A 72,089-nucleotide genomic window follows, 5' to 3' on the forward strand; every position below is an offset into this window, starting at 1 on the left:
CGAAGAACACAACTTTAGAAGAGGATGACACTTGGAAATGTTTCTCTTACCTTGGCCATATGGAAGGACCTAAGATTCCCTTAGGGATTGTATTTTATATGATTGAAGTTTAAAGAAGGGTGCTCTAAGAAGTTAAATGAGATTTATTAATTGAGATGGAACCCTACAAAGTTATGCAATGTAGATTGTCAAACCAATCCACGAGCAGTTGGGTACATTTCCTCTAGTTCATAACCATCAACATTGATATATTATTTCCATAGATTTGATGTGGAAAAAACAAGGAGAAGATACTTACATGGAATTAGACACTCTACAACTTAAACGCGTGTAAGTACGTACATATATTAAAAACCAGATCACTCAAATCTTTGTGTCCTCAAAAAAAATGATGTGAGCTCTCTAAAACTTGCACTCACCATCAAAAACATTCAGAGTGAATGTTCTCATTGGAGGATTCTTCCAAAAAAAAAAACTTAATGTGTTACAAACTAGAAACAACAGCCCCCTTTTTTATTGCCATCTTGTGCATCCCCAACATGGATTGCTTTACCTTCTTTAGGACCCATAGAAACAGCCTCTTCCTCTACAGACAGTGCCTTCTTACTTACTATATGGTAAATTTCAGTTAATATGGTCTGAAATGCTATTTCCACATTGGAAGCATTCAATGCAGACGTTTCAACAAAAGAAAGCCCTTCCTTCTGTGCAAATACCTCAGTATCTTTTGTCGAGACAGCCTTCAAATGCACTAGGTCTGATTTGTTTCCAACCAGCATGATCACAATGTTTGCATCCGCATGGTCTCTAAGCTCCTTTAGCCATTTTGCAACATGGTCATAACTGGCTTGCTTTGTGATATCATATATTAGGAGGGCACCAACAGCTCCTCTATAATATGCACTCGTAATGGCTCTATACCTCTCTTGGCCTGCAGTGTCCCAGATTTGAGCTTTTATGGACTTTCCATCAACCTACAAACATATATAAAATAATATCAGAACACAGGTGATGACAGATCACAGTAGAGCTCACAAGTTTTAGATCATGCTTAACAGACTTAAGTTCAAACCTCATGGGTAGTTGGAAATTTATTTAGTATCGAGACAGTACCGTCAAATCTTGTTTGTAAGTTCAAACCTCACCAAAATCTAGACAGTACCGTCAAATCTTGTTTGTAGATACCATTCATATCATTGGTTATGTTCATCATGCATTTCCATTTCGTTGCATGTAAAAAGCTTAAATGTTACCTCCTTATAGTTCAATGAAAAAGAGGGAGTTAGCAGATGTTTCCAGCCACCCTCACACAGGATACTGAGGTGGACCTTTGTTGACTTTCACAGAAGGCATGCTTTATGGATGTCAAATCCAGGATCTTATGGACTAGATCCTCAGGCATGCTTTGGTTCGTGCCATAGTCAAGAACAAATAATCTCTCTGCATGGCCTTCAATAGCCATAAATAAATCCTTCTTGCATAGTGTTTTCAGTATCGTTTAGGTACTACTCTAGACTCTTAATCAAATTGATCAGCCCAAAAAGGGAAAAGAGGCTTCAGGCCCTAAAAAGCAATCTCTTCATCACATTTTTTAGCAATTAGATCATCTAAGCATGAATACTCCAGCATCTTATAGAAAGATCCATCCTTGGATGAGCCAACGGGAGTGTAGCGCAGCAGTTGTGCGTTCAGCTGAGTGGGAAGAGAGGGGGAGAGGAGGAAGAGGAGGAGGAGAGGAAAAGAAAGGGGGGGGGGGGGGGGGGGGGGGGGTGTTGTTCCTAAGTTTGAACCCCGGATGGCACCTAGACCAAACCACCTTAGGTGGGGCATTCTCACTGCCTTCAGGCAGTGGGCACATTTAGAAGGATTTACTAACCAGATTTAAAAAAACAGATCCATCCTCGGATGCAAGTATTACAGCCATAGTATGGATCATATGGGCAGTGCTGCAGCCTGCCCATATGGAATCCAAGGGCATGACGGGATGTTTTGGACATGTGTATGGATCGCTCAGCAATGCTCACAAGGAGTCCGATGACATGTCAAATAACACTCAGAGAGTCACTGGTATCAGAGCCCCAGTTTATACAACTAGCGCACTCTGCTTTTGTGGCAAAGAATCTACACACGAAATGGGCTGTAAATATGTCATGTGCACCCTGCACTGGGGTACATAGTGGCACACTGGAATCATCATCAGTGCAAGCATTTGTACAAAAATAGTAGCCTTTTTAGGAACATTTGTCGTACGCAGTGACCCCATTGTGAGCCCTCAATCCAGGGACAGTCAGGCACGAGCTACGTAGGTCAATCTCCTAGCCATAGAGGTCAGTTTGGAGTCAGTCCTCTTAACCCACTTGGAGAAACCCCATTGTCACGTACATGCAATAGTGCCGTGGCATCTGCCTATCTGATCTCCTGGCTAAGTCATCATTAGTTACCAGTAGCAATAGCAAAGTAGAATCAAGTAGCTCAGCCATCTCAGCCTGTTGGAACCTTGCCTCAGCATGGACATCAGTACAGAGAAGTCTAGAAGATTATGACAAGGTCCAAAGGGAAGGGGACATGATGTGAAGGACTGTCGGCAGTTGGAAGAGTACCCAGCAGCATAGACCCCCATAGTCGGCAGCATGAAGGAGCAGTACATCAAGTCGGCAGGCATTCAAACCACCAGTGCATGATCAAATGGCAAACATAAGCATTTACATAAATATTAAAGTGTCCAGAACCTGCCAACAGGGATTTCCATCAGCCGACTGGGTCCCATTGTTGCTATATAAGCGAAGCCATGTATTTACTCATTTCCATCTTCTCCGCCACAAGGGAGTGGGTCACCAATGACCATAGTCAGTAGAAGTTCACAGAAATTAGCTACAGTCAAGTAGAAGTGCAGTAGTATTCAGCATTGTACATAAGTCTCATGCATCATTTTTGGTGTATAATAAATACAAAAAATTAGCACGTCTCTCTCTCTTCTCTTTTGATCTTTATCAGTTAAGCATCTTTGTACTGAGTAGAAGGCTTAAGGGGCTGTAGATCAGTGCATCCATGCTTCCACGCGCAACACCCATCAGATAAGTGCATGTAGCAGTCAACCTTAGCTTAGTCTTTGCACTAGCAAGCATATAGAAGTAGACAATTAGTTGCATGTGAAACATGTCTGTGGGCCAGCCAAAGGCCAGCCCATACCCATGAGGTATGGTAGGCAACATGGCCAACCCATGGGAGGACTTTGTGTCCAGTCAGCAGCCCTCGGCGGCTGGCCGACAGCATAAGAAGCAATCATGCTTCAGTCGGCCAGCATAAAAGACTTGCTCAGCAGCGGTCAGGCAGCATTGTGGTCGGCCAGCATCAAAAGACAATATTAATATTATACGCAGCATTTAATGCTAGCAAAAGGGCATTTTATTTGTCCAGCAAACAGGCCAACAACAGATGAGTGGACCGACCAACAGCATATAATCATATTTAAGCAGTCACCTAGTATTCAGCACCAATCATCAATCATATATCAGAGTTCAGCTTCATCCTCTCTATGCAAACCCTGAAGGTCCTCTTCAGCATTCAGCCAGAATATGTGCAGTCCTACAGCTATCCTGGACTTGCATAAGTGGCCCAGAAGAGTCCTCTACAATGCCCTTGGATTGGTGGATTCTCAGCCGAGACAGTCTTCCTCGTCCTTGCGTTGGGCAGTCATAACTCTTGTTCTCAAGCATTGTATAGAAGTTCTCCAAAGAAGTAACATAAGAAAATACTCTTGCTTGCAAGGGGAGGGGGGGGGGGGGGGGGGGGGCGGGGGCGGGGGCGGGCTTTCAGTGGGTATTTGGACCCAATACTATGTCGTCTACATTCTCTCCTCTCTCTTATCAATAGATGGATGCTAAAGATCTCACCAAAGTAAAGGTTTAAAGAAGGCTTTGTTGCGTGTTACCACAGTCAACCTAAATGCATGTAACATCGGTATCAAAGCATCAAGTTGGTGACCCAACTCAGCTACCTAAAGAAGTGAGAGCATCTAGTGGATGGTAATACTGCGGTCAGGAAAACCCACCCAGGCCCAGGGCTCGGGAAAAGGTAGGTTCACTTTATCCAAAACCTGTTCGCGATCGACATGGGCTGGTTCAATTCCGGACGAGGAGGCTTATGCCTATTGTTGATTTTTTTTCTCAAAAGACTTTAGGCCGGTTCGCACGCGTGGGAGAAAGAAAAAAGCACTACTCACATAATTTGAGAAGGTTTTAAAAATACAATATATACTATACTATAGTATATGCTATATATATTCACTTACTATTTCAAACTCCAGCGGTTGGAGTTTGAAATAGTAAGTGAATATATATATGCTGCTGGAGTTTGAAATAGTAAGTGAATATATATAGCATATATATATTCACTTACTATTTCAAACTCTTATTATCTCCCTCTTTATCTCCACGGTCAAATTTGCTCGCCCTCTAACCCTTACATTAACATATACTACCTGTTTATGGACCTCTTCCATAATCGCCAAACCCTTACTCGCTGTCTCTGCAGTGTGTAGTCCTTGCCCTGCAGGCGGCGTTTCGACGGTTTCCACAGTCAACGCGACGACATGCAGCGGGAGGCTCTGCTTGTTGTTTGCTGGTGAAAAGCTAGGTTTAGGGTTAGGGAGGTCCAGGAATTTCTTCTCGTTGCACAGAAAAAGCGTCCCCTCTTGGCTCCCTTTTCTCCCAAATTCCTCCTTCTGGATCCCTTCCTCTGAAGAGACCATCAAAAACCTCCAAGTCCTGGCCAAACGCATCAAGGTCTCCAAGCCTGCCTGCAAGGAGCGAGTTAACATCTACAAATCGCCCTCAGATCAAGAGAAAGGCGGCACCATCTCAAAAATCGCAAAATGGAGCCTGATTCAGCAGACAAATAAGCCGTGGCCTTCAGATCAAAGTCTTCTCGAGTCGTTGTCCCTTCCAGAGATCTGCATTATCGAAGACGAACAGAGCCTGTCAAGGTAAAATTACTTTCCTTGACCCTGCTTTATGGAAGCGAGTTTCTGCTTTTGCGTAGCTTTAGCAGCACAGCCGTGGTCTGTACCTGGTTTTTGAGACGAATCTTCATACCCCGAAAGATTTGTGGGGAGAGAGAGAGAGAGGCTTCGGCATCCACACACACACACACACACACACACACACGTACACTCCATCAGACAGCCTTCTCTCTCCCAGTGTTTTGAAGAATGGAGCCAAGCGACCCTCAAAATGCTTGCCTCATTGAGGAAAGCACCACTCTCATCTTCGATTCTATCTTCACTGCTAGGCGGAAATGGAGGGAGATCAGACGGTTCAAGAAGATCCGTTACTCGCCCGCCTCCACCAGAAGCCTGAATCTCATGGTGGTGAAGGAGAAGATAGTGTTGGCTTCCCCAGTTCCAAGTCCCAGTCAGCAGATGATACTGACTTTTCCTTAGCTTTTGAGCTCCTCGCTAAGATTAAGGGTCCTGAGATCTTCGGTCAAGCATACATAGCCTCCAACAATGCTGTCCTTGGAGGAAGCGGGCTTGTCAGATCAGCAGATGTATCCTTCACATCAGCAAAACACGCTGCAGTAGTACTGTTGCAGGTTTTGAAGGATTCCGTGTGACTGTTGTTAGTGATGAGCATGGTAGCACAGTGCACTCTGAAAGAAACCTCATCAAAGTTCTCTGCATGGACTGCAGAAGTTAGCAACGCAGTTCATCCAGGTGTTTTTCAGCACCACTATGAAGAGGGGGAATAGCAGAAGCTGCAAAAATGGCAAAGATTTCAAAGGGGGCAAAGGACCCCTTTAATTCTAAAGTTCTTGGTATAATATTTGATAGTTTTTTGCGATTGAGTTTATAGCGTGGGAAGTTTAAACATATAAGCTGATTTGTTTGTTATAGTGTCTTTGTGTCAATGGAGCCCAACAATGTTGAAACCGGTAAAAGACAAGGTATCAAAGATAACAAAAAAAAGGCAAGGTACGCTTCTCCAATGGGCTGGTCTGATGGCTTCAAAGGTTAATGGCAAAAAAAAGAAAGGTGCTGTACAAAGTCAGAATACTAATTCATCTAAAGCAAGTACTACTGATGAGGTGTTGTCTAGTTTGTCTTTGCCAGAGAGATTAGAGCTTCAAAGGAGAATAGAAGCAAGAGCAGCTTTCCAAGAGAGTTGGCTTCAAACATTTGATTGGCTTGTCTACAACGAGGAGATAGCTAAGATGTACTGTAAGTTTTGTTTAAAGTATCCCCATCACCATAGTGCATATTCAAAGGATGGTTCCATTAATTTTAAGTTTAGTAATTTAAAAGCACATTGTAGAACACTTTGTCATGCACATTCTATGGAATCAGTTCTACTTGAAGGGAAGGAAACTATTCAAACTAGCATGAAAAAGGTTGAAAATTTTAAAGATGAGGCATTGACAACTCTCTTTAAAGTTGCCTATCATATGGCAAAAAAGAGATATGCTTTTGTTGGTTTTCTAGATATGATTAGTCTTTTACAGGATTGTCGTGTACCATTCTCAACATCCTTGTATAATGATGACAAGGCTTGCGCAGAGATGGTATTTTGTATTGGTAAGTGTTTGATGAACACCACATTGAAGAAAGTGTTTCAAAGTCCGTTTTTTGGTGTTCTTGTAGATGAATCAACTGATATTTCCAAGTTCATTTTTTAGCGGATATTTTAAAAGGTATGGCTATTGTGAGTAAGATATTTCAAAAAGAGTTTGTAGATGTGACTACAATCCATGATGTTATCCAAAAGGAGATCAATTTAATTCGGCAATATTATATTGATCCTCCTGATGTTGATTGTAACACTCTTACTTATGACATTGATGGTTTTGCATTTTTACCGGATCATGGACCTGAGAAGGATCACTTGTTTACATTGCGAGGAGCTCTTCATGGCAGCAAGTTTTTTGACATCAAGATAGATAGGGACATACTTGAAGTAGATCTAGCATCAGCCCTTGCCTTTCAGGTATCTTTTTCGAAAGAAATTATTGCTAAACTTGAAGCACGTTTTGCAGACAATACAATATCAAGCAGATTACGAGTACTAGTGCCTACACAACATCCTCTTCTAGAGAAGATGCTCAAGGACTATGGTAAGTTTGAGGCTCAAGAAATAGCCTCGTTCTATGGTGTACGCTTTTTGTAGCTTAATCATTTCTTTTGATCGCCTTTTTTTTTCATATTCACCTACTAACTTGTTATGGGAGTGGATGAAGTGCATTCAAGAGGGCTTGGTGTAGCCATTCAAAATGGTGACGGGGTTCAATTCCCCAACTCTCTCCTTGTATGCCCTCACGTGTTCAATAATATATATTTTTTTATCATTTTGAGTATAGATCGTGATGAGAAGGATGTTTTATAGATCATGGATGATGCTTTTTTGTCTACAATGACCATGTGTGTTGTCATATTTCATGGCACATTGAAGGTATGGTTGAGGTTTTAGTGTTTTGAGCTTTGAGTGAGACTATAATGTTTTGAATATGTGTATGATGATATCATTTATGTGCAGCTACATCCTGCTCGATAACAAATGCAAACTTTGTCAACCTACTCAAAGCTTGCAGCGATTTACCATGTATGTCGTCTTTTTATTTATGCAAAATTTGATCAGATTCAATGCTCAATAACCAGTCTTGATTCATGGATTTGATCAATTGAAAGCATGATAATAGTATCGTTTTTCTTGATCAGGTAAAAATTGACTAGACCATAAAGATAGAAGATCATTGGTATATTGCAGTCTTGATTCATGGATTTGATCAATTGAAAGCATGATAATAGTATCGTTTTTCTTCATCAGGTAAAAATTGACTGGACCATAAAGATAGAAGATCATTGGTATATTGCAGTCTGAGAGTATGTGAATGTACTCAAATCTGGCAAGGATTTTACATGTTGAGGAGAATCTTCAAAGGTTTAACATACTAGTTCTGAATTTATTCAGGTTGCAATGGTTAAATTATTTTATTAATGGTGCCACTAATTTGCAGCTATATCCTTGTGGATGGTACTTGAAAAAGCTACAAAAGCCAAGCTACAAAAGTCTTGCAAGGTTTTGGCAGGTATGCTCATGTTTGGTAATATGGATCCTTTCAATCATCATAACTCAATAACTAGTTGTCTTGCTCAGAAGGTTGAACAATTCAGACTTCAGAGCTATGGGCAACGGTGCTTGACTGATGTGGCTTTTTGAGGTGATTTTCCGCATTGGCTTCATAAGAAATATGAGTTTAATACCTTCTTTGTCAATTGATTTTACTCTATCTGATTTTTTTTCCTTATACTATTTTTGGGCTAGATTCAACATTTGGTGCTGGTCAGCCAAAGCACATGAGCTGTAATGCTGAGGTTGCAAATGAGGTTGGCATGTCGCTTCATGAAGAGCGGTTATCGCATACTACTGGAGCAATGAGTCACACATATTTATCATGGTATGCATCAAACAAACTGAGATCTCCATAGTTCATACAAAAGATTAAGAATGTATTCGAATAGTAGAAAGATGTGAAAGGCTAAAAGCTTAGCTTGTTTGAGTATGAGAAAGAACAAGATTCTATTTTTGAATGAAATAGCGATAGATTTGTCGAAAAGGAAAAATTCTGGTTCAATTCAGTTTGAAAAGGATCAAGCTTGTCCAAATTTGGCCAAGCCGGTTCATCTTTGGTCAAGGGGGATATTTTGCTGGTTCACTTTCTAGGTTTTCCCGAGCCCTGCCCAGGCCTCCACCATGTCAAGAGAGACATCTCATCAAGAAGAAAGCCACCAAGAAGTTGTGGAGGTACAAAGCCTCCAACGCAACACACACCCAAAGAAAATACGCTTTCGCCAAGCATAGAAGAGCTCCTCAAGGCAATGATGGAGAAAATCAATTTGTTCAAGATGCAACTTGCAACAGAAAAAGAGAAGCCCAAAGAAGGTCTCTCTAATCTGGCAAAAATATTATTCGGTTTGGAGGAACAAAGGAGAAAAGATCACGGAGGACGTGAAGAAGCAAGAAGAAAAGATGAAGAAGAAAAAAAGAAATAAGAAAAGAGACGTGCGGAGGAACAAAGGGATAATGAAGCCACATACAAGTATAAGGAAGACCAACGCCTACGAGAAGAAGCCAACCAAGAGTACCGGCAAAAACTCAACATGAGACTAAACAACTCTAGCATCAACGGACAATGACACAAATTTTGGAATCCCTCCCCAGGATGGCTCCAAATCCTTCGTCCTCCACCACCCCAACCACCATCGTCATCTGAACTTCATCTTTAGTAAGTATGATGGAAAGTGTGATCATGCTGTTGTTACTTGGTTTATTCATCACTTTGAAGCACATTTTCCATTAGCTAAAATCACAGATCCACAAGACAAAGTCCTTGTGGCAGCACCTAAGCTCATCAAAGAAGCTATTACTTGGTGGCAACATGGTCTCACCTTCACACAGACCCCTTAACAGGCCAATATCAGTTTGATTGGGCTACTTTTGAGGCTGACCTCAAGGCCCGTTTTCTTCCACCATAGTATATGACCAATCTTGAGGACGAGTTTTACAGACTCACTCAAAGTTGCTCCCCTATTTTAACCTATTCCAACAAGGTCATTACCATGGCCCAACAATTGGATATATTGGAAGAAGACAAGCTGAAACAGTTCATTAGCGGTTTAGACACAAACATTAGGTACTCAATCCGAAACTTTGAGTCTCAGACTTATGCACGGACATTGACCCTCATTCAGAATCAAGAACTGATGCTGAACGGAGGTAAACGCAAGCAGGTACAATCTAGTCCTAGCCCCAGTCCCAGCATGCATCTAGCCAGTAGTCATCCAACCAAGGTAAGGGGGCTCAAAACAACAAAGACTAGAAGGACCAAAAGAAAAATTCTCAAGGTCGATCGGGCAATAAGAAAGATTCCACGCCCAAGAAAACACCCAAGGAGAAATCTAAAGAGGACATTACTAAAGGTTACCTCCAACCGGATGAACAAACATGGTACAAGGCAGAGAACCATTGTTTCTTCTCCCACATTGTGGGACACGAGCAGAAGGATTGCACTAAGTGGCAAGCTCAAAAGTCTGCCAAGGCACCCACTTCCACAGTAGCGACCGTAGCGTCCACATCCACACCTCCACCATCAACCTCTAATGCCGTTCAACTATTGCCAGCTTTGAATCTGGTGCCACCATTGGTATTTGATGATAAGCGAGAGGGTTAGGCTAAGGGACAAAAGAAGGCTCTCATTTGTGCCTATGGCACTGCGAAGGGACAACAATTCATTGCCCTCTTCGACATGGGCAGCTCTAAGGATGCCATCTCTCAGCAGTTGGCAGATGTACCTTGGTTCCTTATCATTTAGATGTGGACAGGTTTACACCTGGTCTACGTACACATCTCTCTCAGAATGCTCAGCAGTTTGAGTTCCAAGTTCAAACGCCAACATTCCAGAGGGATTACATTGTCTCCCCTCTTTTAGGGTGTGACATGATCCTCAAGATCCAGTGGTTCGAACAATATGCACCCATTCTTGATTGAAGGCGGAACACGAACGATATGCACCCATTCTTGATTGGAGGCAGAACACTTTCACTATTGTTGAAGGTTTTTCGGAGCCCATTATGATTTACGAGTGTAACGGGAGGCGGACGCATGTATTGGAATCGTATAAATGTGAACAAGATTTTGAGCACTCAACACTTGAGCATTACAACCACAAAGCTGAAAATGACGGTACACCACATAAAGGGGCCGATGATAGGCTGACCCCCCCCTTTAGGTTATATTACCAAAAGAGTCTGCAAAGTACAAGATTACGGGTGCCTGGGGATTCACCACCAGCCTGCACCTAATTCTTCCAAATACATTATGAATGAATACATTTCAAACAAGAGAATCTGTAGGTACATCCGCCCTACACAAGCCTCTTCACAGGTACATCCGCCCTGCACAAGAGTATCACAATCCTCACAGGTACTCCGCCCTGCACAAGATGTAAATGGATCTTTAGGCCCTGTTTCCACGCGAGAAACTGATCCAGAAACCTATGTTCTCCGCAAGCAAGTGTCCCCAATGCTTGCCCTAAGCACCTGCTATACCAGGAATCCTTGAGACACATCCATGCTCACATATTCCATTGCTGTCCGGCCTGTTTTGTGCAATAACCAGTCCAAAACAGCAACTTTCTGTCGCAAGAAATCCACCTGTAAAGGGTCCTAGCCCTGTGGAGGTCCCTAGAGCTGTCCTGTACTGTCCAAGTTGACTTTGGACACCTGTAACCAGCCCAAAACTCGCAATAACCAGAAATTTCAGGTCTGAAATTTACCAACCAGCCCTTTAGAAGAGTGTGGGGATCGTTGTCCAAGCTTGTGTGAGTCCGGGAAGCAAGCAACCAGCCCTGTAGCAACTCCCAAAGCTCCAACCAGCTCTCCAATATGTTGAATAATAAGTAAAACAGCCCAAAAGGGCCTCTTGAGGGAGGCGCCTTTTTCAGGTGCCACCTCAAGGGCCTGGTGGGTACACATGCTGGCTGACATGTGTCCCCATAAGGTGTCCAACCCATAGTGCTCCATTTGTCTTGTTTCTATAAGTTTAGGTCCAACCAAATGGGAAATGGCCATAAGCTGTCCGGACTTCATTAATTTTGGTCCAACCAAATGCGAACGCATTATAAGTTGTCCGGCCACTTATTAATGAGTGTGGACCTGCAAACCAATAAACCTTAGTAGTAAATGAAGTAAGCTGTAAATTGAGTGTGGACGCGCTTACCACCTGCAAAACCCATAAGCCCACAGTTTTAGGCCCAAACAGGAGTGCACACACGTGTCCACAAGGTGCCCGGGCATCCCCGGTCCCTCGGACTTCACAAGCCAAAATAACAAGCATTGTCCAGGTAGCAAGACAATGTCACACAAAATAAAATAAAGTTATGGCATGCATCATTTATGCATTGTGCACATGTAAACTTGGAGAACCACCTATCATCATTCTTGTACTTGAAAATATTCCGCCTGCCATCATAACACACCATGTGTGCATGGCCGGAATCCACACGAGCACCGCCCGAAAGTCCACAAATGTCTTGCCATGTCCTTGGACTCATATGCATCCACTCATATGATCCATACACATGCCCAGGTATAATACATACATGCATCCGCATGTTTCTAGGCCTGACACGCATCCGCATGTCCCTAGAATATAGGGGTTTGTGACATTCCCCCCGGCTTCTAATCAGTTGACCGCAACTGAAAAGCCTCCAGATAGGCCTTCAAAAGATCTGGGTAATCCTCGAAGTAGGCCTCATCCATCCATTTCGCATCCAAAGCTGAATAATTCTTGAACTTCACAAGGTACCTACGAACAAGTTTGCCTCCCGCAAGCTTTCATTCCTTGTGAAAAACAATCTGTTCAGGTTGAAGAATCTCTTCCAGCTCATCCACCTCGGGTGGGTCTTCCAAAACCGGCTCAAACGGTGTCGGTCCCACATAAGGCCTCAATAGGCTCACATGAAAAGCATTATGCATGTTCCAATGATCTGGGAGTATAAGCCGAAATGCAACATCATTGATCTTCTCCAAGATCTGAAAAGGTCCATAATACCTGTTGGAAAGCTTAGGGTACTTTCCCTCTTTCCCTGGCCTCTTCCGAAGGCGTGCCTTTTCAAATTTCAGCAAGACCCAATCACCTTGTTTGAATTGTACATCCCTTCTATGCTTATCAGCTGCCTTTTTATTCTTGGTTTGAGACCTCTCTATGGCTGTCCGTACCTGTGCAAATGCAGTATCCAAGTCTCTGACATACTCATCTGCTGCAAAAATCTCATCCTTTGTACGAAGGATGGGTGGTAGTACCACCTTGCCATGGATAATCTCAAAGGGCGCCTTGCCCATAGAAGTATGTACCGTATTGTTGTAGGCAAACTCCACAATTGGTAAATACTTTTCCCAATCCGATTTGCGGTCGGATACATAAGATTTCAGCAAGTCGAGGACGGCTGAATTTGCTATTTCACTTTGCATGTCTGTCTGTGGATGGTAAGCTGATGAGAAGTTCAGCTTTGTACCCATATTGTCAAACAATGCGCGCCAAAATAAGCTTGTGGTTCTAGGATCTCTATCCCCCACAATAGATTTAGGCATGCCAGGGTGTTTGAATATCTGTGCCAAAAACATCCTAGCCATATGATCTGGCTTTATTGTCTTGCGCATGGGAATGAAATGTGCCTGCTTGCAAAACCTGTCAATGATGGTCCAAATAGCATCATTTCCCTATGGCGTCCTTGGCAAATCCATAATGAAATCCATAGCAATGCTTTCCCATGGTTCATTTGGTATAGGCAAAGGCTGAAGCAATCCAGGTGCTTTATGTCAGTCAAACTTGACCTTTTGACATACCATACATTCACGTACATATGCTTCAATATCCTTGCAAATATCTGGCCAAAAGAAATACCTCTCCAAAGCTTGTGCTGTGGCCAAAATGCCTCTATGACCTGCATATGGAGGAGCATGGCACTCATCCATAACCTTATGGCGAAGGTTCTTTACCACACACATACGATTTTGCATCATGAGAGATCCATCTCTTATGACATAAGATGGGACAGCAATACCCTCTTGCAAATCAGCCCATACATGTGCAAAATCCTCATCCAGATAATAAGTATTACGCATATCCGATAAGTCCTCATGGTATGCAACTGTAATAGCATGAACCTGTGGTCGTCTAGATAAGACATCTGCCACCACGTTCTTTTTCCCTGGAGTGTGTAAAATCTGAAAATGAAACATTGAGAGAAAATTTGCCCATCTCATATGCTTCTCTGAGAGCTTACTTTGAGTCAAAAAGTATCTCAAACTTTGATGATCAGTTTTGACCATAAAATCAGCCCCTAAAAGATAGTGTTTCCAAATAGTAAGGGCATGAATTACAGCCAACAACTCCTTCTCATAAACCTGTAAGTGAAGCTCTGCAATGTTGCAAGCGTCTGCTCTCATAGGCAATGGCATGTCCTCCTTGGTTCAAAACAGCCCCTATGCAGTCCCCACATGCATCACATTCCACCACAAAAGGTTTGTGCAAATCCGAAATAATGAGTACCGGTCCCGAGATGATTGCACTCTTCAACTTTTGAAAGGCATCTCTCTCTTCTTGTGTCCATTTAAAGATTGCTTTCTTCTTCGTTAACTCATGTAACAATGAAAGCAAAATGCTTGACGAACCTCCTATAGTGAGCACATAAACCAAGGAAGCTCCTCACTTCATGGACTGATTTCAGCTCTGGCCATTCTTGCATGGCTTGTATCTTTGCCGGATCCATGCGCACACCATCCTTTGATACAATGTGACCAAGATAGTGAATCTCTGGGAGGAAGAATTCACTCTTTTTTGCATTTATGTAGAGCTGATTTTCCTTAAGCTCTTTAAACACAATAGCCAGGTGCTCACGATGTTGGGCTTCATTCTTTGAGAATACAATAATGTCGTCAAAGAATATACCCGTGAACTTTCTATGCTTTCTGAACACCCTGTCCATCATCCTGTTGAAGGTAACGGGTGCATTTGTAAGGCCAAAAGGCACCACCAAAAACTCATAAAGACCAAAGGCAGTCCTAAATGCAGTCTTGTGTACATCTTGAGGTGCCACTCTCACTTGATGATACCCACTCTTGAGGTCTATTCGGCTGAAAGCCCAAGCCACCGCACCCCATGTCACCATCATCTCACCTGGCGAGCCTGCAAAAACCATCCTGAGAGCGCGCTGCCAGACCTGCTGTGCCTGTGGGCAATCCCATAAGCAGTGCCGCTGCGACTCCTGTGCATGGCCGCACCGAGGGCAGGACGCTGGGTGTCTGCCAAAAGCTAGCCAAGCCCCCACAGCCAGTCCTCTATGCGCTGTAAGCCAGAGAAAAAGCGTCACCTTCCGGGGCCGGAAGCTGTCCCAAAGGCGCTGCCAGAAGTCCCTAAGGAAGGCAGGAGAGAGCCCCTGTCGTCGCCGCCAATGCTTGGCCACCGCCGGGGTGCCCTCTATCCTGTGCCTCTGGATCCGCCGCCCCAGCCTCGCTGTGTACTGAAAAAAGGGGGTGCCTGGGCTGGTAGGGACCGAATAGGGATCTCGCCAAGCCACTCGCCTGGATCCCACTGAAGGCGAATAAGAGGCCTGCTGTCCCAAGCCCATAATCTCCAAGAATAGTCCTCCCCTATCGAGGCCGGTGAGGGGTCTACATGCCACTGTCTCTGATGAAAGCCGACCACCCGCACCCTCTGAAAGATACAACCCTGGAACTCATCCAAATCCAGTCGGGTCCTCTGAAGCTGGCCTCCCTCTCCCACCTCGAAGGTGAGTGGGGCGACTCTCTCTGCTGAGCCGCAGACCACGAGAAGGATCTCATGCCGAGTAAAGACGCCCATCCACTGTGGAGGTGGAGAGTCCTGTACTGGAGTCCGCCACTCCCGGGGGATGGCCGCCTCAATGTCCTGCCTCATCAACTCTCTGCCCTCATCCCGCTGAGTCTCCTCTCCTGAAGCTGCTGAAAACATATCCAGTCGTCTAAGGATTGGGCTGGGCCGGAGCTCAACGGGCCCAACGACACATGAGATCGCGATCCAACCATATGACCACTGGGAAGTCGGATCAAGGGGTTCCAGATCAATGGCTGCCTCAGGCGCTCCTCATTGGTGCCCGGGGGAGTCTGGAAGAGTGACGGCCTCAAATGCTCCCAGGCCCTCAGAAGGCTAGCTGCAAAACGCTCCTCGAAACCAAGGCCCACTCCTCTGGATCGCTGCTCTGTAAAGATCCACCTGATGCTGGGGGTCCAGGGGCCGCTAAGAGAAGGAGTGCGGCTGAGAATCCTAGAAACAAGAAACTCCTTCCACGGCTCAGCGCCTGGTAGGAGGCCACTAACCACCAACTTGCCTAGCAAAGCTCGGCTCTGACAAATAGGATCAACTATGCCCAGGCCGCCTCTCTCCCTCGGCTGAGTGATCACAGCCCATGCCACCTTGGCCTTGGCGGGCCACCCGTCGCCACCGGACCAAAGAAAGTTCCTGATGAGCCTCTGCACCTGGCCAATGCACGCCCGAGAGAAGGCCCAGCAAGAAGTGATGTACAACATGGTAGCAAGCAGAACCTGGTTGGCCACAACCACTCGGCCAACCAGAGATAAACGAGCGGTACCCCAATACAGAAGCTTCTTCCGAATGCTCAGAAGAAGGGGGGCTATCTGCTCCTCCGGAGATATGTCAATGCCCACATAGCATCCCAAATAGCGCACTGTAGTGCCGGGGGCCAGCCACTGAAACCCATCAACTGGCCTCCAAGTCGGAGGGGGCACAGAACTGACCCACAACCCACCCACAACCCACACGACTTGTGCCAGTTGATCAAAGCGCCCGAAGCTCTGCAAAACCTGTCCATGGCTGAGGCGAAGCGGCGGAGGTTCTCCTCCCCTCCCTGAAGATAGACAACAGTGTCATCCGCAAACTCCGAGTCTAGGAGCTCCTCCGAGGTGTGGATGGGGAGCTGGAGGCCCCGCAAACCTAGGGGGGAGAGCGAGGAGAGGATGGAGAGGCATCTGCCAGAGGAGAGGTGTCAAGGGGGGCCGCCGGGGGAGGCGGGAGGGGGGGAGAGGGGGGGGGGTGGAAGGAGTGCTCTCCGAGTGAGGGGAAGAGGGGCCGGGGGACGCAGAGTGCGGCCCGGGATCCTCAGGAATCTGCTCCATGGAGGGGGCGGGGCCCCCCGCGGGGGGGAGGCGGGAGCGGGGTCTCCACATGGGGGGCTCTACCGACGGCCTCAACAAGCACTAAGACTGAATCCTCGTCCATCGGGGTGGGACCTGCTGGCCGCCTATCCCTGACTGGAGCATAAGTGCGGGTAGGTGCCTGGACGCCAGCCGGAGTCGTCTGTCCGCCAGCCTGTGCTGCCTGCTGGCGTCTCCGACGGTCCCTGCGGGCCGGGCGTTTCCGCCGGCGAACCTCCTGCCATCACTTTCTGTCGCGAGAAATCCACCTGTAAAGGGTCCTACAGCCCTGTGGAGGTCCCTAGAGCTGTCCTGTACTGTCCAAGTTGACTTTGGACACCTGTAACCAGCCCAAAACTCGCAATAACCAAAAATTTCAGGTCTGAAATTTACCAACCAGCCCTTTAGAAGAGTGTGGGGATCGTTGTCCAAGCTTGTGTGAGTCCGGGAAGCAAGCAACCAGCCCTATAGCAACTCCCAAAGCTCCAACCAGCTCTCCAATATGTTGAATAATGAGTAAAACAGCCCAAGAGGGCCTCTTGAGGGAGGCGCCTTTTTCAGGTGCCACCTCAGGGGCCTGGTGGGTACACATGCTGGCTGACATGTGTCCCCATAAGGTGTCCAGGTAGGTGTCCAGCCCATAGTGCTCCATTTGTCCTGTTTCTATAAGTTTAGGTCCAACCAAATGGGAAATGGCCATAAGCTGTCCGGACTTCATTATTTTTGGTCCAACCAAATGCGAACGCATTGTAAGTTGTCCGGCCACTTATTAATGAGTGTGGACCTGCAAACCAATAAACCTTAGTAGTAAATGAAGTAAGCTGTAAATTGAGTGTGGACGCACTTACCACCTGCAAAACCCATAAGCCCACAGTTTTAGGCCCAAACAGGAGTGTACACACGTGTCCACAAGGTGCCCGGCGTCCCCGGTCCCTCGGACTTCACAAGCCAAAATAACAAGCATTGTCCAGGCAGCAAGACAATGTCACACAAAGTAAAATAAAGTTATGGCATGCATCATTTATGCATTGTGCACATGTAAACTTGGAGAACCACCTATCATCATTCTTGTACTTGAAAATATTCCGCCTGCCATCATAACACACCATGTGTGCATGGCCAGAATCCACACAGGCACCGCCCGAAAGTCCACAAATGTCCTGCCATGTCCTTGGACTCATATGCATCCACTCTTATGATCCATACACATGCCCAGGTATAATACATACGTGCATCCACATGTTTCTAGGCCTAACACACATCCGCATGTCCCTAGAATATAGGGGTTTGTGACAACGGGAATAGAAACATTCCTGGAATACCACTCATTTCTCACATTCAAGTCCAATGATGTAACATGCAGCGGAAGTATTCATATTGGAGGATCCTGTCACACAAATGCTCACACTGTTTTCGCGAGTCTAGCAATCCACTTTAATACTTCAAAGTTCAAACTTTAGAGAGATATGAGAGAAAGAGATGGAAACCGTACACCGTATGGGGTCCCGAATTACCCACTGAAGGACCCCCTGTCCCGTTACCGAGATAGTATATGCTTTATTATCTTTAAAGAGACTGACGATGTGACTGACGATAAGCCAAACGCAAGACCTCTGAAGACCAAGTGTTGGGCTGAACTGTGCACTGCTGTAGAAGCACCAAAGATGTCCAATCTCGAGCCTATGCACTCTTCCCAATGGAATAAGGGAGGGATGCAAAGCTAGGGCTGAGAGAGGGGCTCTTTGGGACTGTTCTAGACTGTATATGAATGCTGTAAATGAGTGAATGCTTTATATGGGCTGAATGAGCCAGTCGGCTGGCTACAGAGTTGGCCGACTGCTCATGTCCATAAATAATGTATAAATGTTGTGAAAAATGCTGAAAATAATGGAAAAAATACCAGAAAAATCCTACATAAATACTAGATGCTATCTGGGGTTCCTGCAATGGTCTAGATGCTATGCATGAATGATGTGCAATGTGCAAGATGCTTTCTAATGCAAACCCTAAGGTTTCTACTAACTGTATATGCATGAATGCGTCTCTTTAAGTGGGTTAAGGGACTTAGACTGACTGATTGACTATGGCGGAGAATGACCTACGTAGGTCGTGCTTGACTTATCCTAGACTGAGGATATACAATGGGGTCATGGCGTACGACAAATATCATCCTAAATGGAACTAATACTGTACAAATGTTGCACTGATGATGATGAGCCAGTTTGTCACCATGCACTACAGTGCAGAGTGCATGTTACATTCCCTCTTGCTAAGCTTGGCGGCAAGTTCATGGCTTCCAAGTAGTCCACCAACAACTGGGGGTACTCTTGAAAGAACTCCTCATCTAGCCATACGGCTTCGTGGGTACCTCAATCTCGGAATTTCGTATAGAACTGACGTATCCATCGACCAGAACCATGCTTCCAACGATGAAGAAGGATCTGCTCGGGCTCAATGACTTCTGCTTCGTCTACCACGTCTGGCTGCTGTTCATCTGAAACATCAAACACTTCTGGTCCAACATATGGTTTTAGCCAAGAAACATGGAAAACATCATGCATCGTCCAACTTTTAGGCAACTTTAACTTGATGGAGACATCACTTAACTTCTTAACTATTGAGAAAGGTCCAAAACTACGGAATGAAAGCTTGGGACAACGTTTGCCCACTTGTTTCAATCTTTGTTTCATAATACGCAGATAGACCCAATCCCCTTCCTTGAAGTGGATATCTCGTCTAAACTTACTTGCTTATCTGTGAACTGAATAATGGCCAGGCTCGAAACTGAGGACCAAATTGGGTTGAGTACCAAACTCTACGGAATTGACATACTGATCATCTATGCTTTTTAAGTCTTTTCCAGGGATGTTGAGAATGGTAGACTCCTAAATGGTCTGGATACTGGTCTGTCTACTAAGAACATATGCTACTGGATTATGCTGACCAGGGATGTACTTGATCCTTCCTCCAACCTTGTGGAAGAGCTGACCCTGTCTAGTGTGCTGAACACTCCACTAGGCACTTGGCATCGTCAGGAGCCACTTAAGTGCTTGGTGGTCTGTGATGACTGTGAAAATGCGTCCATAAGGAACAGGTTTCAAATGTTTGAGAACTGACTGTTGTTCTAGCTTGCCCTTGAAAGTCTTGGAAAGATGAGGGAAACTTGCTAGGAGGTTGCTAACTGTGGGATACTGGGTGGGAGATCATCCTTAAAAATGTCTGAATGAGAAAGGAGATCTGTCAACTGAGGGATTGAAGAAGATGAGACAACGGTTATCGATGAGATAGAACCTGTTTGAGCATAAATCTGTCAGAATACGCAGCGGAGATGATGACCAAATCTGGGAACACAAGAGTAAAACGCAGTGCAGAAAATCACAGCACAAGAGATAGAGGCGTGTAACTCTGCTCTATATACACAAGAAGATTCCGAGTATGATACAAAATGGAATGGGAGCCATGGGGCCATTTTATATGGCCCCAAATACCCAGTCGACCTGTGCTAAAGGCAACCGACTGGCCCTGAACCTCCACGACCAGCAAATACAGCCAGTCGGCCAACTATCAACAGTCGGCCATCACAGATATGGAGTCGTGGACCAGTACCATCAGTCAGCCAACACATGGGCCCTCCTGCCAACCCTGGGAAGCCACCCAAGCCATAGAAAAAATAGGGAAAAATGGGGGAAAAAATATAGAGAGTGGGGAAAAATGAGAAAACACCTCATAAGGGCGGACACACCCACAACAAAGGCCCTGGTGTATAAAAATAGAAAGGAGATGACTTCTAACACCCCCTCTCAGCTCCTGTCTGTGAAACCAACCACAGGGAGCTCGGGTGCCGCCTGAGCAAATCCTGAGATAACGACTTCGTGAGAAGGTCCACCGTACTGTCCTCCGTCGAACAGAACTCTAGCAAGATGTCATAAGCAACGATCTGTTCACGAACAAAGTGCCTCTGGATCACCATGGGTTCTGCAATGCAACCTCTGTAACCTCACCACCTCACGAGCAGCATCACAAGCAGCCCGGTACTCTGCCTTTGTCCTCGACAAGGCAAAAGATGACTGCCTCTTACTGCTACGTAAAACTGCTCCTGGGCCTGAAGTAGATCTCCTCGTGTCCGAATCTCCTCCTCCCCAAACTGAGTCACTCCAACCGTGGAGTCAGACTCCATCCAACAATCCCCCTCCTGTGTACAAGAGTCCATGATCCTTCGCATGCCGCAGAAACCACAGGAAGCGCAATCTTGCCTCCCAAAGAGTCATCCGCAACCATGAGCTCAACTGCCTTATCCCAATCTAGTGTCCATCAACCAGATCAATGAACCATTCCGCTTCTGAGTCAAAGAGGCATCACACTGCTCACAAGGATCAACACCTGTTACGGTGCAAAACGAAGTTCCGAAAACTTGATGAAGACCACGCAAGGCCTTCTGAAACCTGTCAACCACCCCCTCTGAATCCGGAACCACAAAGCCTGGAGAAACCACCTCCTTCTGTAAGTAATCAAAGGTCCCCGTGGAAAGAATATCCTCATCTACAGGAGTTTCTTTGTCCTGAATACTACGAGACATCAAAGCATAAGTTACCTGTTCAGTTTCCTCTGACTGACGAACACAAGAACTACCAACATCAGTACTGGAGAGTTCCTACCAACTGCTGCCATCTACTGTTCAGTTTCCTATGACTGACGAACACGAGAACTACCAACATCAGTATTGGAGAGTTCCTGCCAACTGCCACATCTACTGGCAAGCTATCCACCATCTGGTCCCGGAAAGCCTGCACCTGCAGCGTATCCACACTTAAGTGGCCATTACCAGACTGCCACTCATCACAAACCTGAGAACTTGGGAGAGAGAGTGCTGAAAGCTTGTAAACTCCATTCTCCACTCCGCCTTCCCAAACCACCTGGCCTGTTGCTTCATCCCGGAGAGCAACAAAATGCTCATCAAACTCCACCCGTACGCCAATCTTGCAAACCTGATGTACTGACAACAGATGAAAACCAAGTGACGGAGCATACAACACCTTGGAGGGCTGCCTCCCTCTGCCATCGAGAACTATCTCCATCCTGCCCTCACTGTGAACTGGGATAGTGGATGTATCCCCAGTAAGAATGTGACCAGAAAGCCTGCAGAGATCCTGTAAACCGGAACGGGAAGGAGTCGTGTGCCTGGAAGCACCACTATCTAGAATCCACTCCCGAGTATCCGTTTTGCGGAGAGTCCTCCAATCTCCTCCCTGCCTGAAGAAAATGAAACATCGATGTCCACCACCTCCCGCATCGTCAACGACTTTACAGGGCTCATAACCCGCATTTGTACTTCCAAGGAAATCCTCTTCATGGACGATACCCTGTTGTAAAGAGAGGCCAAATGCTGCCATATACCTCTGGCCAGCGTCATATGCTTTACATGATTGATTACCTGCGGTGTGCAATTGAGAAAGATAAACGAACGGACCTTGGCGTTGACACGATCCCACATCTGCGTCTGAGCCTCCCGGTCCTTTCGGATCAACGGTAACTCCCCTTTCTCAGCTTCCGGCCGTGGAACCCCAACAACGACAAAATCAACGAGGTCGTAAGACTCCAGAACAGATTCCATCATAACCTTCCATATGCCGTAGTTGTTCCCGTCCAACTGACGGTCCACCGGGAACGAGGGGAGTGTCGGGATCTTCACATGCCTCTCGGCCATCTCAAACAGATCTGCCATTGCAGGGATGTACTCTGAAAAGGGTGGGTGGGTGGGAACAAAGAAGAACTAACACTTGCAAGTGGCTGTCCAGTAATCAGCCCGCCGTCCTCTTGCTTCTCCTCTTCCCAAACAATCCCTAACAGTCCACCAATCAACAACACAACAGTCCCCCTCTTGCTCACACAAATCCCAAGAACTATCTAGAGCCTAGGCTCTGATACCATGTCAGAATTCACAACGGAGATGATGACCACATTTGGGAACACAAGAGCAAAACGCAGTGCAGAAAATCACAGCACAAGAGAGAGAGATAGAGGCGTGTAACTCTGGTCTATATACACAAGAAGATCCCGAGTATGATACAAAATGGAACGGGGGCCATGGGGCCATTTTATATGTCCCCAAATACCCAGTCGGCCTGTGCTAAAGGCAGCCGACTGGCCCTGAACCTCCACGACCAGTAAATACAGCCAGTCGGCCAGCTGTCAGCAGTCGGCCATCACAGATATGGAGTCATGGACCAGTACCATCAGTCGGCCAGCACATGGGCCCTCCTGCCAACCCTGGGAAGCCACCCAAGCCATAGAAAAAATACGAAAAAATGGGAGAAAAAATACGGAGAGTGGGAAAAAATGAGAAAACACCTCATAAGGGCGGGCACACCCACAACAAAGGCCCTGGTGTATAAAAATAGACAGGAGATGACTTCTAACAAAATCAATGCTCCTTCTGCTCCCTTGCGGATAGCTCGTTTGGCCTGGAGATGAGAAATCATAGGAATGCCAAGAATGCTCCTATCCCCCCGAATCATGACAGACTCAAGAAAACCTTAAAAGATAATAAAGGTGTCCTGTCCCCAATTGGGAATAGGTTCATACTGACGAAACCACTGGATTCCTAAGATCATGTCACATCCCAAAAGAGGAGAGACAATGAAATCTCGCTGGAATGAGGCATTTTGAACCTGAAAAGAAAACTGTTGTGCTTGTTGAGATATGTGGGTGCGGAGACCAGTCTACCTCCAGATGATAGGGCACTAAGGTATAGCTCATGTTGGTAGCCAACTGGGGAGAGATGGCGTCCTCAGAACTACCCATGTCAAAAAGAATTATGAACTGGCGGTCCTTGGCAGAGCCATAAGCTCAGATCAGGATTTTGTGTGGTTGTCGCCTCACCCTCCTGCTTAGCATCAAGTACCACGGATGGCATGGGATGCATAGAAGGTAAGATCTGAACCGCATTGGTGGTAGCAGGCGAGTCTGGAGGAGCGGGGGATACTGCGGCAACTGTCACCAATTGGCCGACCATTTGGTCCATCTCCAGTTTTTGCGTCTCGTTCACTTGAGGCCAGGCATGTGTCTCATGTGAAGAGGCCAGTATTTTGCTGACATGGACGGGAGCCAAACTGGTGCCACCCGTGTGTTAGCAGGATGGTGTCGTATGGACGGGAGCTAGACTGGTGCCACCCGTGTATGACCTGGACTGTGTTCGACCCATGGGATTGTCACGCCATGGAAGAGCCAGTATTCGTGCCGTGTTTTGCCTATGGGACTGTCACTCCATAGGGAGACTCGTGCCTGGAACTGTATCTTACCTATGGGATTATCACTCCATAAGAAGACCAGGTTTTTATGTTTTACGTCGTGCCATTTTTGTGCCGACAGATATTTTGTACTTGTTCCATGAACGGGAGATATGTCCATGATACTATTTGTACATGCACACATGTTTTGCATGTTTGAAACTGTTTTCGCATGACATGTATTTTTGTGTTTGCCTGCTTGACGTGTTACTTACTGAGCAGGGACACCTGCCAGTGAGTCGTGAAGTCTGCTCTGTCTTCTGACGAGTTTTGGTGCATGTGAACAGGTGGTAAGTACATTGTACATGTTGGTGCAATATTTCATATTTCTAACCCTTTGGTTTATAAGGTTTTATGTTCACACTCACTTAAAAGTGGGCACCCACTTAGGGGCCAAGGTGGGGAGCCCCACTTAAGTGTGTGTGGGGGGGTGGGTGCATGGTCACCTACCCACACCCCCAAAGAACTAGCCGCCCACATGCAAGCGTGGGGAGCCAGCCAGCACTATTTGTTTCCTCCTCCTAAAAAAAAAGCTCCACAACCACCCTTGGAGAAATGATTTTGTGCGCCTCCATCACCCTCCGTTTTGCTGCGCTCCATCGCTTGCTGACGGCTGAATCATTTCAAAGGCAGCTGTGCTACTGCATATAGCCGGAGCATGCTCTCAAGTGGGGCCACCTCCTCCATCGTTGCTGGCGGCTATACACGCTTCAGGTGACTGCGCTAATCCTCCAACAGGCGGCTGTAATCTCTGCACACCCAGGCGACTTCTGAACTGCTTCCCCAGGTGGCTGTGCGCATGATCACCAGCCTATGGCGTTTCTCTCTTGGACAGCTGCAGGCGGCTGTAATCTCTGCACACCCAGGCGACTTCTAAACTGCTTCCCCAGGCGGCTATGCGCATGATCACCAGCCTATGGCGTTTCTCTCTTGGACAACTGCACTACTAGTGGCTGCACTGCACAGCACAGCAGCCGGCTGTGTATCCATCACCAGTAGGCTGTGTGAACATCTCCTTTTCTACAGCTAGGTCGTTGTCCATCATCAGCATGCTACGCTTCAGTAGGCTACTGTCCACAGTTTGGTAGCTGTGTTCCTACAGTGGCTCTACACAGGAAGCTCCTTCTCAACCTCCTCGACAGGCTGCTGTGACTCGGTGTCTCACTCAAGTAACTGCACACAAATACCACGGGTATTAGTCCTCCAACTGCCATCCACAAGTAAGTGAAATTTTCAGATTTAAGTAAAGTATTTTTGATAAATCTGATGAGGGACTCTCTCCACGGCAACACCCATTCGGTGCCGGGTAGTCCAAGCTATTGGAGAACCTCGGTCCAAAGGTGTTGAGATTGGGAGAGCCAGGTGTTAGTACGAGAGTGCCTGTTTGTGCGTGGTCTTGGAACTCCAATTGGGCGCTCTCCGCGGAGTCCAGTGAAAGCACGGGACCGTAGAGATTGGACCACGCTAGTGGACGATCTGCTTCGAATATCTACTTCGAGCTATTTGTTTGGTACTGTATTCATATGTACATGGACATCATCTGGTTCTTGGAACCCATGCAGCATTGTATTCGTTAAATACTCCCAATAATTATATCATATATTGAGGGGGGGGTCGGCCCGTTCCGGCCCCAGTGCTGGTGTCCATCTATCCATTTCATTTCATTTCAATTTCAAGTTCTATTAAGTTGTCCGTTTCAAATTGTGGTTTTAAAGTTGTGCTATTACGCGTGTGGGTGTCCCAACGGAGTCTTTCCCACTTGATGGGATCGGTTTCAGCAACTGTGGCAGAAGACTCTTTGGAGGCTTGCTCCGCTTGCCTTTTTGGACAATCCTTCTTCCCATGCCCAATGGTATGACAGAAAAAACATCGGTTTTTTGAATGATACTGTCTTGGCTCCTCTGGAGGAAGATAGCCTCCAGTGATGCCTGCTTTAGCCTTTTCATCGAGGGTTTCTTAGGCTTAGATTCTTTATCTTTCTTACCCCCTGAATTGGAGCTATTACTGCCGTCCTTCTTAGCATCTTTAGAAGATGCATTACCTTTCCCTGGCTGTGCAATGGATTGCTGCTGCTGGGGTTTGGTACTGGACTAAGATGACTGCTTGGGCTTGCCTCCGTTCATCTTCATTCTGAGCGAGAGTCAAAGCCCGGTCATATGTACTAGGTTCAAAGTTATGAACTGTGAACCGAATGTTAGGAACCAATCCATGAATGAATTGCTCCATCTTGGCCTGTGCAAATAACCCTAACTGCTGTGCTAAAGTAATAACCTTGCCGAAAAACTGAAGCACTAGGGATCCGTTCTGTCTGAGTCCACAGAACTCATCTGCCAGACCGGTCATGTACTGGGGTGGGAGGAATCTGGTCTTCAGGTCATGGACAAAGGTATCCCAGCTAAAAGCTGTGACACCTGTGGTCTGGTCTGTATAAAGATTAGACCAATGCTGCCACCAAGTGACTGCCTCACCAGTGAGATGGGGAGCCGCTACATGTACTCTATCCTGAGGATCTGTGATCCTGGCTAATGGAAAATGAGCAATAAATTGATGATGAATAAACTGATTTATTGCTAAATGATCACACTTACCATCATACTTACTGACATTAGGTTGACTTCGAATGACGGTAGTTGATGCTGCGAACTGCTGGCTGGTGGCACCTGAGAGTGGGGATGCTGAAGAGAGGTGCTGGTATCTAAGATGGATGGCCTCCTTTTCCCTTTGGTGCTCAAGTAACATACGTTCTCGATCGAGCTCTCGTTGGTGCTCCCGAGCGGCGAGTTCAACCTGACGCCGATCTTCGTCGATCCTGCGTTGGGCTTCCTCATAGTCCCGTCTTTCTGCTTTTTCTTGTTGCTTTCTAGCTTCTGCTTCTGCTTCTGCTTTTTCTTCTCTCCTTCGGGCCTCATCTTCTCTCCTTTGTTGTTCCATCTGAAAGAAGAGGAAGATGTAGTCGGGTGCTGCTAGAGGCGGAGGAGGACGTGCGGCTACTGCCTCCAAGAGTTGGAGACGCTCCATGAGCAGCTGGTTCTGAGCTCTAAGAAGAGCTATGGTGTCTGCGGTAGACGGAAGAGCAAGGTCTCCTTCGGGGGAGACTTCTTCCGGCGACTGATGGGTACTCTCCTCTGTAGACATGATGCTAAAGTCAGTGGTCGTGCCGGAACGCAATCTGACCATCCAAGGATGCCCTCACGCTAGGATTCGATGTGTGTGGACAAGCTGAATCTGATACCAATGTAACATGCAGCGAAAGTATTCGTATTGGAGGATCCTGTCACACAAATGCTCACACCGTCTTCTGTATCCTGAGTTTCACGAGTTTAGCAATTCACTTTAATACTTCAAACTTTAGAGAGATATGAGAGAGAGAGATGGAAACTGTACACCGTATGGGGTCCCGAATTACCCACTGAAAGACCCCCTATCCCGTTACCGAGATAGTATTTGCTTTATTATCTTTAAAGAGACTGACGGTGTGACTGACGATAAGCCAAACGCAAGACCTCTGAAGACCAAGTGTTGGGCTGAACTATGCACTATTGTAGAAGCACCAAAGATGTCCAATCTCGAGCCTATGCACTCTTCCCAATGGAATGAGGGAGGGATGCAAAGCTAGGGCTGAGAGAGGGGCTGTTTGGGACTGTTCTAGACTGTATATGAATGCTGTAAATGAGTATGAATGCTGCGTTTTACCTTCACCAAGTGGCTGGAGCAAAACGATGAATGGATGAATGCTGAAAACTGTATGGATGCTGAAAACGCAAGGCTGAATGATGAACTGATGTAGATGGCTGAATGCTCATGCGTTTGAGGCGCCTCGGGCTGTAGGAGACAAACGCTGAAGAGAGGTGGCTGAAACTGCAATCGCTTATGCTCCTGAGGCTGAGGATGACAAGCGCTTGATTGCTCTCTTGCTGAATATGATGAATGATGGAATGATTATGCAAGGGCTGTATTTATAGGGCTGAATGAGCCAGTCAACTGGCTACAGAGCTGGCCGACTGCTCATGTCCATAATAATGTATAAATGTTGTGAAAAATGCTGAAAATAATGAAAAAAATACCAAAAAAATCCTAGATAAATACTAGATGCTATCTAGGGTTCCTGCAATGGTCTAGATGCTATGCATGAATGATGTGCAATGTGCAAGATGCTTTCTGATGCAAACCCTAAGGTTTCTACTAACTGTATATGCATGAATGCGTCTCTTTAAGTGGGTTAAGGGACTTAGACTGACTGACTGACTGACTATGGCTGAGAATGACCTACGTAGCTCGTGCCTACCTTATCCTGGACTGAGGATATACAATGGGGTCACGGCATACGACAAATATCATCCTAAATGGAACTAATACTGTACAAATGTTGCACTGATGATAATGAGCCAGTTTGTCACCATGCACTACAGTGCAGAGTGCATGTAACAAACGAGCCATAAGAAAAGGAGCATAATGTGCGTTGATTTATGTCCGCTCTCGGTCTAATGCTATTCAGATAGCACCCGCTTTGGAGCAGAGGATGGCTGGTCACCTGTCTCAATACAAGGACATTATGTTGCGAGGCGACCTCCCACCCTATCTCCCACCTAGTAGACCTAAGGACCATTGCATAGAGTTGATTCTTGCTTCATAGCCTCCCAGCAAAGCAAGTTCCCCTACCACCTTTCTAAGGCATTGGAGGGCAAGCTAGAGCAACAGTTATCCCAGCTACTTTGGGCTGTATTTATCCGTACTTCCTCCTCCCCATTTGCCGCTCCCATCTTGTTTGTCCAAAAGAAGGATAAGACTGCACACTTATATGTGTGGATTACAGGGCGCTAAACAAGCGAACAGTTAAGAATAAAAACCCCATGGCCAAAATAGAGTACATCCTTGAGTGACTCAATGATGCTAATTTTTTCTCTAAGATAGAGCTTAAGAGTGGCTACCATCAAGTTTGGATCTTTGAGGCCGACATTCCCAAAACTGCCTTCAAGACCGAGCGGCCACTATGAGTTCGTGGTGATGCCTTTTGGACTTACCAATGCACCAACGACGTTCAACAAGATGATGTCTTGGGTTTTTCGGGATCTCATTGGCAAATGCATCTTCGTCTTTTTAGATAATCTTCTTAGGGACTTCATAGCAACATGAGCGAGATGTGGCAAAAGTTTTACAACTCTTATAAGACAATGAGTTGTTTATCAATGCCAAGAAAAGTGAGTTTGGAGTACTGCCTAGGATACATCATTAGCTCATCAGATATTAACCTCGACCATGAAAAGGTACAGGCCATACTCATTTGGGATATTCCCAAGACAACCCAAGAAATCCACTCGTTTGTGGATCTTTGTCAGGCCTACAGCATGCATATAGACAAGTTTTCTAACCTTGCAGCACCTCTCACAGACTTATTCAAAGGCATGAAGACTCATCGCCAATAAGTGTCCGTTAGAAAGACAAGGCTTTAAAGGCATTCCATACATTGAAGAAAGTTGCCTCTGAGTCACTAGTCTTGAAGTTGGCATCATGGTATGATCCTTTCAAGGTGATTATCAATGCCAATAACTTAGCCATTGGAACTATTCTACAGCAAGATGGTAGGCTAGTGGCTTATTATAGCCGCAATTTGAATGCCGCAGAAAATAATTATTATGTGTATTACAAAGAGCTATTGGGGACAACGCTTAAGCATTCGAAACATTTCCTTTACAGGAGAGATTTCACAATTAAGACAGATCATCATACACTTAAATGGTTGCAAACCATGCCCAATGTCCAACGGAGTGACAAGAAATCCAAATGGAGTCAATTGTTCCAACAATTTGGAGGAATGATTGAATACGTTGTTGGCACACTTGTAACGGTGCAAACAACTTCCTTCAATAACAAGACCTCTTGTAATCCTCCGTCATCCACCAACTCGGGTTCATCCTCATCTGACGGAGAGCATAACTATGGCCCATGATCCACAAGATTGCTCGAATGAAACACCAAATGCATCCTCCAATGGCTCGGTAACTCTAACTTAAAGAATACATCACTCAGCTTCTTGATAATCTTTAATGGAAGCAACTTCCCCAAACTATTTGAGCCTTTGCTTCATGATCTTCAAATAAACCCAGTCTCCTTCTTTGAGAGTACTATCCCATGGATGCTTGTCAATCTCTCGGACTTGCTTCGTCCGTGCCCTCTGTATTTCTTCTCGAACCCGTCACGACATCTTGTCGGAATTCTGAACCACCTAATCTGCATCAAAGCTTCCTATGGAAGTTTCAAGAGCTCACGTCATCAGGTTAATAACCAAATGACCATATACCACCTCAAAGGAAGTCTTCTTGGTTGACGCTTGCAATGTATCGTTGATGATATGCTATACCAAGGCAAAAACTTCTCTCAAAGAGTCGGATACTCCCGACAATAATGCCGCAACATCATGATCACACAGTCTTGTTCATGCTCTTGGTCTCACCCTCTGTGTGAGGACGAAAGGCAATACTGAACTGTAACTTCACCACCAAACCATAGAACAAGGCCCTCCAAAACCCTCCCGTGAAATTTGGATCCCTATCTGAGACAATCCTCTTTGGAAGCCTATGTAAGCGAAACATCTCCTAGATGAAAAGCTTGACCACCTCCCGAGCATCCGCATGTGACTTGCAAGGAATATAAGACACGTCTACTTACTCATTTAGCATTCATGGTGAGAGGATGGAGGAGCATGTGCAACGAGAGGGATGAAGGATCAAGCCATGACTCTGGTGGATGGAGGATAGCCATGGTGAGTGTGTGTGGGGAGAGAGATGGAGAGAGATGTGATCGCAAGCACAAGAGACATATGTTGCACGCAGCACAACTCAAATGATACTCTTGTAATTAGAGAACCTCCCAAGTTATAGACATCAAGCCTTATCTTCTAGCCTAGACTTCAATAATCGTTATACTTCAACACTAGCAAAGAAAAGGGTATACTTCAACACTAGCAAAGAAAAGGGCATGTCTACCAGAACTATGTACCTTTTTGTACTATATGAATATACTGAAAATACAGCTATCTCTCTCTCTTATCTTCATGTCTTCTTTGCATTTTGCATCAACATGTTCCTATGAAAGGTGTTTAGGGCTGAAAGAAGACACAAATCTTTCGCACATGTAACACCTTCTCTCCCTTACATTAAAGGCTGTAGGCTGCAGCAGACAGTGTATACACGATATATGTATGCAAGCTTTGTGATGTGCGGTTATGTTTCTACAGGCTGGTCAGACATGCGTTTTGATTCACAGCCGCTGTAGGAGTTGCATTTTCCACCAAGTGAGCATCAGATGCTTGTGTTTTGCTGTAGGGAACAGCAATTGGCCTTCTCTCCCTTACATTAATGGCTGTAGGCTACAGCAAACATGTCTGCATGCAAGCAGGCTGAGAGATGTCTGCACTCGTGAGAAACACACAGCTCGGGAAAAAAATGCAGCAAAGATGATGGCAGCAACAGAAAAAAGTAGAGAGGACATGTGAAAAATAGACGCATAGCTAAGAGAAAAATGCAGCAAAGATGATGGCAGAAACGGACAGGCCAGAAAAACAAAACACAGCACGCAGAGGTCCCCGCAGTAGTGGTGGCGACCAACAATGGATGGCATTCTGCATTATCTAGCTCTGAGGGTTTGCTGAATGGTTAGTATGGACTGATTGTAGATGCTTGCGTTTTGGGAGTACCTCTAACCTCCCCGTTTAGATGCCTAACTTCGAGTGCCAGGTTAAACCTGTTAACCCTGATGGGGGGTCTTGGGATGTAACATACTACCTACCTGATCAAATTGCTATGTTGGCCAATCATATAAGTTACCTAAAAGGGTGTGCCTACTTTCTACTTCAGCAAGTTTGGGCATTAGCCAGCTTACTAGAGCATGTCACGTGCATCATTCAAGGACGCATGTAGCACACATCTCAATGATTTATTGGCATACATGGAGTGGTTAATTCAAAGAATTGGGATCAAACTTGGAAGAAGTGGTTTCTCTACTGTTTTATCTTGTTTTACAAAACCTCAAACTCGTTGAGGGGCATACGCTTCAGAAGCGTTGGTTGAGATGCTGATGCCATTTCAAGCTCAATACTGAAACTTGCAAAAAAGGATGTGATGGGCATCATGTGGCTATATTGAATCTATATTCAAAATTTTGTTCGGCAATGCAATGACATGTCAAAAACGCAGATCTGTCATCGCGACACATCCCAACACACACACACACACACACACACACCCCTCAAAAAAAAATCCCAAAAAAAAAGGAGAGAGAGGTGGGAGTGTGAATGCCTGGATGGTGCGGGTGGCAAACTCGACGCCTATTGTGGACTTGGACTCGAGGTGGAACTCGTTGCGGGTGAAGCGTGAGAGCAGGTTGGACTTGCCCACGCCAGAGTCCCCGATCAGGACCACCTTGAACAAGTAGTCGTACTCCGCCTCGTCACCAGCTCCCCTGCTGCTGCCGCCGCGCCGCATCGCTACTCACTACTCCCACTCCCTGCCAAATATACGGATGCAGGCACAAACGCACGAGAGAGAGAGAGAGAGGGAGAGAGGGAGGGAGGGAGGGAGATGGATCTGATGAGCTTCCAACGGGATTTCTTCGAGAGATCGCGGCGTTTTCAGCTACTGCTGAGCTGGAAAGGTCCAGCAGAGGTACCTTTCCCACCACCACAACAACATGCAAACGCGAACTAGGAGGTTTCAAACGTGACCGCCCATATCCATTCCATCCTTGAGTGCCCATTGATTCCATCGTTCGGGTGAGCGAGAAGCTGTACACAACAAAGGAAGTCCATTGTGGACCTCGTGCTCGGAAAAGGAGAAGACAAAAAAAGAGACACTCTAGAAATCTAGAGGAGGGTATTATGTTCCCAAACCCTCAGCAAAGGCATGCTCACACATACTCCCATAAAGTTGTAAAGAAGAGAGTGAGTAGAGAGAGGACACTCTATTGCATGAATGGGGACACTGCATTAAGAAATCGATTTGTATACTTCATAAATCATATCCCACTAAGCTACCTCATAGTAAGTGAGTACAGAGTGCCTATTTGCTAGTTCTAGATCTTTCATATATGAATCGGCATTATTTGATGCTGACAACATGGTAAAGGTACTTTTACAATATAGAAGACATCTTTATCGGATTAGAGCTATACATTTTGGATTAATGCTTGGCCATTATAAGCTTGAATTCCCAACACAACGGTGCTTCACACTAACCAAACTGGTTAGCATACCTCCTTACTATTTTTTACATGTCCTCACGATTATATGGATGTGTGGTTATTTGAGAGATGTTGCAGTAGACTTGGAAGATTGCAATAGTAGAAGATGTTGCTTATATGTATGGTGTCCCTCTAGAGATGATAAGGTCGTGTGGGTGTTAGTGTTGGAAAAAAAAGTGTGACAAGAGTGAATGATTGCTCACAAATTAATCTACATGAAGGTGTTACATTAGACGAAGTAGTAGCTTATATGTATGTGTCCCTCTAGAAGAAAAGGTGGTGAGGGTGTTAGGTGGTGAAAAAAAAAAGTTTGTGTGACAAGAATGAAAGGTTGCTCATCATGGGTTAATCTACATGTGGGTAGGCCTTGATCTAAAACAATGAATTGGCCTCCCTAATATTCGTCTTCTTTGATAAGATTTTTATCTTCTCAGTTTTTAATCTTTCCTTTCTTTATATATATATACGTGTGTGTGTGCGCGCGCGTGTGTGTGTTTCTTAGTTTTCTTTTTCTTTTTCATTCATTTGAGGCTTGTGAGCATCATATATTTTTCTTTCAAGAGCAATCAATCACCACTTCTCTAGGATTAGAACCCCAAAAAAAAAAAAAAAGCCAAGTGACGATGTTGATGAGCATGGCCATTAGAAACAATAAAGATTAGAATTTAGTAAAGAAATTGGTGAGACCCCCCCTCCAAAAGAGCAAGGCCTTAATCATTACATAAGAGTGGTGTTCTCATCCTCAATCCTTTACTTTCATTGGATGATTATTTGGCACTCTCTTCGACTAGAGTTGTTGATGATGCTCCATTATCGGTGTCTCTTTAGCTTCTTGTTTTACAATGGAGTAGTGTCGTCTCTCTTCTTGGCTTGTTTTATTTTTATATATAAATATATTGCTTGCTTCTTATCTTATGAACATATCATGGCTCAACCTTGGGATTGCCAATAATGATTGGAATCAGGAATCCAAGTTTGGAAGTCAAGCTTACCCAATGAGTTTGTAGATGAAGGTTGGCCAAGAGCCAACCTCAAGGTAGCAGATACTAATGATGTAGCAAAACTTATTGGGGTGTTCATGTGTACTTTACCCTTTTTATGCAAAGGTTTTTGTGCACTCCCATAATGGTTTTTTAATGCAAAGGTTCTTGTGTATTTCCATAGAGTACTCAAATGATTTCTTTTTATTGTATAAGTAAGTAGGTTCTTATGTCCATTCCTTTTTAGGAATAGGTTATTATGTCTACTTATAGATAGTACCCATGTAAAGAGGACTTTAGTTGCCATTGATGAGTAAGTAGGTTCTTGTGTCCTTTTTAGGAATAGGTTATTATGTCTAGTTATAGAAAGTACCCATGTAAAATGGGACTTTGGTTGCCATTGATCATAATGAGAGGTGGTTGCATGTTGATCCTTGAAACATTACGCGAAGGCCACATATTACCTTATGTTTTTATCATTGAAGTGTTGTGTGATAAGCCACATGTTGGATTAAGATGAACTAAGGATTTATCTCGATTGTTTCTAGAAACCTAATGAAGAAAATGAAATGGTATTCTTATTGGTGAGGGTGTACACATTATGACAATAAATGTTATAATTGTGAGAGTTTAGAGTGGCAAAGTATTGACATCTTAATCAGCACATTAAGAAGATGGTGGTATTCTTATTGGTGAGGGTGTGTACACATCATGACAATAGATATTATAATTGTGAGAATTTAGAGTGGCAAAGTATTGACATCTTAATCAGCACATAAAGAAGATAGTGGTATTCTTATTGGTGAGGGTGTACACATCATGACAATATATGTTATAATTATGGTTGAAAAATGGTGCACTTCCGGTACGATGGGTGAGGGCCGACGAAGCGGTCCCAGAGTGAAGTGCTAGGACACCTAAGGAGGATCCTGGAGGGTTCTGACTAGGAAATGCACGGGCTCGCAGTGCCTAGGACACCCATGCGTATGTCGTGGAAGATATGTATGATGGACGAAATGATTATTGTAATCTGTTACTGGATCTCATTTTGCTGACCAGTTGGTCTCAACGGAGAGTCCAAAGTGATAATGTTTTTTTGAGAAACAAGGGACTGGATGGAATTTTTGAGTTATGTCATCTATAACCAATAACTGTTTGTCAATGGATTATTTTAAGGGTTTAGAGTGGCAAATTGACATCTTAATCAGCACATTAAGAAGATGGTGCTAATCATGAGAAATGTGAGTTAGAGAGTTTATTTTGCCTCAAAAGCTTTGTAAATGGTGTCATTGAACTTGTGAGGCTTTTTGTTATGTGAGGTTCTTGTGTCCTAGCCTCTATTTGGTGAGGAGTTATTCTTTTTATTTTGCAACCTTTTGAGCAACAAGTTCTCGTGCATATGCCCCATTTTTGGGAGAATAAGTGTTTGTGTCTATTGCTAAGATGACTTGTTGAATAGCTATGAGTGTTGGAGGACCTCCTTAAATGACAAAAAGTATTATGTAGGAACCCATGAGGTTGTTGGTGTAGCTATATAGCCTTTATGCTGAAGACTCCATGTTACATTCGCAACCATTCAAGGATTTTAGAGGTTGCCTCCTACATGGTAGTAGACATGGTTAAAGCGCTTGTTAGTCGTAGCATTTTGGCTAGTGATGGTGGGAATGGGCTTGATGTCAAGTTTCTTTAAAGGTTCTATTGGGAAACTAAACTTTAGTGTTCCCATTAAAGTGGCCTTGGGCAAAGAGGAGAGCTTTTTGCCTCCACATTACCTTCGCCAACCATTTGAGGGTTTTAAAGGTTGTAGTCTCCTCCACGGTAGCCATGGTTAAAGCACTTGTTAGTTGTACCATTTTGGCTAATGATGGTGGCGAAAGGGCTCGATGTCAAGCTTGTTCAAGGGTCTATTGGGAAACTAAACCATCAAAGTGGCATTGAGCAAAGAGGAGAGATTTTTGCCTCCACCATTGGTTTTCCCCATGATGCTCTCTCTATGTGGTATATAGGGGGGAGGTCTAAGGAATCAAATATAGTTGGCTTTAATGGTGGGAGTGGTGAAGCGTAGTCATATGGTTGGGGGAAGGAAGAGGGCAAGCATAGAGGAGTCAAGGATGGAGTAGTACCCACCTTAGGAGTCTCACAAAATGACATAATCTTAGAACAAGGAGAAATCTTGGTTGGGGGAGGCAGGAGGGGCAAGCATAAAGGAGTGAAAGAGAGAGGAGTCAAGGATGGAGTAGTACCCACCTTAGGAGTCTCACAAAATGACAATCTTAGAACAAGGAGAAATCTTGGTTGGGGGAGGCAGGAGGGGCAAGCATAAAGGAGTGAAAGAGAGAGTAGTTGATAAAATTTAAGGGGGAAAGAAAAGTGAGCCATTCATAATGAAAATAGACTTGATTGAATCGATACAAATGATCTTCCCATGAGAGGTACACTCAATGTGACTGGATACATTTATGGGATGACATCACTGCTTATGGAATTCGGTAGTGGATTATATCTTTGATCTTAGACTAAAAGATATCTTATCCTATACAAAATAATTAAAAAGGCTAGGGACTACAAGTTGGGCTTATTGCCAACAAACCCCCCCCCTTAAGCTAAACTTGTGAAAGACACTCAATACATGGATTTAGCCTACAACTATCCTCCTTGAAACAATGAGATAGAGCCCCCCCTTTTTATAACAATAGGGTGTGTGTACTTTTCTCTTACAATAATCAAGGAAATGGATAAAAACAAAGGCTTATAATCAAGGGAATGGATAAAAACAAAGGCTTATAATCCAAAAAGGGAGTGTACAAAAGAGTTAAAGTGCATAAGAATCATCAAAGTCTTCAATGCCACCTGTTGCCACACAATGGCTTTCCTCTACCACGATAATGTGAGCCTTCTCCTTTTTCTTCTCATGGAAGCATCTAGATCCACAGATCACTCCATGATTCTTGGCATCCCCTAAATCAGCTCCTCGATTCATGGAAAGGTAGATGCCTTTGACCTTTTGGTACTTTACTCACAGTTACAATTTGTTACTCCTCACGCTTATGGATCACACATTGACAACTTGTACTTGGGTGAAGGCTTGTTTCCAACACCCCCCCTCAAGCATTATCCTAGTACATCCCCCCACGTTTTATAATGAGGTGTAATGCCTGGTTCTATCCTTGAATGTGAGGGTACAATGGTATAATAAGCCAAACATGGACACAATGATTGGACACTCAACAAAGGGCTATGCCTAACAACAATATTCCTTTGGAACAATGAGATAGAGACCCCTTACAACAAACACAAGGGTGCTTGTACTCTTCTCTAACAACTACCAAAGGTATGCACAACAGACAAAGGCTTTGACCCAAAAACAAGAGTGAACAAGCTCAACTACTTGAGTGACAACAGTTTTATGTTTTTCTGAGATGTGCTCATATGGCCATTTGTACAAATTTTATTTTATTTTCGTATGCAATTGAATAGAGCATTTCCCCCCTACATTTAAGCACTTGACTTTATTGATGTGAACAACTATTTGTGTGTGTGAAGTGTGAGTTTTGCAGCCCAAAAAACCAAAAAACTCGTGTGTTTTAATACCCATGTGAACAGCCTCTCTTCTAGAAATCGCTTTACACCTTTTCAAGCCAGACTCTTGAGCTTGCCCTTTGTCGACCTCTCCACCCATTTCAGCAAAGCATTGAAGAGACGATTGATGTGGCTCAACATTCGCCACCACTTTCTGTGGCACAGGAAACCTTGGGAAATAATCCAGAATTGAAGCCTTTATAGAGTAGTTTTTGAAAATGTTTAGGATCTCAAGGCCCTGCAGAGGGTTGAACTCTTGAGTGTCACGGCTACTGGTGGCTACTACTAGTTTATTTTCATTGTTTTGCAATATTATCCTCATGAGCTAACAATTGGGTACATCACGAGCATTGCAGTAGAACAATTGGTGAAGCGTGTGTGTGTTTGGGGTAAGGTCTCGTGAGCGAGTAAAAATCTAGCATTACAAAAAAAAAACAAATGGGTGCATCCTTGACTACGTGTGGAGCCACTCCACTTGTTTCGCTCCCAGAAATCCATTGTTTTATTGTGATCTACACAGCTCATCATCTCTTCCACACCACAAAATCGACCACTCCCATTCACAGAAAAGAAAAGGAACACCAAGAAAAACTGATAAGTAAACAATCGGGTAGTGGTGTTAGATGCACTGAGTGAAGGTGCTTGGCCTTCACGAGCAAGTGGTCGGTAGTATGTGGCCACAGGCATTGGAGGCGCAAAAGAGAGCTTCAAAACTGGACGAAAGCTCACGGATGAAAAAACACACCTCGGGAAATTCATGGTTTTTGCAGCGTTATAGCACAATTTGAACAAATTAGAGAGATAATAATCGAGCTTTAGGTGTGTTTTGCAACTGCAACAAAGCTCTGCTCTGGACAGCTCAGCGTGGAGAGGCAAAGCAAGGCAAAGGTCGGTCGAACCTAGACACAGGTCTTTTGAGCTTGAAAGCTAAAGAGAACAAAAATCTTGGTATTTAGGAGGACATTAAGGGTGCAATCGGGTTGAAATGGTGGGTGCTCCAAAAGAAAATAAATACAAGACTCCAAAATAGAAGTCTAAGGGCCTATGCTCTAGAAAGCTCCAAAATAGAAGTCTAAAGGTAATAAGAACCTATGCTCTTGATACCATGATAAAATTTAAGGGGGAAAGAAAAGTGAAATAGACTTGATTGCATTGATACAAATGATCTTTGTACATAGTGATTATACAGCCATGAGAGGTACACTCAATGTGACTGGATACATTTCTGGGATGACATCACTGCTCATGGCATTTGGTGGTGGATTGCATCTTTGATCTTAGACTAAAATATATCCTAATAATTAAAAAGGCTAGGGACTACAAGTTGGGCTTATTGCCAACAGTAGTACCCTAAGGAAGGGGTGATTTTTGAGGTGGTGCCAGTTAGAGAGGCTTTATTTTGAGGAGAGTCTTTGGAAGTAGAGACCTAATTTTAAGGAGAGTCTTTGGAAGGCCTTGGAGGTTGTAGAAGCTATTGATATAACAAGGCTGGATTTAGCATTGCATTGGATGATAGTCAATGTAAAGGCTTTTGAGCCTGATGGTTTAGGGTGAGATCCTTGGAAGGTAGAGGCTTCATTCTCATTGACGAGGTTTTTGGAAAGAAGAGGCTTCATTACTTTGGGAGACTACTAGTAATGAGAATAAGACTTGATTACAAAGGGAAATTGAGATGAGTATTTTTCTTTAAGGAGAGAGTGGAAGTAGAGATAGATATACCAAGGTTGGTTCTTCCTTAGCACATAATGGAACTAGTGTGGAACTTCAACATTGTTATATGCTTGGGCCAATAGATGGTGCATTTGATGGATTTTTTGGTCTGTTTTGAGATGATTTTCATTATGAAGAGTGAAATAGTTTGAATTTATAAACTAAGTACCTGTAATAGTGATGGGAGGGAGAGCATCTATATTGAAACCAATATTTACATCCAATCCATTGCATTATCTGGATCATGAAGTGGTGCATAGCTTGGTCCTTTGCTTTGCCTTCAATTAGAAACATATTTAGTGGAGTGCTACTTATGTATATGGTATTGAACTCATTATCCCCCTTGCCCATAGGGTGAGTTGATCTTTATGGTTGTGACCTGAATTTGGATGTAGATTTGATTTGTGTCCCAATCCTCTATCAATATTACATCATGAATTGACACCCATTAATAGCATCAAATTTTTTTCATAATCCTCTTTAGAAGCCCATCTTGACAAATGAACATTTAAAGGTTAAGCCAACCATTTTGATCTTTAAATCATGTGTTAGCTTAGAATTGGCCTAGAAACATTGGCAATAATAATAGTTAACCATACGACTATATAATACCTTAGGTAGGCGTAGTTTTAAGAGTCTAGACACCAATCGTTATTTTGAATAAAGATGATGCTTTGAATCACATCATGTAACTATATATCTAAGTATGAATAAATTCACGCATTTAGGATTAAGAGATGATTCAACAGTCATACAATTCTACAACTCTGTGTGTGGTGATGTTTCTCTAATTTTTTAATTGTCTCTTTATTTCGTCAATTCCAACATGGTTTTTTATAATGTATGGTTTATAATCTTTGTGTTGGCACATCCGCCAACACTTTTGGCAAGCGTTCTCTACGTTTGACTACTCGGATATGCCATGATCCTTTTTAATGGTATATGGTATGGAAGCAGTGGGTGGTGGTCCCAATGGAATTCGTAGTGCCTAGTTTACGGGGAGCAATTTCTGCCACATTTTCCCAATGGAACCCACCTGATGTCATCCAACGGTGTTGCTAAAAACTTTGGGTGGATTAAAATACCACGTTTTGGATGTTCGAAGTTGGTGATCCAATCTTATTATTTAATTTGTAGTATGGGGCCGCATCCTAGAAAGCTGAAGCTTTGTCAAATGGACCCTTATCAGATATTCAGAAAGATTGGATCCGAAACTTTCAAACTTGCAATGATAGATGGTGTGAAGCTACCCAAGATGGTGAATGGTTTTCAGCTGAAGCCTTATTTTAGAAGTGTACTTGAACCCACAATTTATTCTACCTTTGATCAAAATATTAATAATGCATGCTTCGTTTGGTGAGAGTGGTTATTTATGTGCATTTAATTGATATTTAGGTCAGTGTGGTCGCAATTATTTTTGTTTCCTTATCGCTTTAATTTGTGATGTCTTGGATTATGACTGTAATCATAAGTAGATGGGCACCATCAATATGTCTCGATTTATAGTATTTCTCGTTGTGATCGCACCAGTGTTATCACTTTGAGCCTTCATTGTTTATTTTTTTGCAATTATTCTTTTTCTATGCTCCCACAACTATTTTGTTCTGTGAGTTTTCATGGTTCTTGTCTTTTTACTATCAAGAAACTCTATCTTGGATGTGAATACCAATTCCACTAGGTTATGGTTGGAAAGGGTCAGCCTTCTATAGTTCGCCTCGCTTCCCTGGGCTACTATGATGGTGAACCCTTTTGCATTGACACAGTTACTGGCAGCCCAGAAGAACAAAGTGGTGAAGACACGATATGTGCCGTCCCAACCTATTCAGGGTTTTCTGTATTCCTTTGGAAGGTAAGACAAAGATACCTACCCCTTTTGAGGACGACATGGAGGTTCTTTGGACCAAAGGGGGAAGTTAAATAATACAAGATTGCTAGCCATCCTAACCCTATAAATTGGCTTCACTTTCGATACCTTACAGAAATGGTGATGTTCACCCACAAGACAATGTACATGTCCAAGAGGGCATTGGGCATCTACCTTTTGGTTGATGGAGGGACACTAATTTCTTGGTCAACAATTCTGTATGCACATTTCATGGCTAAATTGAAGAATCTTAACGCCAATTCTTAAAAAAATAGAAATAGCCCCATATTGCATTTCTTATATAAGGGGATGCCTCCCACTCCAAGTTATGTGCCCCCTTTGATTGTTGCAATTGGACAACATAAAATGCCCCAATTTATAAAGAAGGAAAAGGCTAGTGGGAACAAGGTTGTCAAAGTAGAGACATCAATTGTGGGGACAAGATGGTAGTAGAAGCCACAAAGACCTCTTGGGCGGAAGTAACATCCTCTTCGGGCACTAAGGAAGATTCTGTAGAGTGGCCAACTAGTTTCTACATCTTGTATCTGTTTACAATTAGTGAATGTTGAGTTATTCAAGTAGCATGTAAATATATTGGGCAATGTGCAACCTAGGTGAAGGGTATTCTAATAGAGTTATAGAGCCAAAATCGTGCTTCAAAGACTAAATTTCATAATACCAAGAAGGCCTTGCCAAGGTTCCGGCAATCTAAATCTGGTTGGGCCTTCTAGAATTGGAAAATTTGGCAATCCTACAAACTACAAAAGCCCTTCAGTAGGATTTTAAGTAGGCCCAGGCGGATCAAGAACTACAAGGGAGCTTTCCTCACATGACCTTCCACAAGACTGTGTGCATGAGGATTCTTCATTGGGTAAACTCTTCCCTTTGATGAGGTATTCCACCAAAGAATGGTTGTGTAGCACCCTTTTTCTAGTAACCCAACACCGTTATGGCACATTCCACCATGCCTTCCTCATTCATGGGAGGTAACTCATCTTGAAATTCCACTATTGGACATGTAATTCCATCTCCTTGCCATTTAGCATGTGGCTCTCAAATACACCAACCCCACAATCTTGATAAAATATAGCATCAATGCCTCTTCCACAGGTATCAGCCCTAATAATAAAAGAGGCTTTAAAAATTGGGACACACTGAGATAGGAGTTGATGTAAGCATGCTCTTAAGCTCTTATTTGCAATTGCATCCCAAAAGAATGCTTCTCTCTTAAGCTTGTCCATCAAAGGTGTGGCTATGTGTGCATACCTCTCAATGAATTGCCTATAGAATGAGGCAAGTCCCAAGAACCCTCTCACTTGTGTTGTATTTGTTGGAGTGAGCCACTTTTACACACACTCAACCTTCTTAGGTTCTACCCTTATGCCATCTTTGCCAATAATACCTCTCAATTGTGTTGTACTTGTTGGAGTCAGACACTTTTGCACACACTCAACCTTCTTAGGTTCTACCCTTATGCCATCTTTACCAATAATGGTATTATACTTCACTAGCCATGAATGTGAATTTTCTTTCCTTAGTATACAAGTAATTGTCACGTAAAGCATCCAATACCATATGTGCATATGCATCAAGAAGTCCTCTCCACCCTTGCTATACAACAATATATCATTAAAAAATACCAACACAAAGTTGTGTAGAGGAGAGGCTAAAGCACTTTATTCATCAATGCTTGAAACGTGGCGCAAGAGTTACATAATCCAAATGGCATAACTATGTAATGATAGACCCCTCTCGGTCCTAAATGTGGTTTTATACTCATCAACACTCTTCATCCTTAGTTGGTGGTTGTCTAATCTCAAGTCAATCTTTGTGAAAAAACATACACCTTTCAATTCATTGAAAAGATCATTATTTGTGGTATGGGATATTAATTATTGATAGAAATATTGTTTAAATTCTTATAATCCACACATAATCAAAAGGCACATCCTTCTTCTTTCTAGGAAGTATAGGAGATGAAAAAGGACATTGACTTGGTTCCACCCAATCCATATCCATCAACTCTTGTACTTGCCTTGCCACTTTTTCTTCACTTTTAACAATCTATATGGCGGCTTGTTGATGAGCCTAGTAGTAGGCCCAAGTTCTGTTCCTTGATTGACTTTCCTCTTAGGTGGCAAGAACCTTGCCATGTGTTAACCACTTTGGTTAACCTCATTTTTCAAGTGTGGTTAAGCTTCTTGTAATCTACCATTTTGTATCCATGCTAAACGCTTATTGATAAAATATATATGGGATGATTGAGCTTACGACTTGTGTAATGCTAGCAGTCGTAGGAATGAGCTAGATGTACATAGAGATACAAAGCTAATTTTGGGCCCCCAATTGTAATCTACCATTTTGTAACCGTGCTAAACGCTTATTGATAAAATATATATGGGATGATTGAGCTTACGACTTGTGTAATGCTAGCAGTCGTAGGAATGAGCTAGATGTACATAGAGCTACAAAGCTAATTTTGGGCCCCCAATTGTAAATGGGCAGCTGACCATTGTAAAAAGTGAAGTCGGGTATACAAATGATTTTATGGAATATGAAAAGGAACAATCCCATTTGTCACAATTGACTCTCTCTCTCTCTCTCTCTCTCTCTCTCTCTCTCTCTCTCTCTCTCTCTCTCTCGTGCTTATGGTTGCATGCTTGTGTTCGTGAATGCTTGCTTGCTTAATTTTTATGTATGCATGGAGTGGATGGTGTTAGTCTAGCTTCTCTTCTCTTCTCCCTTCTCTTGTCTTCCTCTCAAGGTCCCTCTTGCATGCACATTGGCATTGAGTGGAGGTAGAGCTTTTCATAGCTCCCTTATTCCTTGCTCATTACCTAGCTTGTGGATCTCCACTTGGGTGCCATAAGTGGTGGTGGAGTGAGCCCCTAGCGGCCTCACATAGGGGAGTTAACCCTTATTAGGGTTGGCTAAATGCAAGTCTCCGAATTGACCCTTGCATGGCATCATTCTCTTCTTCTCTCCCCATCTAGTGCAAGGTAGTATGTTTTGGTTAACATCTTTGGCATTGCTCTGCCAGGGATGAGCATTTAGCTTAGGGTCCTCCATACATTTCACTTGCTAGAGCCATCACATTGCCTAGTCGGAGTGCAAATCCACCGGTCGTTGCATGTTGAATGTGTTTGTTTGGTTGTTTGATTTTGGTTACTCTTACCATGAAGCAACGGAGAACAATGGAGCATGAGGAGCATCAAAATATTCATCAAATACGGGAGACACAAGTAGGTGCTTGAACTTTGCTCTTGAGATTCATACAATTTTTGGTTTTGTTCAACAATAAGTTTTGTACAATTAGCTTAATCCTCTAATTAATCTCAAGTAATTAGGTTTTCTTAGGCATTCTAGGCATCATTGGGTAATTAGAGACTAGATCTAGCCTCCTTTAAAAAGAAAAACACAAAAAAACACTTGGGAAGTACGTGAATCATAAAAAATATGAGGAGAAGAGGTGAAATTTTCACTTTGGTCTGGTTCCTGAGAAGCGTACGTACAGCCATACCCTTCTTAGTGCCATGGCCATGGCCATTCCATTCCCCATAGCATATCTTCTTTTATCTCCAGCATTAAATTGAGCGGAGGACATTTAAAAAGGAATAAACTATATTAATTAAGCGTAAAGTGTTTACACACACTCAAACAAGGGGTACAACTGTACTGTCAAATTAAAAAGGAATAAACTGCATTAATTAAGCATAAAGTGTTAGAGAAGATTATTGTTTATGAATACACACACACACAAACAAGGGGTACAACTGTACTGTCAGGTAATTTTAGTGGGTGGCTGTAAGCACCTCTCTGAACTAAAAGCATATGGTCGTACCATTTAAAGTGTACGCCCGTACCATCTGAAGCGTATGGTTGTTCCTTCCATGAAGCCACACTTGTTTCATTCCCTTACAGGGAAGAGTACACCTGTGTCTTCTTTGCCACGCCCGTTCCTTCTTCCCTACCACCAACACAGTTGAGCGTACACCCGTTCCTTCTGCACCTTCTTGAAAGGGTACAGCCACATCTTCCATTTTTGCAAGCGTATGCCCATACCATCTGGAGCGTATGCAGTTCTTTCATTTTCCACAAGCGCTTCCTGTAGCCATGCCCGTGTCTTCCTGGAAGCATACACACATGCCATATTTGCCACGCCCATTCCATTCCCTTGTAGGGAAGTGTACGCCCGTGTCCTCATTTGAGCGTATGCATGTACCTTCTTGAAAGCATATAATCGTACCATCTGATCGTACACCCATACCTTCTTGAAAGCGTACACCCATACCTTCTTGAAAGCGTACAGATATAGAAACTATTCACAGGGGGGTCCAGCATTGCTATTCCACACATACATGCATCTAGGCTTGGGAAAATTGGTGCGAAACAACCCTCTATTCGACGATATAAACTCTCCAATGCTCCCTTGCCATAAGATCATACCCATTGGTCAACATGGCTTGGAGCAAAACAGTGTTAGTCTTTGACAGCACCAGTGAGAGTGAGGGTCATCCTAGTACAGGATGAGTTACTCTTGACTAGAAGCAGGAGGATTGGACCGACCACTTGTCTTGGAGCAAGACCCAACATCCCCTACCCATTCACAAAGAAGCCTTGCTTCGAGACTCCGAAGCTTTATCCTAGGAAACGCATAGTCAGACGAGCCACATCCCAGGGTTAGTGGTATTATGGAAAACCAACCTGAAAGAGAGCCCATGCCGCCTCTAGATCCTAGAACGAAGATAGGGCAAAGTGAAAGTAACGAAATCCAGACTCATTCACCAATCTGGAGCGCCATGCCTGCCTCAATAATGGCCGATTCATACCAAGTCCAGAGACTAGTGCTAAACCTAAGAAAAGAACCAGCTCTCCAAGGGCTCAAGACATCCTACCAGAGAGAGGGCCTACACCTGGCCCCGTCATGTCAGCCTGGGGCACCAATTTATTCATTGGGTTTTTTTTTTGTTCTTGCCTAGGTCTTTGCACCCTCTTGAAATAATCCATAAGTACTTCGCATCAAGCTTTAAAGATCTTGATTCCGACATCGTTTAGGGGGTAAAATTAGGGTTTTCAAAAAATCACCAAACCCTAAATCCTAGATTGTGCCGCATGGGTCTTTACATATCTTATTAGTACTTCATTAAACCTTCCAATCAAGCCCTTAACTCTCTGATTCTGATTTCATTTGCTAGGTCAAAGTGACATAGTTGAGTTTTTGACAAAAGTCATAACAAAGTTGAATTTCACTTTTACTTTGGTCAAACTCTTTGGGGGAATAAAAGTACATGCTAAGATAGTTCCAAAAAGCTATAGATCATTGAAATCGGTCAAGTTTTGGTCATGCTATAGTCAACTTGCCATTTTCAGTAATATTTCATAAACCCTAATATAGAGAGTATTCACCTCACCCAAAAACTTTCTATTTTTGTATATTGTGTTAGTACACATCATTAGCTATCCATAGAACCAAATACCACTCAATTTGGAGTTTGGGAACCCTTTCAAATGTCTTTTGAGATTATGCCGAAGGACAAACTCAATAAAGGGAACTATAAGGAAGCTCTTGAGTATGAAGCAGACACATCGGAAGCAAGACAAGAAGAAAATTAGGATGCTCAAGGAGCTATACAAGAACAAATTACTGGCAATATCAATGAAGGGTAGCATCAAGAGGCAAGTATGCCTGGGTATGCCTATGTATAGTCCTATGAATGGGGTCAAGAATATGAATACAATGATGCACTTCATGCAAACATGCTTGATAGAATGGACCAAAATTTCCAATGCATACTGGATAAGTCCAATGCCTCGATCAAGAAGAATCATTGTGGATTATCTAGCTTGGAAGAAGAACTTGGCAAAGGCCATAAAACTTATGGTGAACTAATGTTGCATGTTTATGCACCAAACACATTTCAAGCAAGTGGACCGCAAGGTGCTCTTCAAGCTAGTATGTATTATGGTGATCAAAGTCATGGACCTGTGCTTGGAAAGGGGAACTTACCTCCATATTCAATGCAACAAGGCAGGGCAAATGCATTCGGTATGCCTATGCATCAAGTTGATACATATGGATCAAGGTGCTCTTCTAGAGTTGGTATAGTTGTGGCAGTTTTTTTGGGCACCTTGCAAAACAAGTTTTGTACCTCGGGCTACGTAGCCAAGTACCCCATTGTGAGTTTTGTACTGACTTCGTGCCCAGTTTGCCAAAGTGAGAAAAAGGTTCCAATTGGGTGATGGCGAGGTTAGTATATCCCTTGGGAGATTAGAGGATTTCAAGGAGGGAGCAGCTGAGGGTGAAGAGGCCAAAGGCTGAGAGGGAGTACTCCAAGGTAGCCAGATAATGAGGGGTGGGGGAGTAGCCGAAGTTTAGGGTATATCATAGTTAAGGACCATGGGCTTCGGTTGGAGGGGTAAGGGTGCTTTGTGAAGTTTTTGTTTCCCTTTTTCTTACGCAGTAGTAGTGGCAGAGGCCACTTTGGGCGTCCATCGGAAGGTTGGCAATTGTGAAATGACAAGAGTAGGAAGTTGGTACCTTGGTGATTTGGGGACCAAAATTTGGTGATTACCATGATAGTAGCTTTGAGCTTAAAGCAAAGGTCTAGGGATCCACCGGTAAGTTGTTTTTGGGTAAGGCTTAGGGTGTGGGCAAGGATGTTTGGCTTTGGGGAGCATTTGGGCTGGAGATTATATAGTTCTATGTGGGCTTGGGGTTGCCAAATGGGTTTCCATCAAGAGGGATGAGGAGTTGATGTTGCTAGTATGTGAGTATGGGAAGTGGATCGGTGGGAGATCCATAGAATAGTGGTACCTTCATAATACCCTTAGGCTGTGAGAAGCTTCTCAGGTATCCACTAGTGATGAGAGTGCTTACCCTATGTGTGTTGGTTAGATTTATTAGTAGGGTTAGTGTGGTTAGTTTTGCAAATGGGGGTTAGCAATGGTGGTGGCATTGGGGAGGTCGGATTGGGCTGTTGTGCGGAGTTGGGTAGTGGTGAGGATACGCCAGGCAATTAGGTGTCTAGTGTGGGGAGCGGCCTCTTTTTGAGCTGTATGGATCAGTGTTGATTGAGGGGTGAAATTATAGTGGTGAGGGGAGGAGGGGGGTTATCATCTGGGCATGAGTGATCAGGCGGAGGGCACGGGTTCTTCGTTTATCATTAGGACTGTAACTTGGTCAGAGGCCAGTTTAGGGTGGTAGTTCTTGTGTCCCAATTGATGTTGCAGTGGCTGAGTCCCATCCAACTTTTTCCAATAAGAATTCTCTCTCACACATAGTTCCTTCATGCATCACAGAAAACTTCCTTCCAACTTTGTCCAATAAGAATTCCCTCTCACACATAGTTCCTTCATGCATCACAGAAAACTTCCCTTCCAACGGATTATTTCCAATGTGGAATAAGGTTCTGATTGTGGAATAAGGTTCTGATTGTGCCTAAACATTGAATTACTTGAGAGGCCACTATTGCGACCATGGAGTAAGGGTGTCTTTTAATGGGGTCATAAGACATTAAGTTGTAATTAGCCCTTGTATCGAAAACAACCAATTTTTGGGTGAAGCTTGTCGGGGTGGTCATTCCTCAGTCTCATTAGAGATATCTAGCTTGTCAAGGTGGTCATTCCTCAGTCTCATTAGAGCTATCTAGCTCCGCGGATTCCTGCATCCCTACTTCGAGGGGGGTGTCCCTCCATCCAGTCTTTTAGATCCTTCCATAAGCTTGGGCTACCTTGAAGCAAGGTGCCGATGGGGATCTAGATTTGAGAAGAGAGGAAGGAAGAGAGACCTGTAATGTCTCGGGAGTAGATGCGGTCCCTTGAGGAAGGTCACCTTGGCTTGTCCTCAAGCTCTTGTTTGTATAGGGTATTGGGATTTGGACCTCCGTAGATGTCCTTTTGAGGTGGTCATCCCCTAGGTTTTTGAGATATTCAACTTCCCAGTTTCCCTGGTGTGGGGTAGTTGGCGCGGTGGGTGCTGCTATTGGCCTATTAGGTGATGCTTGTTATGGGAGCTCTCTATTATACACCTGAGCCTCTTCGTCACATAATGGAAACCGTGGAGCATGGCTCTAGGTAAGCTGTTAGAGGCTCATCTTCTAGCTGATCTTGGCTGTCCTGGACCAATTCTTGGGATGCCGTTAGCCTTTCCTTTTCCTTGATGGGATTAGGGTATTCGACTAGCTTTCTAGGGAGATGGTTAGGGTTGATTGGCTCCCTGGCACGCACAGGTGGCTAAAGGTAGTAGTTGTTCCTCTTCTGATGAAGAGGTTAATGCATGGGTGGTTGTGCCATCTTCTGGACCGCTTTTAATGACTACCCGACTATCCCCTTTGTAATTTTTGTGGTCTTCTTTCACGAGTGTCTAGTTGCGTGTGCTTGTTCCAAGACATTCTTTGAGATAAAACTTTTAAGGTGAACTATTTGGCTCAAGAGGCTCGTAAATGGGTCCTTGAGTGATTTTGCCCTCATCCCCTTCTTCAAATATTTTCATCAATGTTCGCTATGAACAAACAAGGGTAACTCGTGGTAATGGGGGTTAAGGTGGGAGTATCGGGGGTGGTAAGGGCATCTCTGGTACCCTAAGGATTTGGGGCACTTCTTAGCTAGTTGAGGTGTGTTATGAAGTGTAGGTGTTGTCAAGGCCAGCGGTTGCCTAGGGTTTGCTAGCAAGGCTTGAGGTAGAGCTCAGGCTTGGGCAGCTCTTTGCTATTGATAGTAGTTTGTAATTTCATAATTGCCTCATCTTGGTAGTATGTGTAGTAGAGGGTGGGACGAGGTCGCATATGTGGAGACTCTGTGCTAGTATGGTTAGCTCAACAAATCGGACACTAGGTCCCTCTTGGGGTAGATATATGGGGTTGACCAACTCGATCTTGGCCTTGGCCAGTTCTCCAGTGTTGGATCATTTGCTGCATTAATGTATCGGCCAGCTGTTGGACCTGTTGTCCCAATGTGAAATCCTTGCTTTTTCCCTCAGATTTGGTGTTGGTTGTTTTCAATGAGGCCTGAGATGTATCCTCGTGAAGTTTGCAGGAATGCGTTTGCTTAAAGTTATCATCAAATTCCATAACACTCCTGTAGCATTACTCAAAGGAGGTATGGGCCAAGGCATACAAAGAATTATGTATGGGTATGTCATCTAGGCCTTTTAGAAACACATAGATAGTGCCAAGAGTCTTAATTTTCCTCTTAAATTGCTTTGGGGCGATCAAAGAGATCTCTTTTAAGTGATTTCCAACAAGGGTTACTTGCTTTCCATGATGTTTAAAGCTCATAACACCTTGTTGAAGGTTCATCTAAAAATCACCCAATGTTGACAATCACACCCCAATATTACATCAATAGGACCCATGTCTAAGACCACAAAATAACCTTTCCAAGTGTATAAAGAGAATAAAACCACATTAGTAGAAGGTCATGCCATTCTAGTCTCATCATTTTCTGTAAGGTTCCTCCTCAACCCCTAAAGATGTATAAGTTCTCCTCTTAGTCCCTTGTGATCATCCCCTATTTCAGAATGCAAGAAAACATTGTTTTCCTTTGTTTTTGGCCTAGAGAGAGAAAATATTCTAGAGAGAGATAATACAGTTTTGAGATATTTTTGGATACAAAGTTATCCCTTAAATTTAAGATGAATTCCCCTGAAACAGAAGTTTAAAAAGAGTTCTCTAATATGCATTAGAAATTAATTGAATATGTGCATTAGACACCTTAGTCTAAGGGTACCTATTTTCAAAAAATTATGGATCAAGGTCCAAAGAGTGTTTTAAAGGTCCAGTGGGGTTAATACAAGTGTTTGAATAAGAAAAATGCAAGAATAAAAGAAAATCCACCAAAAATGAGTAAATTCTCACATAAGATGAAGAGTTGGCTAGTACTAGCACTTAATAGTAAAAAAATTGAGAATTTTGACACCTCAGGAGGGTGAGTGGAGCTCATGAAAGAGGCTCCTAGAATCTCATCATTTTTCCCAATTTTTAATTCAAAAAAATGAGATATTTCATCTCTCCTCTCTCCTCTTTCAAACTAGATCCGAAAAGTGGGCCTAACTAGTCCAAATTGGATCAAACTGAAGCTGTGGAAGCCTCTAGATCCAAGTTGGACTTGGTTGGTGGCCTCCCTCTCCTATAAATAGAACCCCATTTCTTTGTATTTTCATCTTAGTGTATTTACATGCTAGTGTAATTTTTAATTTAGTGTAAATCCATTATCCCTCTACCTTGCCTCCCTCTCCTATAAATAGAACCCCATTTCTTTGTATTTTCATCTTAGTGTATTTACATGCTAGTGTAATTTTTAATTTAGTGTAAATCCATTATCCCTCTACCTTGCCTCTCCATTGTGAAGCTTTGGCACTTCACTAATCCTCTTCTTGTCTTGGAGATCACCCTCTTCTTCTTGGTGGCCAAGCTTCTTCTTTGAGGGCAACACATCTCCCTAAAGAATCAAGCAAAAAACCAAGGGTAAGCCTAAAACAATGATGTTTTACTCTCTTCTTAGATGGTAATCTTCTTCCCAACCTCTCTACATGCTTGGGAAGCATTATAATTCATGGTTTCTTCTTAAAACCATGCCCTTATTGATTTATGTTGTTTTGATGAATTAATGTTAATCTCTTATGCTTAAATGTATTGTTTTTGATTTGTAATTTCTCTTTTTGAAAGAATACTCACTTTTATGGTTAAATCCTTCTTTGAAGGATAGCCCTTAATTCTAATCTCATTTTCTTACCCAAAGCTTGAGGCCTAACAAGCCAGAGATGGAGATTAAACATTTTTATGATTTTTAATCTACTTAAAAAATGAGGTTAATTCATTTATGCTTATTTTTATGTTAAGAAAATTCATATTTATTCATTTTAAGATGAAAGAGAGCTTATGCTAACATTCTTATAATTATTTTCATAAGGAAGTTATATTAGGATATTTTTTTAATAAACAAGATGCTTAGATGCAATTATGCTTAAGTTTATGTATAAAGAATTTTTATATTAAAAGAGGAAGTCCTACCATATTTTTATGTAATTATGTTGATGCATAAAATTGATAATGCAAAAAGAGAAATTTTTATTATATTTTATGCATAAACATTTTAATGCTAAAAGAAGGATTTTTTGTTACATTTTTGAATATACATTCATAGTATGTGCATGCATAAATATCTAGATGTCAAAACGAGGAATTTTTATGATATTCTATGGATAAAATTTTTTAATATTAAAAGAGGAATTTTTGTTATATTTTAAATAGGTATAGTCATGGTATGTATATACATGGATATTTTTATTTTTCATTGTATATTTAAATAAGAATATGCATAATTAACTTTGGTATCAAAAAGAGAAAGTTTCATCATATTTCTATGTAGATAATTATGGCATGTTGATGCCTAAGTTCAAAAGGAGAAGAGAATATTTAAGAATATTTCTATGTGAATATTTTAATACAATGATGTATGCATATTTATTAAAGGATCATTTAGAAAAAGAAATATCCTTGTGAAATTTCATTATTTATGAGTAGAATTATTTATAGTTCTTTTATATCCAAGGTAGAATGAATTTTCATCTTATTGGATGTTTACCCTTACGATTAGAAATCACAGTTATTTTATGAGATAAATAAAGAAATATCTTTATGAGATAAATAAAGAAATATCTTTATGAAATAAATTTAGGAATAAATTCAAGTAATTATGTGCTAGACCATGACCATGTGAGAAAGGTGGGTCATCAGTTAGATGCCTGCCCATCTCTTGAATCATAAATTAAGCCAAGACTTGTGACCATTTCCATTTCTTCTCAGTATACGAAGAAGGGATAACTGTCTGATTTAGAGAATTCTCCCTAAGACACCAGGAATCGTCTAGAAATAAGTTAGAAATTCATTTTAAATCGTAATTGATGGATGGATCACCGAGATATGAGATTCATGATTTTCATTAAGGAAGTCTGGGTTTTGAAAAAAGGGTCTTGTGGAATCAGTACTAGAGATGTTTTCTCGTGAAATGGTTTTTGTGAGATGACAGTAAACTCATGGAAAAATCTTACTTGCATAGAAACTCTGTTTTTGTAAAGGATTGTCTTACACCAGAATGCTAGAGGAAGCATTTGGTTTATTGTTTGAAGGAGAGTTTACGTTGCAACAGCTGGCGGGGAGTCATCAAAGGACGTCTCTTGGGCAAAGCCTGCCAAGGTCTTGACCAGCCTCGGTGTACGATTAAAAATGGTGTGCTTTCAGTACGATGGGCGAGGGCTGACGAAGCGGTCCTTGAAGTGCTAGGATACCTAAGGAGGATCCTAGAGGGTTCTGACCAGGCGATGCATGGTTCGCTTTACTAAGACACCCATGCGTATATCAAGGGAGCTAAGACACCCATGTGTATATCAAGGGAGATCTTCATGGATTGGCCATAAATTTATTTAAGTGAACTGGAAACTATGAAATTGGATCTCGTTGGTTGACTAGCTGCTGCTGGTCTTCAAAACGGAGAGTTCGGATAACACTTGATTGTAAAATAATGAAAATGGAATACTGAGGATTATGATGGAAACATTGTGGCTTTATTGCAGTTACGTCTTGAAAATAGATGAATATGAAAAAAAGGCAATTTCATATTGGGTGTGTAAGTGGTGTGTCTATTTAATATATTTGCATGAGTGCCAGCTAGGGGGCCTGGGAACACTTTTCCATGGTACCTTGGGACAAAACACAACCAAATTTTTATAAAGAGGGATCCCACCAATATAGTGGTTAGGCGATTGGCTAGGCGATTGGCTAACCCCATAGGCTGGATCAGTAGATTCCTACAACAAAGTTCAATTATATTTAAATTACGATAGTTGAAGTAGGTCACATGGTAATTCTTATTCTATGGGAAAGAATCAACGGCGGTTGTGCCTCACTTGAGGGGGGGAAAAAGCGATGATCTCTATGAACCAAGTGCAAGTCCCTCCTTGATACGGCCATGCGACCACATGGGTTTAGTCGGATTATAAAGGATAGTTAAGGCTCTTGACCCCGTTAGATAAATTCTCGTTAATATATTTTCCTGGAGGAATCACCTATGCTTTCTGGGCAAGGAAAGTTTTTCCGGTCTCGGTTTTGGAAGAACTGTCAGACTAGTCCCTTGCTCGGACATCCGTGGGTAAGGCCGCCGCCGTGAGTGGGAAGCTCTGTCGCCCTGACGAGAGGTTGCTACTTCCACTGCTAGCACTCCTGAGTCGATGCGCAGAGAGGGCAGGGGTCTCATAGCTGGTATTGGAGCTTTGTTGAAAGCTCAAGAATTAAAGACGAATTTTGTCAGAAATTTATAATAAAATCTTAGAAAGGGACATTCATATGTTGTATTTTCATTCAGATTAAGCTTCATTGATAAAGACTTATAATTGATAAATTAAATTTTATAGATGGACACCCCGTACTTATCTGGTATCCCCGACCTTACCCAAAATCAGGATATGACTGCCTTTGCTTTTGAGCATATCCTCTCCTCTGCCAGGACTCGATCGAGCAGGGCGAGTCTTGCTAATCATTTCCAGGAGCTATATTTTTCGGACCCAATGGAGAGACGACAGCATATGTGGTTCTTAGCGTAATATGTCCACGATAGAGGCTGAGTTAGAACGTCTCTTTAGCTATGGTTTTGATGAGACTAGGGGTGGTTCGTGGTGTTATACTTTATCACCCCTCACCTCAAGATTTTAGAATCACTTGTAAGTGATTATGAGCACTAGATATTGAGTTTGAAGGAATAAGTTTTGTTTTCTCAGGACGTATGTCGTGGATCTATAGTAGAACGATCACCTTGTTTGAATGAATTAATTTTGAACTTAAGTCTTAGAATCTCGAAAAGAAGTCGCATAGAAAATTTAACGATGTATCATTTTGGCAGAATCATGAGACGTACGAATCATGGTAGACAGCCAGATCCTCACACAGATGAGGGTGAGCTTGACCTTGATGTTCGCAAAGCTCTACATAGGTCTCAGCCAGGTTCCTTCAAGGGTGAAGGGGAACACTTAGGTGAGGCTGTAGAAAAGTGGATTGAAGCTATGGAGGAGGACTTCGATGTCACAGCTTACAACGAAACAAATAAGGTGGCTCTTGCCAGACTGAAGATTGTAGAGACAGCCATAGTAGTGTGGAGGAACACCCAAACGTAGGATGATCTCAAAGCATACCTCAGAAAGAGATTTTGTCCTCCAGGCTTCTTGGAAACAAAGATGAATGAGTTCCTAGAGCTAACCCAGGGAAGCCGAACCACGGAGGAATATCACCAGGCATTCGTTCTCCTCTTCAAATACTCGCCACCAACCACTAGGTGAAGAACAGTTGATGGCCAGGTTCATTTGGGAAATGAAGGAACCTTTGGATACCCTGGTAAAGAATGCTAAGTCAATTTCTATGGCCAAAGTAGTGCGGATGGCAAAGGATTTCGCCAAGGCCTTTGTTGTCAAGGTCCCACCAAGCCAGCTTCCTTGTTCTAAACCCCAGGAAGTACTTCCAACTTTCCACCTCCTAAGAGACAGCAAGGTCTTAATCAAAACCAGGAGACGAGAAGTTTTAGAATGGAAGGAAGGCCTTTTCCTCGGAATACGTTTTTTGGAACTCTGACTCTTTCCAGGATGCAGAAGGAAGAGCTTCGAAGTGAAAACATATGTTTTAGCTGTGAAGGTTTTGGGCACTAGCTCAAGGATTGCCTAACTCCTCCTATGTTAATGGGTCAGGGAAGCCAAGGTCCTAGAATGCCGAGACTGACTCCTTCGTAGTATCAATCTACTCAAGGTCCCTCTCACCAAAATCAGGGCAACCCTAGAAGAATGCTAGCTCAACCCTACAGCCTCAATGCAGAGTAGTCTTAGATCCCCCTCCTAGAATTGGGGAAGCATAGAGAGAGAGAGTTCCACCCCAAACAGCAGCAGCCAGAGCCGCCACAATAGCTAATGTAGTGGAGGAAGAAAGAGGAGAGATTTATGCCACCATTGAACATCAAGGGCAGAATCATCAGTTCTCAGTCCTTCAGACTCCAGCAGAGTACAAGGGTAAGCACTTTAAGCTTTTGATTGATTCAGGCAGTACACATTCTTTTATTTCCCCAAGATGTTTGCATAAGTTAGACCTAGATCTGAAAATAGGAAAAACTATGCAAGTAGCATTGGCCAGTGGAAAGATTCTTTTCACACACCATGAGATAGATCGTATATTCAATTTAATCTAGATGGGAATGTAACAGACCGCCAGTTCAGAGTCTTACCTTTGGGAATCTATGATGGAATCCTTGGAATGGATTGGCTCCATAAGAATCAGGCTGACATTCACTGTCACAATGGAACCATCTCTTTCCTCGATCTTCATGGGATCAAGTTCAAGGACTTGGAATTTCTGGATCCCCAGTTCTGCAGTTAGTCAAAGCTTCTAAATTGTTGAAGGGACTCAAAAGGAAGTAAGCTGTCTATGTCGTTAAGATGAATCCAGTAGACAGAAAATCCAAGGCTAAAAGGAACCAGAGTGGTTAAGTGAGTATGCTGATGTAATCCCTGAAGAGCTGACTGAGATGCCTCCAACTCATGAAGTAGATCATGAGATAGAGCTAACTCCTGGAGCTGAGCCAATAGCCCAGCGTGCATACAAGATTCCAATCCTAGAAGCAATAGACCTTAAGGAGCAGTTAAGATAATTGTTAGAGCAAGGATTTGTAAGACCCAGAGTTTCACCTTGGGGTGTGCCCGTTCTCTTTCAGATAAAGAGAAGATGGAATGTTAAGACTTTGTATTGATTATAGAGAATTAAATCAGTTAAAAATAAGTATCCTACCCCTTGGGGATTGATGAACTTTTGGATTGATTAAGTGGAACCCAAATGTTCAAAAAGATAGATCTCAAATTTGGATATTACTAGATCAAAATTAAGGATCAAGATATCCCCAAGACAACCATCAATACTCGATATGGACATTATGAATTTACGGTCATGCCTTTCGGATTAACAAATGGCCAAGCAACGTTTAATCGCCTCATGCAGGACATTCTCAGAGAATACTTGGATGAATTTGTTCTTGTCTTCTTTGATGACATCCTGGTATACTCCAAGAATGCAGCAGATCATGAAGATCATGTGCGTAAAGTCCTGGAGATCTTAAGGAAACACCAACTCTTTGCAAAAAAGAGCAAGTGTACTTTCTCTGCTAACCATGTCGAATACTTGGGATTTATAGTATCTAAGGATGGGATTTCTCCTGACCCCACTAAAATCCAAGCAGTCGTCTCGTAGATTGGCCAGAGCCCAAAACAGTGAAAGAAGTCAGAGGATTCTTAGGATTAATCGGGTGGTATCGAATCTTTATACCCATGTATGCTTAGATAGCTTCTCCTTTAACTAACCTTCTCAAGAAGAGCACCCTATTTCATTGGATCGCTATGTGTCAGAGTGCTTTTGATAAGCTGAACATAGCTTTAGTAACCAGCCCTATTCTAAAATTGCCAGATTTTTCCATACCCTTTGAAGTAGTGACAGATGCCAGTGGTTTTGCCCTAGGAGGCGCACTTATGCAGGAAGGTCATGCAGTAGCCTATGAATCCAAAAAACTCAGAATGCATGAGAGAAATTATGCTGTCCATGTCAGCATGCATTAAAGAAGGTGGATACAGATCATGTAGCAGGAATTTCATGTCAAGGTTCTGGACTACATTCTTCGAAGCAGTGGGGGGACTTTCTTAGATCTCAGTACAGCTTATCATCCCAAGACAGATGGCCAGACAGAAAGAGTGAACCAAGTAATAGAAGATATTTTTTGGTCCTGCTGTAGGCAGAGAACCCAGGAAGTGGTTAAGCTACTTACATCTAGTTGAGTTTGCTTATAAAACCACTTATCGATTAATGGGTCTAACCAAGTTAATGGTGTAAGGCAATCTTATCCATACATAGCTTTGAATGGGCACATCCCGATACTTTGGTAGGGTTGAGATGTCCAGATAGATGCTAGATGAGATGGAGCAGTAAACGCAATCAATCTGCAAAGATATTAAGGCTACTTAGGATAGACAAAAGTAGTATGCTGATAAAAAAAGAACGGAGAGAGTGTTTGAAGAATCAAATATGGTCTTCATTCGTGTACGACCCAAGAGAAGTTCTTTATCTCTAGAGGGAAGTACAAAAAGCTACCTCCTAGATACTGTGGACCATATGCCGTTACAAAGAAAATAGGAGATCTAGCCTATGAGATTCTTCTACCTCCCAATCTCAAGGTACATAATGTGTTCCATGTCAGTTTACTTAAAAAGTATGTACCCAGCCCAGAGTCATGTGCTAGATGATGAACAGTTGACTTCTCCGACTCAAGGTTACATGGAACTCCAACCCAAAGAAATCTTAGATGTTCGGAAGAGGGCTCTCAAAAACAGAGTTCTTGGTCAAGTGGAAGTTCTACCCTTTAGAGAGGACACCACTTGGGAAAAAGAAGATCAACTGATAAAGGACTACGCCCACTTTGCGAGATGAGGACATCTCGCGTTTTTCAAGTGGGAGAGGATGTAAGGTTCCTCCTCAGCCCCTAAAGATGTATAAGTTCTCTGCTCAGTTTGCTGTGATTATCCCCTATTTCAAAATGCAAGAAAACATTATTTTTCTTTGTTTTTGGCCTAGAGAGAGAAAATATTCTAGAGAGAGATAATACAATTTTTAGATATTTTTGGATACAAAGTTATCCTTAAATTTAAGATGAATTCCCTTGAAACAAAAGTTTAAAAAGAGTTTTCTAATATGCATTAGAAATTAATTGAATATGTGCATTAGACACCTTAGAAATTAATTGAATATGCATTAGAAATTAATTGAATATGTGCATTAGAAATTAATTGAATATGTGCATTAGACACCTTAGCTTAAGGGTACCTATTTTCAAAAAATTATGGATTAATGTCCAAAGAGTGTTCTAAAGGGCCAATGGGGTTAATCCAAGTGTTTGAATAAGAAAAATGCAAGAATAAAAGAAAATCCACCAAAAATGAGTAAATTCTCTCATAAGATGAAGAGCATGGTTTCTTCGTAAAACCATGCCCTTATTGATTTATGTTGTTTTGATGAATTAATGTTAATTTCTTATGCTTAAATGTATTGTTTTTGATTTGTAATCTCTCTTTTTGAATGAATACTCACTTTTATGGATAGATCCTTCTTGAAAGGATAGCCCTTAATCCTAATCTCATTTTCTTACCCAAAGCTCAAGGCCTAATAAGCTAGAGATGGAGATTAAATATTTTTATGATTTTTAATCTACTTAAAAATGAGTTTAATTCATTTAAGTTTGTTTTTATGTTAAGAAAATTCATATTTATTCATTTTAAGATGAAAGAGAGCTTATGCTAACATTCTTATAATTATTTTCATAAGGAAGTTATATTAGGGTATTTTTTTAATAAACAAGATGATTAGATGCAATTATGCTTATAATTATGCATAAAGAATTTTTATATTAAAAGAGGAAGTCCCACCATATTTTTATGTAATTATGTTTATGCATAAAATTGATAATGCAAAAAGAGAAATTTTCATCATATTCTATGCATAAACATTTTAATGCTAAAAAAAGGATTTTTTGTTACATTTTTGAATAAACATTCATAGTATGTGCATGCATAAATATCTAAATGTCAAAAAGAGAAATTTTTACGATATTCTATGCATAAAAATTTTAAATATTAAAAGAGAAATTTTTGTTATATTTTAAATAGGTATATTCATGGTATGTATATATATGGATATTTATCAAAAGATGAATTTTCATCGTATCTTTAAATAGGAATATGCATAATTAATTTTGGTATCAAAAAGAGAAAGTTTCATCATATTTCTATGTAGACAATTATGGCATGTTGATGCCTAGGTTCAAAAGGAGAAGAGAATATTTAAGAATATTTCTATGTGAATATTTTAATAAAATGATGTATGCAAATTTATTAAAGGATCATTTAGAAAAAAGAAATATCCTTGTTAAATTCCATTATTTACGAGTAGAATTTTTTCTAGTTCTTTTATATCCAAGGTAGAATGAATTTTTATATTATTGGATGTTTATCCTTAAACGATTAGAAATCATAGTTATTTTATGAGATAAATAGAGAAATATCTTTATGAAATAAATATAGGAATAAGTTCAAGTAATTCTGTGCTAGACCATGACCACGTGAGAAAGGTGGGTCAGTAAGATGCATGCCCATCTCTTGAATCATAAATTAAGCCAAGACTTGTGACCATTCCCATTTCTTCAGTACGAAGAAGGGATAACTGTCTGATTTAGAGAATTCCCCCTAAGACCGAGAATCGTCTAGAAATAAGTTAGATATTCATTTTAAATCGTAATTGATGGATGGATCACCCGAGATACGAGATTCGCGATTATTTTGGGTTTTGAAAAAAGGCTCTTGTGAAATCCACACTATAGATATTTTATCGTGAAATGGCTTTTTTGTGAAATGGCTTTTTCGTGAGAGAGGAAATCAAACTCAATGGGAAAATCTTACTTGCATAAAAACTCTGTTTTTGTAAAGGATTGTCTTACGCCAGAATGCTAGAGGAGGCATTTGGTTTATTGTTCAAAGGAGAGTTTACGTTGCAAAACAGTTAGCAAGGAGTCATCGAAGGACGTCTCTCTCGTGGAGAAAAGCTTGCCAAGGTCTTGACCAGCCTCGGTACGATTAAAAATGGTGCACTTTCAGTACGATGGGCAAGGGCCGATGAAGCAGTCCTGAGTGAAGAGTTAGGACACACCTAAGGAGGATCCTAGAAGGTGCAGGCGATGCACGGGCTTGCGGCTGCTAGGACACCCATAAGTATGTCGAGGGAGATCTTCATGGATGGGCGAGAAATTTATTTAAGTAAACTGGAAACTATGAAATTGGATCTCGTTAGTTGACTAGCTGGTCTTCAACGGAGCGTCCGGATAACACTTGATTGTAAAACAATGGAAATGGAATACTGAGGATTATGATGGAAACACTGTGGCTTTATTGCAGTTCTTTCTTGAAAATAGATGAATATGAAAAAAAGGCAATTTCATATTGGGTGTGTAAGTGGTGTGTCTATTTAATATATTTGCATGAGTGCCGGCTAGGGGGCCTCTAAACTCTTTTTTGTGGTACCCCAGACAAAACACAACCAAATTTTTAAAGAGGGATCCCACCAATATAGTGGTTGGGCGGTTGGCTAACCCATGGGCCAGTTGGCTGGATCGGTGGATTCCTACAATAAAGTTCAGTTATGTTTAAATTACGATAGTTGAAGTAGGTCACAGGGTAATTCTTGTTCTATGGGAAAGAATCAATGGGGTTGTGCCTCACTTGTTGAGGGGGGGAAAAAAGAGATGATCTCTATGAATCAAGTGCAAGTCCCTCCTTGATACGGCCATGTGACCATGGGTTCAGTCAGATTATAAAGGATAGTTAAGGCTTTTGACCCCGTTAGATAAATTCTCGCTAATAGATTTTCTTGGAGGAATTGCCCATGCTTTTTAGGCGAGGAAAGTTTTTTCGGTCTCGATTTCAGAAGAACTGTCACACTAGTCCCTTGCCCGAACATCTGTGGGTGGGTGAGGCCTTGAGTGGGAAGCTTTGCCCTACACAAGAGGTTGCTACTTCCACTGCTAGCACTCCTGAGTTCGATGTGCAGAGAGGGCAAGGGTCTCATAGCTGGTATCAGAGCTTTGTTGAAAGCTCAAGAATCAAAGATGAATTTTGTCAGAAATTTATAATAAAATCTTAGAAAGGGGTATTCATATGTTGTATTATCATTCAGATTAAGCTTCATTGATGAAGACTTATAATTGATAAATTGGATTTTATAGATGGACACCCCGTACTTATCTGGTATCCCCAACCTTACCCAAAATCAGGATATGACTACCTTTGCTTTTGAGCATATCCTCTCCTCCGCTTGGACTCGATCAAGCAGGGTGAGTCTTGCTAATCATTTCCAGGAGCTATATTTTTCGGACCTAGTGGAGAGACGACAACATATGTGGTTCTCATCACAATATGTCCACGACAGAGGCTGAGTTAGAATGTCTCTTTAGCTATGGTTTTGATGAGACTAGGGGTGGTTCGTGGTGTTATACTTTATCACTCCTCACCTCGAGATTTTAGAATCACTTGTTATATTTTCAGGCTTCTTAACTGTTTTATTCCGAGGAGTAGGATTGTAGCATCAATGGTGGTAAGGGCACAATTGCATCGCGGCATGTATAGCGCAGTATCGCCACTTCATGCGTATGCAATTGAGGCATTGACTTTTTGGAGCCATGTTGTTCTATGTATATATTACAAACCTTATGTAAATAAAGAATGTTTTGCAAAAATTTTAGTTGTCTAAGTGATTATGAACACCAGATATTGAGTTTAAAGGAATAAGTTCTGTTTTCTCAGGACATATGTCGTGGATCTATAGTAGAACGATCACCTTGTTGAATGAATTAATTTCAAACTTCTTAAGTCTTAGAATCTCGGAACAAAGTCGAATAGAAAATTTAACGATGTATCATTTTGGCAAAATTATGAGCCGTGCGAATCATGGTAGACAGCTAGATCCTCACACGGATGAGAATGAGCTTGACCCTGATGTTCGCAAAGCTCTACATAGGTCTCAGCTAGGTTCCTCCAAGGGCGAAGGGGAACACTTAGGTGAGGTTGTAGAAAAGTGGATCGAAGCTATGGAGGAGTACTTCGATGTCACAGGTTATAACGAAAAAAGTAAGGTGGCTCTTGCCAGGCTGTAGATCGTAAAAACAGCTAGAGTAGCATGGAGGAACCACTGCGAGACAAACTGCTTGGATCGAAACACCCAGACGTGGGACGATCTCAAAGCATACCTCAGAAAGAGATTCTGTCCTCCAGGCTTCTTGGAAACAAAGATGAATGAGTTCCTAGAGCTAACCCAAGGAAGCCGAACCATGGAAGAGTACTTCGATGTCAGGTTATAACGAAAAAAGTAAGGTGGCTCTTGCCAGGGCTGTAGATCGTAGAAATAGCCAGAGTAGCGTGGAGGAACCGCTGCGAGACAAACCACTTGGATCGAAACACCCAGACGTGGGACGATCTCAAAGCATACCTCAGAAAGAGATACTGTCCTCTAGGCTTCTTGGAAACAAAGATGAATGAGTTCCTGGCGCTAACCCAAGGAAGCCGAACCATGGAGGAATATCACTAGGCATTTGCTTTCCTCCTCAAATACTCGCCACCGCTAGATGAAGAACAACTGATGGGGCTAGGTTCATTCGGGGAATGAACGAACCTTTGGATACCCGTGTGAAGAATGCTAAGCCAGTTTCTATGGCCAAAGCAATGCAGATGGCGAAGGATTTTGCCAAGGCCTTTGTTGTCAAGGTCCCTTCGAAACCAGCACTCGCATCCTTCAAAAGGTTCCAAACCCCAAGAAGTACTTCCAACTTTCTGCCTCCTAAGAGACACAGAGTCCTAAATCAAAACCAGGATATGGGAAGTTTCAGAATGGAAGGAAGGCCTTTTCCTCGGAGCACATTTTTTGGAACTCTGACTCTTTCTTGGATGCAGAAGGAAAAGCTTTGAAGTGAAAATAGATGTTTTGGCTATCAAGGTTTTGGGCACCAACTGAAGGAATGCCCAACTTCTTCTATGTCAAATGGGCCAGGGAAGCTAAGGTTCTAGAGTGCCAAGACCGACTCCTTCGTATCAATCTAATCAAGGTCCCTCTTTCAAAAATCAGGGCAACCCCAGAAGAATGCCAGCTCAGCCTATAGCCTCAATGCAGAGTAGTCTTAGATCCCCCTCCTAGAATTGGGGAAGCCAGAGGGAGAGAGTTCCACCCTAGACAACAGCAGCCAGAGCCGCCACAATAGCTAATGTAGTGGAGGAAGAAAGAGGAGAGATTTATGCCACCATTGAACATCAAGGGCAGAATCGTCAGTTCTCAGTTCTTCAGACTCTAGCAGAGTACAAGGGTAAGCACTTTAAACTTTTGATGGATTCAGGCAGTACACGTTCTTTTATTTCCCCAGGATGTTTGCGTAAGTTAGTTCTAGAGTACAAGGGTAAGCACTTTAAACTTTTGATGGATTCAAGCAGTACAAGTTCTTTTATTTCCCCAGGATGTTTGCGTAAGTTAGTTCTAGATTTGAAAACAGTGAAACCTATGCAATTAAAATTGGCTAGTGGGAAGATTCTTTTCACACACCATGAGACAGACCGTATTTGTTGAAATTAGAGCAATGTAATGAGCTATGGTGGATCAAATACTAGAATCAATATCATTAATAAAGTGATTAGCAAATAATCAAGATATGATTAGTGAGTAATTAACACAGCTTAATGTAGGCATGGATAATCAAAAACCAGCAAATTCTCATTAGGCCAATGCCTCAATTTATAGAGTTTACATCCAAGCATCTAATCCCACTGATTTCTCCTCGATTCACTCCACCTTTCCCAGAATATCTCCACCTCTTTTGCTTGATTCTCTTCACCTCTCCCATAATATCTCCACACTTCCTAAATCTTCTCATGCTACCCTTTATTCTCTCCCAGTAGATTCTTCTCACCTTTTCACAGGTTCTTTCACATTTACACATTCTCTTTTACAGCCTCTAATCAAGGGCTTGTTCCCGCATACACCCTATTCACTTGTATATTTCAACACCTCCCCTCAAGTGAACCAAGTTTCCCTCTTACTTGATAGTCCGCGAGTAGTGCCTAGCACACCTCCCCTCAAGTGAACAATCTTAGCACACCTGGACCCTGTATCAAGTTTCTCTCTTACTTGATAGTCTGTGACAACCAGTGCCTCAAGTCCCTAAACTCCATAGTCCTTGACACTCTCTCTCTCTATGTGTCCAAGGCTACTATAAGTGCCTGTGACCTTGACTAAAGTGCCTCAAGTCCCTAAACTCCATAGTCCTTGACACTCTCTCTCTCTATGTGTCCAAGGCTACTATAAGGCTACTATAAGTGCCTGTGACCTTGACTAAAGTGCTCACACATCGGTGGCTCAGAGGTGGTTTTACTTTGTTGGGGAGGTGTTACATTGGGTTGTGGGGTTTCTCTCTCTCTCTCTCTCTCTCTCTCTCAGATTTTCACATGGCTCCTCACTCTTTGGAGCCTCACATCTTCTCTTGTCTTCAGTCTTCTTGTTGTGGCAGCTTCTCTTCATGCGTCCATGTCTTCCTCTTCTTTCAGTCTTCTTGTGGCAGCTTCTCTTCTTGTGTCCATGTCTTCCTTCAATGCTTCCTTTAGATCTTCTTCTCGGTGTGGATCCTCTTCTTGGAAAGAGATGTTCTTCTTCTTTCATGGCTAGGGCCATAAGCTTGTCCGTCAGGTCTTCTTGCTCCATGTGAGCAACATGTTTAAATGTTTTGCTGACAGTTCCTTTGGGTTTTTGATGTTTATCTTGTGTCATTATGCAATGTAAACCCAAATCTATGCGGGAGGTCTTACCTCTTGCCTTATTCTGGACAAGGGCAATGTCTGATCCCATTTTTACACTGATGCAATGTGCCCAATACATAATGCATATAGCATTCATTCTTATGCACATTCCCAAATGCAACTCTAGCTATGAATAATCTTGAATTTGAGTGAGATTTACAGGCATTAACCAAGGGTTAAATGCAAAATGATGATTATCACAAATTTATCAACACAATTTTACGGTGGATCAAATACTAGAATCAACATTATTAACAAAGTGATTAGTAAATAATTAAGATGTGATTAGTGAGTAATTAATACATAGCTTAATGTAGGCATGGATAATAAAAAACCAACAAATTCTCATTAGGCCAATGCCTCAATTTATAGAGTTTATATCCAAGCATCTAATCCCACTGATTTCTCCTTGATTCACTCCACCTCTCCCAGAAAAGAATATCTCCACCTCTTTTGCTTGATTCTCTCCACCTCTCCCAGAATATCTCCACACTTCCTAAATCTTCTCATGCTACCCTTTATTCTCTCCCAGTAGATTCTTCTCACCTTTTCACAGGTTCTTTCACATTTACACATTCTCTTTTACAGCCTCTAACCAAGGGCTTGTTCCCGCACACACCCTATTCACTTGTATATTTCAATAGTATTCAGTTTAACCTAGATGGGAATGTAATAGACTGCCATTTCAGAGTCTTTTCCTTGGGAATCTATGACAAAATCCTTGGAATGGATTGGCTCCATAAGAATCAGGCTGACATTCACTGTCACAATGGAACCATCTCTTTCCTTGCCCTTCACACAGGAACAAATTTCAAGGAACTAGAATTTTTTGATCCCCAGTTCTGTAGAGTTAGTAAAAGCTTCTAAATTGCTGAAGGGACTCAGAAAGAAGCAAGTTGTCTATGTCGTTAAAATGAATCCAGTAGATAGAAAATCCAAGGCTAAGGAACCAGAGTGGTTAAGTGAGTACGTTGATGTATTCTTAGAATAAATCCAGTAGATAAAAAATCCAAGGCTAAGGCTAAGGAACCAGAGTGGTTAAGTGAGTACATTGATGAATCCAGTAGATAGAAAATCCAAGGCTAAGGCTAAGGAACCAGAGTGGTTAAGTGAGTACGTTGATGTATTCTTAGAAGAGCTGATTGAGATGCCTCCAACTCGTGAAGTAGATCATGAGATAGAGCTAACCCTCGGAGCTTAGCTAATAGCCTAACGTGCATACAAAATGCCAGTCCCAGAAGCCATAGAACTTAAGGATCAGTTAAGACAATTGTTAGAGCAAGAATTCATAAGACCCAGTGTTTCACCTTGGGGTGTGCCCATTCTCTTTCAGAAAAAAAAAGATGGAATGCTAAGACTTTGTATTGATTACAGAGGATTAAATCAGTTGATAATAAAAAATAAGTATCCTATTCCTAGGATTGATGAACTTTTGGATCGGTTAGGAAAAGATTGCCTCACACCATTAACTTGGTCCGACCCATTGATTAGGGTCGAGATGTCCAGACAAATGCTAGATGAGATGGAGCAGCAAATGTAATTAATCTGCAAAGATATTAAGGCTGCCTAGGATAGACAAAAGCAGTATGCTGATAAGAAAAGAACGGAGAGAGTGTTTGAAGAATCAAATATAGTCTTGATTCATGTACGACCCAAGAGAAGTTCTTTATCTCTCAGGAAGTACAAAAAGCTATCTCCTAGATATTGTGGACCGTACACCGTTACAAAGAAAATAGGAGATCTAGCCTATGAACTTCTTCTACCTCCCCATATCAAGGTACATAATGTATTCCATGTCAGTTTACTTAAAAAGTATGTATCCATCCAGAGTCATGTGCTGAATGATGAATAGTTGACTTCTCCGACTTAAGGTCAGATGGAACTCAAACCCGAAGAAATCTTAGATGTTCTGGAGAAGGCTATTAGGAACAGAGTTCTTAGAGAGTTCTTGGTCAAGTGGAAGTTATACCCTTTAGAGGACGCCACTTTGGGAAAAACAAGATCAACTGATAAAGGACTACCCCCACTTTGTGAGATGAGAACATCTCGCGGTTTTCAAGTGGGAGAGGATGTAAGGTTCCTCCTCAGCCCCTAAAGATGTATAAGTTCTCCTCTAAGTCCCTTGTGATCATCCCCTATTTCAGAATGCAAGAAAACATTATTTTTCTTTGTTTTTGGCCTAGAGAGAGAAAATATTCTAGAGAGAGATAATACAATTTTTAGATATTTTTGGATACAAAGTAATCCCTTAAATTTAAGATGAATTTCCTTGAAACAGAAAATTAAAAAGAGTTTTCTAATATGCATTAGAAACTAATTGAATATGTGCATTAGACACCTTAGCCTAAGAGTACCTATTTTCAGAAAATTATGGATTAAGGTCCAAAGAGTGTTCTAAAGGGCCAATGGAGTCAATCCAATGCAAGAATAAAAGAAAATCCACCACAAATGAGTAAATTCTCACTTGAGATGAAGAGTTGACTAGTACTAGCACTTAATAGTAAAAAATGGAAATTTTGACACCTTAGGAGGGTAAGTGGAGCTCATGAAGGAGGCACCTAGAATCTCACCATTTCCCATAATTTTTAATTTTAAAAAATGAGATATTTTATCTCTCCTCCCTTCTCTTTCAAACTAGATCAGAAAAGTGGGCCTAACTAGTCCAAATTGGATCAAACTGAAGCTGGAAGCCTCTAGATCCCAGTTGGACTTGATTGGTGGCCTCCCTGTCCTATAAATAGAACCCTATTCCTTTGTATTTTCATCTTAGTGTATTTACATGCTAGTGTAATTTTCAATTTAGTGTAAATCCATTATCTCTCTACCTTGCCTCTCCATTGTGAAGCTTTGGAGCTTCACTAATCCTCTTCTTGTCTTGGAGATTACCCTCTTCTTCTTGGTGGCCAAGCTTCTTCTTTGAGGGCTACACATCTCCCTAAAGAATCAAGCCAAAAACCAAGGGTAAGCCTAAAACAATGATGTTTTACTCACTTCTTGGATGTTCCCAACCACTCTACATGCTTGGGAAGCATTATAATCCATGGTTTCTTCTTAAAACCATGCCCTTATTGAGTTATGTTGTTTTGATGAATTAATGTTAATCTCTTATGCTTAAATGTATTATTTTTGATTTGTAATCTCTCTTTTTTGAAAGAATACTCACTTTTATGGTTAAATCCTTCTTGGAAGGATAGCCCTTCATTCTAGTCTCATTCCCCTGAAACAAAAGTTTAAAAAGAGTTTTTTTAATATGCATTAGAATCTAATTGAATATGTGCACTAAACACCTTAGCCTAAGGGTACCTATTTTCAGAAAATTATGGATTAAGGTCCAAAGAGTGTTCTAAAGGGCCAATGGGGTTAATCCAAGTGTTTGAATAAGATTAATGCAAGAATAAAAGAAAATCCACCAAAAATGAGTAAATTCTCACATAAGATGAAGAATTGACTAGTATTGGCACTTAATAGAAAAAATGAGAATTTTGACACCTCAGGAGGGTGAGTGGAACTCATGAAGGAGCCACCTAGAATCTCATCATTTTCCCCAATTTTTAATTCAAAAAAGAGATATTTCATCTCTCCTCTCTCCTCTTTCAAACTAGATCAGAAAAGTGGGCCTAACTAGTCCAAAACTCTTTAGCACTTAAAAAAATATCTTCAAAATCCCTAAGAAGGGCTGCCATATCTTTTGTCCATATGATGTCTACTGCTTTCCATCCCTTCTTGAGTAAGATGTAACACATAGATAGTACCAAGAGTCTTAAGTTTCCTCTTAAATTGCTTTGGGGTGATCAAAGAGATCTCTTTCAAGTGATTTCTAGCAAGGGTTACTTGCTTTTCATGATGTTTGAAGCTCATAACACCTTGTTGAAGGTTCATGTAAAAATCACCCAATGTTGACAACCAATCACACCCCAATATATTACATCAATAGGGCCCATATCTAAGACCACAAAATCACCTTTCCAAGTGTATAAAGAGGATAAAACCACATTAGTAGAAGGTCATGCCATCTTAGTCTCCTCATTTTCCCCATCAACCACGTATACTTGGAAGGTTATAGGTAGCGTAAGCTTGAGAGAGTTGATGGATTTAGAATTGAAACCTATGGGTGCTCCCTGAATCCACTAGAATGTGACCACAAAATCACCTTTCCAAGTGTATAAAGAGGATAAAACCACATTAGTAGAAGGTCATGCCATCTTAGTCTCCTCATTTTCCCCATCAACCATGTATACTTGGAAGGTTATAGGTAGCGTAAGCTTGAGAGAGTTGATGGATTTAGAATTGAAACCTATGGGTGCTCCCTGAATCCACTAGAATGTGAGCAAATCTCCCATTGATGGATCCCACCAACCTTAGGGTGTTTGGAAACTTGCAACCTGCCATAAGCTGTTGAGTTATAAAGCATACACAAGATAAAATTTTTAAATTTTTAGAATTTTGAAGTGTCATATCACTCACCAATCGCTCATCATTTCCACCACCAGGGTCAAATGGAAACTCTCTATACTCTTGTATGAAATAATTTTCCTCATTTGACTCCTTATCTAGTGTTACTTCATGGTGATCTTCAAACTCTTCAACATCCTTAGACTCTTGGTGGACATTCTCTCCTTCATCCATGAGGATCATTAGTGGACACTACCTTCTTAGCTTTGCACACATGCATGGGTGAACATCTCTCTTTTCACTTGAAGCTTTGCTTTTCAACTCATCAATCTTTGGGTCATCCATCCTTTGAGTCTTGTTAAAGGTTTGAGGAGGCTTCTTGTTGAAGTTGTTCCCTTTATTTGCATCAAAATGAGCTCCCTTGTCTTGTCCACCCCCATATATGGTTGGAAATCTAGGAATGGAAGTGGGTGGTATAGGGAGAGGGTTTCTATTCATGTCAGAAGAAGTATTTGGTGGCTTATACGCTTCTTTCATGATTGAAGTGGGATGTGATTTTCTATATTTAGGCTCATAAAGCTTCGTCAACCTCATAGTTCCCTTGAGAGTATTTTGGCCTTTAAGCCAATACATCCACCTTTATGAAGGAATCCAACCCATGTATGAAATTTCATCTTCATTTTCTCATTGAACCCTTCCATATACATGGACAGCTTCATTGTTACTGAATAACACACTGAATAACACACTATCTTGCACACACAAGAAAAGAAGAAGAGAAAGGTGCATGTAAGAGTCGAATCTGGAGGATAGCTCTTGGCCAACCCTATGAGGGTTAACTCCTTGATGTGAAGCTTCTAATTTAAGGGCTCACTCCACACTCTCCTTATGTCACCCAAGAAGAGATCCAATGCTAGGTAGTGAGCAAGAGGGAAGGAGCTATGGAGAGCTCAACCTCTACCTCATGCCAATCATATGCAAATGGGACATGAAAGATAGCAATGAGAAGGTAGAAGAGAAGAGAAGGGAGACCACTACCATTCCTACTCACATACACCAACAATCAAAGCAAGCAAGCAACAACAAAAGCAAGCAACAACACAAGCAAGCAAGCAACCACCATAAGCTCAAATGAGAGAGAGAGAGAGAGAGAGAGAGAGAGAGAGAGAGAGAGAGAGAGAGAGAGAGAGAGAGAGAGAGAGAGAAGGCAAACTCAATTAAGATAAATGGGATTTTCCCTTTTCATCTTTCATCGAATTACAATGTCTTATATACATGAGCTCATATTTACAATGTCCAGCCGCCCAATTACAAGTGGGGGTCCAAAACTAGTCTTCCTAGTTTTACTAGCTTTATGTACATCAATTCCTCATGATCGGCGTTACACATGCCGTAAGCTCGGTCACCCCATGTCTCATATACAATTAACGTATTCTGCGTTTACAAAAGCATGTGTTACAAAAGTGGTGTAGGAGCTGCGCGAAAGGTCATGTTAACTGGAGTGGTTAACATACCCCCTTAGAGCAGGTCGTCCTCAAGAATTGGTCAAATCTATATGTAATAGATGGAGTAGGTACGAAACAAATCCCAGCGCAAGGTGGGAGTGGGAGGGGCTCGACAACAGAAGACCCGATAAACTGGTCCAAAAAGTGGTCTCCATCATGTCTTCAAATGTTTGAAGCCTCCAAGTAGGCATCCACATTGCACGCTTAAAGTAGCCGAAGAGTTGCTTGAGAGTGGGCCCTTTGTTGATGTCGAATGCGAGGCCTTGGGAAACATGGTAAAAGTGGACCATGGGGGAGGTAAAGAACAAGAAACGCCACTAGAGGTGATGGCTTATGACAAGATCACAAGGGCT

General features: G+C 42.4%; 1 protein-coding gene across 1 annotated transcript; it reads right to left on the reverse strand.

The window, feature by feature from the left end:
• Window positions 1-317: 317 nt before the first annotated feature.
• LOC147623717 (ras-related protein Rab2BV-like) lies at window positions 318-32,645 on the reverse strand. Its single transcript, XM_086820330.1, has 2 exons — window positions 32,322-32,645; window positions 318-974 (listed from the first exon to the last, which is right to left on the reverse strand). Exons 1-2 carry the CDS (start codon window positions 32,505-32,507, stop codon window positions 492-494), a joined length of 669 nt encoding a protein of 222 aa, XP_086676456.1. The 5' UTR covers window positions 32,508-32,645; the 3' UTR covers window positions 318-491.
• Window positions 32,646-72,089: the final 39,444 nt, after the last annotated feature.

This window comes from Cibotium barometz, chromosome 26, assembly GCF_041138505.1.
Source record: "Cibotium barometz isolate CiBa-2024 chromosome 26, ASM4113850v1, whole genome shotgun sequence".
NCBI classification, from domain to species: domain Eukaryota; kingdom Viridiplantae; phylum Streptophyta; class Polypodiopsida; order Cyatheales; family Cibotiaceae; genus Cibotium; species Cibotium barometz.

What these genes read in the sequence shown, in the direction of transcription:
- LOC147623717 (XM_086820330.1), bottom strand. Translation starts at nt 32,507, where the DNA reads ATGCGGCGCGGCGGCAGCAGCAGGGGAGCTGGTGACGAGGCGGAGTAC. An exon ending in TTGCCACCCGCACCATCCAG is followed by an intron (nt 975 to 32,321) that starts GCATTCACACTC and finishes ATATGTTTGTAG; the next exon opens with GTTGATGGAAAGTCCATAAA.